The following is a 72,089-nucleotide window of genomic DNA, read 5'->3' on the forward strand; positions in this document are numbered from 1 at the left end:
AAGTTCAAGAAATCTGGAAAGAAGAGGAATGCTAAGAAAGGTGGTAACAAGGCAAGCCCAACTAAGCAAACTGGCGCCAAGTCTAAAAAGAGGAAGGTCAGTCAACCCACTTTTGAATCCGAATGCTTCTACTGCAAGAAGAAGGGGCAATGGAAGAGAGATTGCTTGAAGCTAAAGGAAGATCAGAAGAACGGAACAGTCGTTCCATCTTCAGGTATTTTCGTTATAGACTGTATACTTGCTAATTCAACTTCTTGGGTATTAGATACAGGTTGTGGCTCACACTTATGTTCCAATCCACAGGGACTAAGAAGAAGGTTAAGCAAGGGTGAAGTCGACCTACGAGTGGGAAATGGAGCACGGATTGCTGCATTAGCTGTAGGAACTTATTATTTGTCGTTGCCCTCTGGGCTAGTATTGGAACTGGAAGAGTGTTTCCATGTTCCAAGTCTTACTAAAAACATCATTTCTGTTTCTTGCTTAGATGCTAAGGGATTTTCCTTTGTAATAAAAGACAATAGTTGTTCGTTTTATTTTAAAGAGATGTTTTATGGATCTACTAGATTAGTCAATGAACTTTATTTATTAGATCACGACAAACAAGTTTATAACATAAATACCAAAAAGGCCAAAAAGGATGATTCAGATCTCACCTATCTGTGGCATTGTCGATTAGGCCATATTAACTTGAAACGCATGGAACACTAGTAGAAAAAATGCTATTTGCAGCAACCCATTTTCAACTCACATGATTACTTATTGCTACGAAAAGCCTATGGTCAACGCGGGTCAACTATTTAATGATCTTTTAGCAACCTATACGGGCTCAAAATGCTGCGAATTAATGATTTTTTTCCAGAAATATAACTGCAGCGCGGGGGGTCTGTGGTTGTTGTGAATAAGTTGTATATTTGCAACTTAGTCTTGAAGTGGGCGCGCTGTGAATCTTTTCATCACTCCGGTTGTCGACTTTCTCCTCTCGCCCATTCAGATTGAGTCCCTCAGGCTCAAACCCTAGCTCTCTCTCTCTCTCTGTGTCTCTCTCTTTCTCTCTTTCTTCTTCATATCTAACATTGCTAAGGTTAGAATTCCGCCGTTTTCACCGTTGTTCAAAGGAATGTCGGCGTTATCATATGATATTGAGCGAATTTCGTTGCCAATTTACGCTATCACCAAGAATTCCAGAGTAGGAGAAGCGAAGCCACACGAGTTGAACCATGATTCTTCCAGTTTGTTGCATAGTAGGCAAGGTAATCTCTCTTTTCGAATTGTTCATCGCCGTCTTTTTCTAGGGTTTTGTCTGCATTGGTTTGGAGTTTTTCTAAATCCCTAATTTCTTCAACTTTTTGATTAATTCGATCCTTAAACCCTTCGTTATCTTCGAATTTTTTTTGATTAATGTTTATCTGATGTGATTATTTTTAGGGTTGATTTGTTGTTCTTCATTTGACTTGTTAATTTGATGTAAATTTCTGGGTTTCTGTTGGTTGAGAGATTGGTTTAGATCATTTTAGGTTTGTGTTTTTTGTTAGTTTTTTCAATTAAATGAATTAGGGGTATGAATTTGTTGCCATTTATGCTTATTAGAATATCAAATTTTTAATTATACCCTTTTTCTTTGGTAACTGTGAATCTGTTGGAGGTCGAGGGGAAGGGGGGTTCGTGGTCTTATTTATGATGGTGGTGTAGGCAGTCACAATTGCAGGGGGTGGAAAGAGGAGAGGGAAAATGGGAAATAGATGTTAACTGAGTTTCGGGCTAAGGAAGGTTTTTGTTCTTTTTTAGCATATATTTATGAGATTTTATTTCTGAAAGCTTTGGAGCATGCACAGGTGCAAGGCAATTAGAGATAACAATGAACGGAATTGGTGAAAGAGCAGGAAATGCGTCACTTGAAGAGGTGTGTCTTGATTGACTCATAATCGAACTTAACCATAGTTGAAAGATCGCTGCGATTTGCCATTAGTCTACAATCATTAAATGCCGTGGGCAATCATTGGGTGGTCTTTACAATGGAATTCAGACAGAACACATTGTGAAGGCCAGCAAGATGGTACTTTCTCAACCTTACTACAAAATGTCCTTTTGATTTTAGGTTACATACTTAGTGCTTTACTCTCCCTACTATTTTTGTCTTTAGGTGGCTGAGTATTCAGGACTGCTTGTACAGCCTCACAAGGCCATAGTTGGAGCTAATGCTTTTAAGCACGAGAGTGGAATTCACCAGGTTTGTACTACAAGGCCATAGTTGGAGCTAATGCTTTTAAGCACGAGAGTGGAATTCACCAGGTTTGTACTTTTAGCAACTCGTAAAAATCCTTATTGAAGCCGCACCTTTAATTATTGAGAATGTTTCCTATTGAATCCCATTTTTCCTGTTATGAATGTCTCATGGGTTGATATCCAGCTTTTAGCATAAACTGGGTAGTTTGCTTGTCTAACAATAAATTTTGGGTTCCTATTATGCCTATGGACAGAAACTCCCCATGTATTTCAAGATATGCAGTAACATGCCCACTAATTTAAATACTGAATCTAACTTAGCAGTATCATTTTGTAATTATCTTCCGTCATTCATATTTAGATAATTTACTTTCCAGTTAGTTGAGCTAATTTCCATTATTTTGCGGTGATGTCCAGTGATGGGAATACTGAAATTAATGCAACATCTTTATTTTGTATAATGACAACAATCACTTGCCTCATTTGTCTTTATGCACTTAGCCTTCTTCTTCTCACATGCGCTTCAGTGTTCAGTGGCATTTTTACTTGGAAACTTTCAGAAATTGTGGGTTACCTTCTTTTAATCGTATAACCTTTAATAAATCTTTTGAATGATTGGTAAAAATACAAAACACTGGTGAGTGATGATCATCTGCTGATCTATTTGCTCAGAGTATATGCATGTATTACTAGGGATATTATTTTACAGTAAGGTCTGACTATGGTTCAGACTTCGACTCAAGGCACGTTAAAAGCACTTCTTAAAGATTTGCCTCACATTGCAATAGGATTTTCTAAATAAGTTTGTGATATAGAAAGTATACCCATATAGGCAATTTGCTTTTTTCATAGACAATAATGTACTAGAGAATTCAAAGATAGAGTAAAATAGAGAATAAAGAATCTTAAAATGTGTAGACTATGACTAGGGCGGAAAGGGGGGTCCATCTCCCTCTCTTCCCTGGTTTATCTTCTTCTCTTTTATTTTTCACTTATGTCCTACATTAGATTATTTTCCCGATAGCAACTTCTTCTATTTGGTTCTGAGATCAGCCCTATTCAAGGCAGAAATGAAATTAATTGGATTCTGCATCTGTATGAAGATTCTATTAACAATAATTTCTTTAGTCCTGTTGGATGGAATGATCTGAATTGGCACTGATTATTTTTGCATTAACTTTGCAGTCAGTTAGCAGAGAACGTGAGAGTTCTTGAGGCTTGTCAATAAAGAGGTATATGCCCTGTAGAGTATGTAGATATTATGGATAAATGACAACTTTAAGCAAAGGATCTCTTTCTTGTGATTCTTATCATAAAGGTGAAAAATCTAATTTTGGTTAGTTACTTTGTTGGTGCTTAAATAGGAAACTTTGCTATCTGTTGTAGTACTCCTCGCACGTGCTTATATCAAATTACAGTTTACAAGCCATTTTCCATTTGGAAGACAATTCATCTGTATCACATGTTAAATTATATTGTTGTCACCTTGTCACATAATACATTGCATTCCCATGTAAACTTTCCATGTATTCCATGTGTTGTCTTTCTCTCCTTTCTCGCAACTTTTTTTCTGTTCTAATCCGTATGTCCAAGTAAACTGATTTAAACGTCTAATGTAATGTAAGTGCTCGATTTCAGTGTGGACTGCAGTCACTGCACCAAATTTGCACTCTCAAATGTTGCCGTTTTCATCTCATCTTGTAACCTGTATCAGGTATGCAACAATCCTCAGATTCTGTTGCTGGACCCTGGATTGTGGAATTTTCATGTGATTTCTTTTTTGTCAAATTCTTTTGCATTCCTTTGGTAGACATCAATAAAACATTGCTAGTCTGAATTATGAAACATTGTGACAGTTGCTAATTTGTGACATTGTGACGAAACCTTAAGCACTTCATCTTATTATGTAAAGGTCTAATCTCTTTATTAGAAAACGGAATTCTCCGGTTGTTCCGCTATTTCAGTCGCATATTATACTCCTGCTATTACATTGTCATTTAACTGATTACTTCAAGTTTTATGGCCAACCTAACAAGAGTAGTATTGGTAAGCTCATTAAGCCTTAAATTCATGCTCGCTTAATCTGTTAAATAACCTGGGTTTTAAAAACTCGAGTAGCCTAATTTTCTCCAATAAATCAAAATTACAAAGTTGATATGTCAATAATCACTGCTTTTAGGAGGGATTGAAAGACAAATAGAGCGCTACCAGTCTATTTTCCTTCCACCAAACTTTTCACTAATTCAAATTGAATATCTGATTCTTGTTCATTTTAAATATTTGTATCTCTTCTATTAGCTGGAAAAATCTGTGCTATATGTGCGTGCTGGGACATTCTTCTTTCTGTCTTATGTATAGCTGATATGATTAAAAGATTTTACATAGTATTACCACAACTGTTGTACTGCTTATATAATTTTGCTTATGGTTTTTTACTTCTTTGTTTTTCAAATTGAATGTATGCTTCTGTTAATATTTCTTTGTTTTTTTTGTCATTGGGTATATTGTGTACATTTGTTGCTGAGCAAAGTGTCATCAAATTACGGGCAACAACAAACATCAAATGCTCTTGTTGACTTGTTGTTATTGATTTACAGCCAACCAATGAATCCCATCTAGTTGTGCCACTTACCCTTGTCAAAGTGCTTAGGATGAGCGTGAAGAAAATCCAAAAGAAGGGCAGCCGCTTAATTTTTTTTTTCTGTAGAATCATTATTAGGCTAACACGTTGTTGTTTCTTTTTGATGGTCTAGTCGCACGATGTTTTTCTAGTTATACTCTTGCTCCCATGTTTTCCTAATATGGATGCTAGTATTTAGGACCAATGCACCATTGCTGCAGCAATTTTTTTTATAAAATGAATGTACTATTTGCAGCACGTACGGCTAAACAAAGCTGCAAATAGTGTCATAATATTGCCCATGAAAACCTCTTTTGCAGCGCCTATGTACAGAAATACACTGCGAATAAGACACCTTTGCAACGCGTGTGAAACAAGGCGCGCTGCAAATAATGTCTTTTTGCAGCGTTTTCGATCGCTGCAAATAAATGTCCATTATTTACAGCCATCACAATTGTAGCGCTCCAAAACGCTGCAAAAAGTCCTATTTATGCGCGCTGCAAATTGCATTTTTTCTACTAGTGGAACGGCTTCAAAAGGAAGGAATTCTAGAACCATTTAACTTAGAGGATTATGGTAAGTGCGAATCATGTTTACTTTGCAAAATGACAAAGCAACCTTTCTCTAAAGTTGGAGAAAGAGAAACTTGTAGACACCTATTTTTGTCCCCATTCCCGAAAGGGAAAGGTTCGATGATGAAAGCGTAAATCTCCACTTGACAACGCATCTCCTATAAAATAAACGAATCTCAATTCCCCTTTTCATTTCACCCGAAACCTGCTATTTATGGAAACCTGCTAAAAATAGTAACTGCCGTAAAAGGTAGTTTCTAAAAGTGGCAAGTCATAAAAGATAGAAACCTGTCAGAATTAGGTGTTGCACTCCAACATAAATCCTAAAAGAGATAGAAAACTGCGAGAATCTTATTCCTAATATGATTCGGAAATAAGAGTTACGTATTAATTAAAATCCTAACGAACCTAGAGTTCGTAACGGGCCCAGACGCATTCCGTCATGAAATTGATACGCACTAAAAGACTAGATTAAGTCTCATACACTCCAGATTCTAAGAGTCCGAATCTGACAAAGAAACGGCCCAAACAGTAATTTCAACGCCCAGCCCTGGGCGCTAAAATTGCCTGGATCCTATTTTCAACGCCGAAATCTTTGACGCCCAGCACTGGGCGCTGAAAATACCTGGGTACGTGTTTTTTCCTAATTTTTTGTGGATTAGAACTCTGCAATTCTATCTTTCCACGAACTCTTCCCTATAAATACAGCCCCAAATTCGACGTGAAAAGGACACACACACACACAATTATATTCTGAGTATTGACTCCAACCCTTAGCCTAAGCCTCACGCTGCGAAACTATTCACGCGTTCTGTCGCAATCTATCCATAAATCGAATAGAACGTATCCTATCCCATAATTGAGATTCGTTAAATAAAAAGGAGAAATAGCAAAGTCAAAGTGGTTAGTTTTCTGGGAACCGTGACGCACCTCTCAATGGTGCGTCGTAATGTGTCCCTTTTCCATGGTTTAATTGCTTTCCTTGCCCTTTTATGAACTGTTAAACTAACTAAAATCTGATTGTCAGTTTTTCTCATTGTCGTTAAAAACTGAATGGCGACTCCTATATTACTAGTCAATTGGTGTAAACTCACAGGAAATCCAATTACACTTGATTGAATAAAAAGAATCGTCACACCCACGAGGGACGAGGTCACGCATTAGCCTCGTGCTTTTTCGACCCCCTCACACAACTAAACTATTGGGTTTAATCCATACAGATGTATGTGGACCAATGAGTACAAATGCTAGGGGTGGTTTCAGCTACTTTATCACTTTCACTGATGACTTCAGTAGATATGGTTATGTCTACCTAATGAAGCATAAGTCTGAATCCTTTGACAAATTCAAGGAATTTCAGAGTGAAGTAGAGAATCAATTAGGCAAGAAGATTAAGGCACTACGGTCTGATAGAGGCGGTGAATATCAGAGTTATGAATTTGATGACCATCTGAAAAAATGTGGAATTCTATCAAAATTGACTCCTCCTGGAACACCACAATGGAACGGTGTGTCGGAACGGAGGAACAGAACCTTGCTAGACATGGTTAGATCAATGATGGGTCAAGCCGAACTTCCAATAGAATTTTGGGGACATGCACTAAATACAGCTGCACTCACTATAAATAGAGCTCCGTCTAAAGCTGTTGAAAAGACTCCATATGAGTTATGGTTTAGAAAGCCTCCAAATGTGTCTTTTCTTAAGATTTGGGGATGTGAAACATACGTCAAACGATTAATTTCAGACAAACTTCATCCAAAATCCTGCGACTTACAAACAAGCTATGATGAGCCCTAGCTCCAAACAATGGCAAGAAGCCATGCAATCTGAATTGGACTCCATGTCAGAAAACCAAGTATGGGATTTGGTCGATCTGCCAGATGGCTACCAAGCCATTGGAAGCAAATGGGTTTTCAAATTGAAAAAGGACAAGGATGGAAAACTTGAAGTTTTCAAAGCTAGATTGGTTGCAAAAGGTTACAGGCAAGTCCACGGTGTGGATTACGATGAAACCTTTTCACCAGTTGCAATGCTAAAATCTATTCGGATAATGTTAGCAATCGCTGCATATTACGATTACGAAATATGGCAGATGGATGTCAAAACCGCTTTCTTAAACGGCGTTTTAACAGAAACTGTGTTTATGACACAGCCTGAGGGTTTTGAGGATCCAAAGAATGCTAAAAAGGTATGCAAGCTAAAGAAATCAATCTACGGATTGAAGCAGGCATCCAGGAGCTGGAATATACGTTTTGATGAAGCAGTCAGTGACTTTGGTTTCATCAAGAACGCAGACGAATCTTGTGTATAGAAGAAGGTCAGTGAGAGCAAAATTTCTTCTCTAGTATTATATGTCGACGACATATTACTTATCGGAATTGACATTCCTATGTTGAACTCTATCAAGATTTGGCTTGGGAAATGTTTTTCGATGAAGGATCTAGGAGAAGCACAGTACATATTGGGCATCAAGATTTACAATGATAGATCTAAAAGGATGATTGGACTTAGTCAAAGCACTCATATCAATAAGGTGCTTGGGAGGTTCAAGATGGCAGACTCCAAGCGAGGCTACCTACCCATGTCTCATGGAATGATTCTAAGCAAGACTCAGTGCCCAAAAACACTTGATGAGCGTAGACGAATGAGTGGGATTCCATATGCATCATTGATTGGTTCAATAATGTATGTTATGATATGTACACGCCCGGATGTTGCGTACGCACTCAGTACTACGAGCAGATACCAGTTAGACCCAGGAGAAGCACATTGGACTGCTGCCAAGAGTATTCTGAAGTACCTGAAAAGGAACAAAGATGACTTCATGGTCTATGGTGGAGATGATGAATTAATTGTTAAAGGCTATACGGACGCAAGTTTCCAAACCGACAAAGATGATTTCAGATCACAGTCTGGGTTTGTCTTCTGCCTCAACGGAGGTGCAGTAAGCTGGAAAAGTGCTAAGAAAAGCACCATTGCGGATTCTACAACTGAAGCGGAGTACATTGCTGCACATGAAGCAGCAAAGGAAGCTATATGGCTAAGGAAGTTCATAGGTGAACTTGGTGTAGTCCCCTCCATTAAAGGACCAATAGCCCTATATTGTGATAATAACGGAGCTATTGCACAGGCAAAGGAGCCTAGACACCACCAAAGAGTCAAGCATGTACTTCGTAGATTTCACCTTCTACGAGAGTTCGTTGAAAGAAAAGAAGTCGAGATAAGCAAGATTGGAACTGATGACAACATATCAGATCCATTGACTAAACCTCTGCCGCAGGTGAAGCACAACTCGCACACTGCAGCTATGGGAATCAAGCATATTGGAGAATGGCTTTGATGTCCTTGTTTAATGTTTTAAAGTTTTAGAGTTTAATACTTTGTAAAACATTATTGGTTAATCATTCACAATAAATGAATAGAATTCATTTATCCTTATAATTTGTGGTTGATTAAATGATGAGTCCCTTTAATTTGACGATATATTCAAGATAGACTGTCAGGACCAGTCCTGTGACTAAGAAATGTCTATCAAGTGAACTTGAATGTCAAAAGTTGAAAATGGTCCCTGGTCGGAGTTTTCTATAAAGATGGACGCATAGAAAACGTTAGACGACTAGAATGAAAGATGACTAGTAGTTCTGTTTCTTGAACTATGTGGACATGGCAATGTCGTAATCATTTGCATAGATACTTACTTTGGGAAGACTAGTATCGGACAGACCTATGAAACTTTACTGTAAGAGATGAAAATCTTTCATAAATAAATTTCATTCAAATTATTAGACACTAAATCCTCAATACCTGAGTGATCTGAGATTACTTGTTTGAGAACTGGTTACTTTCACGTTGACCAACCATCGCACCGTAAAAGGAGGCTATAAAGGCAACGCTCAGGTAATCACCTATCAAACGAAGTCTAATCTCAAGATCGCAAGATTGGGATTGTCCTCCCATAAATCAGGATGAGATGCTTAAAAGTTGTACAAGGCCACTCGGAGAGCTAGAAACTGTGAAATGCATGGCCGTGCTCGGATGAATCATAGGTTATGATTATCTGTTTATTTGATCAGTTGAACTCTGAAACCGAGAAACACCTCTGGACATAATAAGGATGACAACTCTTACCTTATGTTCAAGAGCAAGCATCGAGCGACGAAGGAATTAGGAAATGCACACTTGTCCCTAAGGACAAGTGGGAGACTGAAGGAAATAATGCCCTTGGTCCAAGTATGCATTTAATGTTAAAGTCTAATAAATGCGGTTCAGTATTAATTAACAAGTTAATAATTCAGTGAGATCAAGTGAGCTGAATGCCTAGCTAGAGGCCGCTTCAGTTCAAGTGGAATTAATTATATTAATCCACAGCTTACTCTTGACTGAACCCGTAGGGTCACACAAATAGCACGTAAACGGATCAAGTATTTAATGGAATTAAATACTCCATTTATGGATATTCGGAATCGACGGATCTTGGTTTCAGTGGGAGCTGAGATCGTCAAAGGCAAGAAATGAATACTCCGGATACGATGATATTGCCGGAAACGGAAATATGGATCGTATCGGAAATATAAATATTATCCAAGTCGTAGATGTTGTCGTAAACGGAAACATGGTACGTATCGGAAAACATTATTGGAAATGGAAATATTACCGGAATCGGAAATATTGCCGGAAACGGAAATATTGTCAGAATCGGAAATATTATCGAAATCGGAAAATAATTCCGGAAACGGAAATATTAAATATTTGTTCGAAACGGAAATTAATTCCAGAATCGGAAATATTAAATATTGTTCGTATCGGAAATGAATTCCGGAATCGAGAATTTAATCGGAAGCGTATCGTACGAATTAGCATCGGACGAGGCCTGCCAGATGAAGGCCCAGCACGAAGCCGGGCCATCGCCCAGCAAGCCAAGCGCAACAACTACACGCCAAGCAGCGACCAGGCCCAGCGCAAAAGCCAGGCCCATCCGAAGCTTGGGCACGCGCACGGATAAGGCTGCGACGAGTGGGCCTTGCGCTGTGCGCTCGGCGTGGGCCGCAAGGCCTGCGTGCGGGCGTGCGGTGCTTGTGCGCCACTCGTGTGTGTTACTCGGAATCCTAAGGCTACCGGGATTCGTAATATGATTAAATCTAATCCTAATAGATAAAGTTTGTTTAATTAGAGTCCTAGTAGGATTATGATTAAATAGATTTGTATTCTAATAGGATTATAAATCCTTTCCATAAACTCTATAAATAGGTGCCTAGGGTCACATATTTACATCGAGGATTGAAGTATTCAGAGGTAAGATTTTCAAGCAAAAATCAGCCACAAACACTTGCCCTATTTAGCCGAAATTTATAGTACCTTAAGGGAGATTCTAGTTGGTCAATCTTAAGGCGGATCCGGACGTGCTGTGGACTATCTACGGAGGGACGAAATTTGGAGTCCTAAAGACTTGTTCTTGTTCGGTTCGGGCGCAGCTAGGTAGGGCACGCTACAAAGTGTATGCATCTGAGTTATGCTAAATGATTATGTGTAAATAATATGTTTCCTGGCTTTATGGTTTTTCCGCATGATTTATGTTTATTCATATGTATCATAACCTAAAAATTCGGGATACCCTTAAAATCTTCACCAAGTTTCCCACTTTCATGAGCACCAACAGGTTTGAAGTACCTAAGAAGAAATGAAAAATTATGCTCCATTCTTCGTCAAGACTTTATATATCTGCACCCGATATATCTGCACTTGATATATCTCGCTATCTCAGGGCGATTTCTTTAAGGAACAAATACAAATTACAATGCACGCAGCCTAGTTCTAAGGGAAATACAAGGAAACAATTTCCTCTTCTGAGAAACACCGGGAGGCTAATGAGATACTCATGTAGATATTTATGTAGTTTAAATGCATATGGTATAAGTGTATAAGATTTATTTCATAATTAAACAACAATATCTTGTTTTACTCACTATTAAAGAACAATAACCCAGATTTGTAACTCAAGAACTTCACAATTTCAAGTTATACTTCTAGAACCAAATCAGATTGCAAGCCTACATAAAATTAACCAAATTAATGGACATTTCCATAATTCCAAAAATTTAGAATTGCAGGTATGCAGTATATTTCATGGTATCAATAAAACTAGAAAATCACAATTTGTAGAGTACATGGCTTGAAATTGTGAGAAATATGAAAGACATGAATTAAACTCAATAAATCGAAACAACCACCAACTTAATATGAGAAGAGGGAGAAACGAAATACCTTGGATCTCAATTCACACACAAAATTTGCGGCGGTGGCGGCAGTTTGCACATCCTGTAGAAATCCAAATAACCTCTTAGACAAATTAATTAACAAAAATCAAATTAGCAGTCCTAAATTGCCCTAAATTCAATCAAACAACAAATTACACCTAAAATTCCAAACCAAAAACCCTAAAATATACAAATCAACAAGTAAAGAGTATTGAATTTTCTCCTAATTACGCAACCACTTCTAGAAACGACAAATAAAACCAGAATTTTCATCCAAAAACCCTAACATTAAACGAATCCGCACCATACTTGCATGCTGTTATAAACATATGATTTGATGACGAAGAACTAATTTGCAGAAATGACTACGCACCGAAAATCCGCGCTTTGCTGCTTCAAGACGTCTTGCTCACGGTTGAATCTAGGATTTTGCCTCTTCGTGCCATGTTTCGCATAGCTTGATTTTTCCGAGAAAAATAGACAAATAGGGATAGAATGGTTTAGAGGAGATTTCGAATGCAGGAGAGATAAAGATGTCTTGATGTCTCAAGTCTCAACAATGGAGTTTTGGAAAGAGGTAGATGAAAGAGAAAGAGAGGGGAGGCGGAAATTTTAATGGAGAGTGTTCCGTAACTGAGAAATAATTGTAGGCATGTAAACCTAGCGGAGTATTCTATACGTCGTAGTTTAATTATGTGTGACGCAAATAAGGGGTAAACTGCGTCACAGATTGGTTAATGTCTGACGCAAATGACAAAAAAGCCTCGTATGAGGTACATTTACGTTATATGTTAGTAAAACAGCGACACAAGTGGTAATTTAAAAGTTAAATTAAGATTTTTGCGTCACAAATTACAATTAGCGACGTCATTATGGCGACGCAAATGAGAATATTTGTACTAGTGGAATTTCACATGCACACAAAATCAAATTCTACAAGCCCGACACAAACCCGACTCGATAAGACTTGAACCTGAAATTGTGGCCGACCGAAATAAGACCCGACTCGCACCCACTTATACACAAAATGAAAAATAACCCGACATGACACCCCCGAAATTAACCCAACTTGAACCTAGGAGATAAAGTGACCCGCCATAACCCGACCGAATCATGACCCAAGACCCGAAATGACCAGAACCCCAACTCGAGTAACTGTTTTGACAGCTTTACTTGACCCCACACGCCATCCAAGTATCCACCATTAGGGTTTAAAATACAGTCCGGACCGGATAATAGACCAAAACCGGACCAATTTTAGGCCGGACCGGTTGATTTCAGTTCGGTCCTCAATGTATTAAATTTTTGTTTCCGGGTTTCCGGTCAGGTCCTGTTCAAAACCAAAATTTTTCGTTCCGGACCGATTTACCCGGTTTATATTATATAAATCATTAATCTTTTACAATGCGCTAAATCATATGTTATTTTCTTTTGTTAACCTACTGTTTGATCTTTTATATCCATCCCTACTCCCTTAAGTATGAAGAAGTTATATTTGAAAGATTTTCTAACTGTATTTTGCTTAGACATAAATAACCTCGAAAATTGTATAGAGGTATATCCAATCATTTCGGTCTAATCCGGTTTAAACCCGAGCCGGACCAGATCGGTTTTTTCTGGTCCGGTCCAATCCAGACTGGAATTTTTTTTGCCAAGTCTTCTGTCCACATATTTTCTTGATTTCGGTTCCGGTTCCGATCCGGTTTTAGACCGTTGTGTTGCCCTATCCGGCGATCCACCATACGAACACATTTTCCCTCTCCTTTGTTAAACATAAAAAGTACTCCGTATTTTTCAACAGTCCACTCTACTCAAAGAAACCCATTCACTACACTCTCTACGACTCTACTCCGTAGGGACGGCCAGACGGCAACCGGAGTCTGGAGCATCGACGGCGGCCCGGAAAATCGGCAAATTTACGTGCTACGCCTACTCATTGTCTCTAGATCTATATCTGAATCTTTTTGAAGGTATAAAATATATTAATGAACTAAATCTTTTCGTTTGAATTCCTGTTGTTTGAACAATTAGATTAAAGTTCAGATTTTACGAGTCTTGAATTCCAGTTGTTTAAACAATAATTTATGCGTTCAGATTTTACTCGCTCTACTGGTCTAAGCTCCAAAGTGAGAGGGTTCGACCTTTTTCTTCATTTTTTCCCTTTTCTTTTACACTTCGAAATCCCCAAATCATTCAAACAGAACCGTTGAACCGGACTCTCTCCCCCACAGTTGTCCGAAACTCGACACAACATTTTCCTCTCTTCTCGAATTGTTGAAATTCAATTGAATTAAAGATGGAATGTTAGATTTAAGTTTTAAGTTTTTACAATTTAAAGAGTTAGGGTTTGAGTATCTTAATTTGGTGTAGAAAGTTGTGCAATTGAAATTTATTATTTTGATTTGGTTGACATAATAAGATAAGGGTTTAGAGTTTATTTTTTTTTTTGGTGTGGAAAGATGGTGGGTCAAAGTCAAATATTAAGTTCTTGACATCTTTGAGCATACACCAAGGCCCAAGCTAGTGTAATCTAACACCAGATTTGCTATCAAAAATAAAATGAAAATCCTATTTGATCTAGTCTTTGGTGTAATTGACATGGGGCTAGGTGACAGATCGATGATTAAGAATAGACATATTTTCACAGGTTGCTCTTACTAGTAAAATTGAAAGAATAGACATAGAAATTAGGAATAAGTTAATTAAGCTAATTCTACATTTTAAGTGAATTGTCTATTTAACTACTTTGTTTTATCATGTAGATTTAAGATGGAAAAATCTACTAACATAGGAAGCAATATTGTTGATAACGAGGGCAATTTGTATAAGATTGTTGATGAATATTATTGGAATGGGGACGTTGAAGGTTTTGATCAGGATGAAAAACAGTTAGGTAAATCTTTTTTCTATCTTCATAATACATTTCAATTTTTTCTAAAGGCTTAATTTATTAACTATGTATTGATGTCTAAACGATTTTTTTTCTTATGATTATAGATTGTCGTTACATCGCTGCTGTTTATTGTTTAGCATGGAAAATGCAAATAGCTGAAGATTATAGACATGACGCAAACAAAGAGTTTTTTTGGAGGAAGAGTTCCTAAATTATCTCCCCGCCATTTGTTTAAGTTGGCCCCTGAACATGAATTTACACTTTTTGACGCGTTAGAGCAAAAGGGCTTAGTGACTGATAAAGAGTATGAATGTCGACAAAAAGAAGGATGTGTTAACCTAGACCGTTGTAGTAGATATTGCATAGAATCTTATAAGATTTTAGAAAATATGAATGATGCAAAAGAAGAGGTGAAAATTTTTAGTCCAGTTGTTGGGACATGTTACGTACATGATCTTGCCGGAGATATGGATAAAGTAAATAGCTTTTATAGACCATTAGGTGATAGTAGTCGTGTTGGGTGGGACAGAGTTGTATCTGTGGTGGGAGTCGGTGATCAAACTCAAAGAATTGCAAATGATCCGCTTAGGCATGCTGTTACTATATTTGGATTTGGGAGGTGTGTCAGAGGAGAAGAAGAATATTTTATTATTCAAAATACGTATGAAACAAAAGGAATTCCTTTTGGTGAGAGGTCGCGTTAGCTTTAGGTGTTTCAAAAGGTCTTGTGCGCACAAGGTGTATAATAAATTTATTGTACACCAAGATAACTTTAACTCTTTTCTTTGTAACTTTAACCTAGTTTTGATTAACTTTTATATTAGTAAAAAAAATTGATAGATAAATATTTTAAATGGTTAAATGATTAATTTTATACATTATTAGTGATTTTGAAGAAATAAGTTTTACTAAAATGAAAAAATTTATCACTTAAAAATAGATAACTTTTACATATATAAGCTTAACTTTTAAGCATTTTGGGTTAACTTTTACTTTGGTGTACAATATTTATCGTACACCCATTGTAAATAAGAATTTGTGTAGGTGTTTTGATTGTGTTATCTCACCTACCCTTGTAGAAGATGAAGAATAGTTAAAAGATAATATTTCTTTTTCTAAATAGGTGCATATTTTTATCGTACTTTAACAATATATTTTTTAACTAATAAATACAAATTAATATTATTATGTAGAATGTTATTGGGTTTGTCTCAATGTATATTTTAAATGTATTAATTTTTTATAATTTTTGCTAATATATAATTATAAGTAATGATAGTTAAAATTATACGTTGGCAAATGTGAAGTCAAAATAGTTTGCCTCTAGTTTTGGAAGACAAATGACTGTTGAGAAGCAGATTGGCCAAACACACTTCAAGTCTTCAAGCAAATGCGCAGAAAATTTCAAATCTGAACTGAACTACAGTAGTACAGCCCTTAGGATTAAAGTACGCCTTTGTGTTATTGATGAATCTGCATAAGTAGATATTTTCATGACATCATTTTATAGGTTAAAATGTTGATTTGTAGGCTTGCACACCAATAGAGTGGGGTGAATTCGTGGGTATAAACTTTTATATAAGTCGGTCTTACACACAAAAGAACCGTCTTTGTTTCAAGTTAAGTAATGAAACCAATTAGTCAACCTATTGAATCAATTAGTTAAGCAATGAATCCAATTAGTTATGCAATGAAATCAAATCGGTCTTTCCGATAAGACGATCTTACACAAAAATTTCCAATTATTGAAAAAGTGGAAAATATTGAAGCAATAACGAGTGAAATCGAGTATAACCGGATGTTTTTAGATCTAAAATCTGTGTTACGGAAGTGAATCTCAAGTAGGACTTTATGTCAATAGTTTTATAGTTTGGGTATTATTTTATTTCCTAGTATTAATGTTTAGATAAAATATACTCTCAAGTTTCCCACGAATACAAGCAGTAGGCTTGACTGCTTGAGCATATTCTTGTACTACATGTTTGCCTTTCAATAAACAATCAAGTTTTTTAGCCTCATAACTATATTTTACATGGTATCACAACCATAAATATAATCAAACACGTTCTTTCCTATGGAAGGAGGTGAAGAATCCCGCCTCTTCCGTCTAGAAGAATAGCTTCGGACTCTCCTTTTTTTCTTAAGCATTCAAGATCGTTCGGATGATTTTATTACTCCGGCTACCAACCTAACAGCAAGCTCCGAAAGTGGCAACATAACAGCACACTCCGGCAATTCAATGTGCGCCGGCAACAATTCAACGGACCAGGGCCAATTATTTATCGCGGAGTAGTGGGAAGCTATTGCAGGCCTTATTGGTACCACAAAAGTTTCCAATAACTATTTGAATGGAAAGTTTAACACTAATTAGTGGATAATTAACACCGCAGCATCGTACCATGTCATCGGTGATAAAAGTTGGTTATTTGATATTTCGGACATTTATGACTTTCCCGTCGCACATGCTCCTACCCTGGTCAGATTGTCGGAAAATATTACTCTCAAGAACGTTTGTTTATGTTCCTCAATTGAGCTACATTGTCAAATTAACCTCTTCTATGTGTGCTATTCAGGACCGCACGAGGATGCTGATTGGAACAGGAGTTAGACAAGATGGACTCCTACTTCGGATAAGCTGATTCGGTGCAACATGTTTCGCTTAATGGAGCAACGTCGACATTAATGTTGTGGCATAAAAGTATGGGCACCCCTCAGAGGAAAAAAATAGAAAAAGAACAAAACTTGTCAAGCTACTTCCTCCTATTCTAGACATCAATGGTAGTCTAAATAAAGCTCGTGAAGTTTATTTTCGTGTTAAGCATCCTAGAGATAAATTTCTTATTAGTGATAATAAATCCAGTCGTATCATATAGACATGTTTCTTGTGGAGCTCGCTATTTTTCAACTATAGTTGATGATTTTTCCCAATCTATATAGGTTTATTGTTAGATGATAAAATTGAGCTTTTTCGTGTTTGTATGAACTTATTGCCATGGATGATTGACAATTTTCTCAAACAATTAAAATGGTGCAACTTATTGTCCAACAACCATGATAAATTTAGTAACAACAGTTTTAAAAACTAGAAAGGTCGCAATTTATAAGAAACCACAAGAACTGAAAAAATTACAACTAAAAAGGAATGGAGGAAGTAAAATGAGGAGGATTAATAATTTCAAATGACATGGTAACAAAAAGTAAATTCAAATTCAACAATTTATGAGCTTTTGGATTGTGTTTGGAATTGGACCAATTCTAGAATTTGAAATTCTTCACCAAAACACTTGATTAGGTGCACTAATTGAGAACTTTACACCGTACCGTGATGGAATGACTGATTAACAGAAGTTGGTGAAGTAACAAAACAACAATAACAGTATAACGCACCAAGTGGTTGAGAGGAGGTGAGAACCAATCCCTTAAGCTGTTGCCTGTTGGCACTCTCCATACATACTCATACAGTTAAATTTCACAATAAAAAAACCTAGTCAATTACAAACATTCAAAATATGTAGCAGAATACAGAAAATAATATGAGTCAGTCTTCAATTTATATTTTGAACTTTCACTAGAACAGACACAAGAATACGAGTAATGCAACCTGAACCTGGAATCAGCACTCATCTCCATTCTCCACTAGTTACCACAACGATAACCGTAATAGGGACTAGGATGAACCACATCAGTGCCTTCACAGAAACTGCAATATCCATACTTTCCATCATATTTTGGATCGACAAACCCTGCAACACCGTATAATTAAATGAAATGATAAGATAATAAGTGTTATTTCAAATGACAACCTGAACTATAAATCATTACCAGATTCAAACTTCTCCAAGACACAACAATATTTAACCCGAATCTCACTACTTATAGAATATTCAGCATAAAAAAGCTTCGGTGAAGCATTATCATCATCAGACTCGGCTATGAAATTTGTTAAACTCACACACACATAAATATGAGGAGAAAAGTATATCCTTGTATTACAATATGTACAACTATTTATACAAAGAATAGGAAACTTAACTTACCGAAACTCCTAAAAAACATAATGGACAACATTAATTCTTACATCAATTTCTTACATCAAGTCTTAGTCAATTCTTAGGTTACATTATGTTACAAGAATTCTAGCTAGTAACTCTAGAATTCATAACACCCCCCTCAAGATGGAGCATGTAAGTCACGAATGCCCAACTTGCGCAACAGAAAAGTAAATTGTTGTTTCCCAAGCGCCTTAGTCAAAATGTCAGCCAATTGATGACCAGTAGGAACGTATGAAGTATTAACATTTCCGTTAACCAACTCATCGCGGATAAAGTGATAATCCACCTCAATATGTTTCGTACGCTCATGAAAAACAGGATTCTTAGCAATGTGAATGGCAGACTGACTATCACAAAATAACTGCATCGGCTTGGGATGCAAAACACCAAGAGAGAATAACACAGATTTCAACCACTTAAGCTCACATATAGATACAGCCATAGAACGGTACTCAGCTTCAGCAGATGAACGAGACACGGTAGGTTGTTTCTTTGTCTTCCAAGATATCGGAGAACGCCCCAAAAAAACCAAATAACCATATAAAGAACGACGAGTTAGCGGACAAGCCGCCCAATCACTATCACAAAATGCCGTTAGAGAAATATGAGGCATAGGGCTTAGTAAAATCCCTTGGCCAGGGCTACCTTTCAAGTAGCGTAAAACACGAGATACTGCATCCCAATGTAACACTTGTGGTGCACTTAAAAATTGAGCGAGAGTATGCACTGAATAACTCAATTCAGGGCGTGTCACAGACAAATAAACCAGTCGTCCTACCAAACGACGATATTGCTCAGGATAAGCAAACGGCTCCCCCTCGGCATAAGCAAGCCTATGATTTTGCTCCATAGGCGTATCGATAGGTTTACAACCTAACATTCCTGCTTCAGTTAAAATATCCAAAGTATATTTTCGTTGTGAAAGAAAAATACCTTCTGGACCTCGAGCAACTTCAGTGCCCAAAAAATATTTTAACACTCCCAGGTTTTTCATACGAAAACAAGTACTTAAATAATCTTTAAATCTTACTACAGCAGCATGGGAAGAGCTTGCAATTATCAGATCATCAACATACACAAGGACATGCATGGAAATACTACCCTGGATATAACTGAACAAGGAGTAATCGGCATAAGATTGTTTAAAACCAAATTCCTTTAAAGCGTTGGATAACTTAGCAAACCATTGTCGTGGAGCTTGTTTGAGACCATACAATGATTTTCGCAACCTGCAAACCTTCCCTGGAGTAGGCGTACTATATCCTGGAGGAAATTGCATATATACCTCCTCATTCAACTCACCATGTAGAAATGCATTATGAACATCCATTTGATGCAATTCCCAATTTAGAGAAACAGCAACTGCTAGAAAAAGACGTACAGTCCCCATTTTTGCAACTAGAGCAAAAGTTTCATTATAATCCACACCTGGAACCTGCCGATTACCAAATACAACAAGACGCCCCTTCAGACGCTCAACAATGCTCTTATCTGTATATTTTATTTTATAGACCCAACCACTACCAATTGCCTTTTTACCAGGTGGTAAATCTTCAACCGTCCAAGTACCACTATTTTCAAGAGCATCAATTTCTTCCTGCATAGCCTTATGCCAACCGGGATCTTTAACTGCCTCTTTGAAAGAAGTCGCTCTTTACCTTTTGTAATTGTTGTTAGAAAGCATTTGTGTCGCAATGAAAATTTATTATAATCCACATAACAAGCTATATTAAAAGGTTTACCTGAGGACTTTGATGGAGGAGGGTGAGCCTTAGTCGATGAAGTAGGGTCTATATTTTGTAGCACAACTGTATTGGTAACAAAATCACGAAGTTTCGTTGAAGGAAACTTTTGACGATGACCCCGACCAACATTCTCATTAACTATATTATTTTGTATACCATCAACATTATCCACGTTTCCAATGGACACTGTGTGTGGATTGATTTGTTGGCTAGCATCCACTATTTCATCATCATCATGTATGCTACCATGCCTAGCATCAACAACAACATCAACATTGCTAGAATCACCCAACCTGCCAGTGCTACCCTCAACTATACTTGGCATACCATAGTTTTCAATAGTCTCACTCCCTTCAACGTCAATGAACTTCGTATCATGCCACAGAGAATTTTGATTAAAATACAACTCCCATTGCAATTTTTGTTTATCGGGAAGTGACTCAATGTAAGGAAAAATATTTTCAAAAAATTGGACGTCATGACTCACAAAAAATTCATTCGTATCAAGATCATAAAGACGCCAACCCTTTTTACCAAAAGGAAATCCAACAAAAATACACCGCCTAGATCTTGAGCCTAATTTGTCCTTAACACGTGGCCTATTTGCAGCATAGCATAGACAACCAAAGACACGTATAGAATCATATGAAGGAATTTGGCCAAACAAGCACTCATGAGGGATTTTACCATTTAATACTTGGGTGGGAGTCCTATTAATAAGGTGAACGGCAGTGAGAACACAATCCCCCCAAAAGTACTTACGCAATTTTGCTTGAAACCGTAGTGCACGAGCAACATTAAGAATGTGCCTACGTTTTCGTTCAACACGACCATTTTGTTGAGCGGTATCTACACAAGAGGTTTGATGCAAAATCCCCTTTTTCTTAAAGAAAGACCCCATACTTAAGAATTCTTGCCCATTATCACTTCTCAAAATCTTAATTCGTTTATCAAATTGAGTTTTTACCATTGCATAAAATTCACGAATTAAATTTCCAACCTCATATTTTCCGCACATCAAAAATACCCACGTAGCACGGGAAAAATCATCAACAATAGTGAGGAAAAAACGTGCATCGCAACTAGAAAGCACCTTATTAGGTCCCCAAATATCACAATGGATTAACTCAAAAATACCAGATGCTTTATTCAAACTTAACGGAAAAGAGTTTCGGGGTTGTTTGCCCATAAACAAATCGGACAATTAAAATCACAACCATTAGGACTTTTACCACTAACTACCCCAGGTAAAGAAGAAATAACTTTCATAGAAGGATGACCTAAACGTCTATGCCATATCATACTTGCATCTGAAACAACCACTTTATTTGCTTGCGGACGACCACGTGCACAAATTGGCATGAATATATAGACCCCATTAGACTGCACCCCCGCTCCAATCAGGTTCCTCAAATTGGGGTCCTGAATAGTACATAGCTTGTTAGTGAAAAGAACAATAAACTTGTGACAGTCTAGTAATTGAGACACCGACAACAAATTACAAGTTAGAGCAGGGACATATAAAACATTCTCCAATAATAAACCATCGCACACCAAAATATTTCCTTCTTTCGTGGCGGTAGTACTTTTGCCGTTAGTGTTAGGTTATGATACATATGACATTACATAGATCATGCGGAAACAACCATTAACCCAGGACAACATATTATTTACACATAATCATATAGCATAATTAGATGCATACTCTTTGTTGCGTGCCCTCCCTAGCTGCGCCCGAACCGAACAAGAACAAGTCTTTTAGGACTCCAAATGTCGTCCCTCCGTAGATAGTCAACAGCACGTCCGGATCCGCCTTAAGATTGACCAACTAGAATCGCCCTTAAGGTACTTAGAAAATTCGGCACTTTTATGAGCAAGATGTGTTTTAATTTTCTCTCAAAAACTCACTTTTGAATACTTTGAAACTTGTGTATAAATTATGACCCCTAGGCCTTTATTTATAGAGTTATGGAAAAGGAATCGTAATCCTAGTAGGATGCGAATTAATTGGAATTAGAATCCTACATGAATTCTATTTAATTAATTTATCCAATTAGGAATAGACATTTAATCATACACTGACTCTTGCAGATTCAGGAATCATGCATGAGCACAAACTCACACACACACGGCAGCCACAAGGGCTGCCCATGCGCGTGCGAGCAGCAGCCCGCGCATCACGGCCCACGCAGCCGTGGCCCTTGGCGCGCGCTGGGCCTGCCTTGCGGTAGGCCTGGGCGCTGCCTTGGCTGGGCTTGTGGCGCGCATGCTTGCTGGGCGATGGCCCCGGCTTCGTGCTGGGCCTTCGTCCGGCAAGCCTCGTCCGATGCTAATTCGTACGATACGCTTCCGATTAAATTTCCATTTCCGGAATCTATTTCCGATACGAACAATATTTAATATTTCCGATTCCGGAATTAATTTCCGTTTCGAACAAATATTTAATATTTCCGTTTCCGGAATTATTTTCCGATTCCGGCAATATTTCCGATTCTGACAATATTTCCGTTTCCGGCAATATTTCCGATTCTGGTAATATTTCCATTTCCAATAATATTTTCCGATACGTACCATGTTCCCGTTTCCGGCAACATCTACGACTTGGATAATATTCATATTTCCGATACGATCCATATTTCCGTTTCCGGCAATATCATCGTTTCCGGAGTATTCATTTCTTGCCTGTGACGATCTTAGCTCCCACTGAAACCAAGATCCGTCGGTTCCGAATATTCATAGATGGAGTATTTAATACCATTAAATACTTGATCCGTTTACGTACTATTTGTGTGACCCTACGGGTTCAGTCAAGAGTAAGCTGTGGATTAATATCATTAATTCCACTTGAACTGAAGCGGCCTCTAGCTAGGCATTCAGCTCACTTGATCTCACTGAATTATTAACTTGTTAATTAATACTGAACCGCATTTATTAGACTTAACATAGAATGCATACTTGGACCAAGGGCATTATTTCCTTCAGTCTCCCACTTGTCCTTAGGGACAAGTGTGCATTTCCTAATTCCTTTGTCGCTCGATGCTTGCTCTTGAACATAAGGTAAGAGTTGTCATCCTTATTATGTCCAGAGGTGTTCCTCGGTTTCAGAGTTCAACTGATCAAATAAACAGATAATCATAGCCTATGATTCATCCGAGCACGGCCATGCATTTCACAGTTTCTAGCTCTCCGAGTGGCCTTGTACAACTTTTAAGCATCTCATCCCGATTTATGGGAGGACAATCCCAATCTTGCGATCTTGAGATTAGACTTCGTTTGATAGGTGATTACCTGAGCGTTGCCTTTATAGCCTCCTTTTACGGTGCGACGGTTGGTCAACGTCAAAGCAACCAGTTCTCAAACAAGTAATCTCAAATCACTCAGGTATTGAGGATTTAGTGTCTAATAATTTAATGAAATTTACTTATGACAGACTTTCATCTCTTACAGTAAAGTTTCATAGGTCTTGTCCGATACTAGTCTTCCCAAAGTAAGTATCTATGCAAATGATTATGACATTGCCATGTCCACATAGTTCAAGAAACAGAACTACTAGTCATCTTGCACTCTAATCGTCTAACGTTTTCTATGCGTCCAATTTTATAGAAAACTCCGACCAGGGACCATTTTCAACCTTTGACATTCAAGTTCACTTGATAGACATTTCTTAGTCACAGGACTGGTCCTGACAGTCTATCTTGAATATATCGTCAAATTTGAAGGGACTCATCATTTAATACTAAACCAAGATTAAATGGAATATGAAAATACATTTCATATATGATAAATGTTCAACCCCAATGTTTTACAACCATGGGCCTCAAACCCATCTTTAAAACAGTTCATGGAATTCAAAGCTATGCTTGATTTCCAGTGCTACAATGTGAGTGTTGTTTCTCACTTGTTGCATAGGTTTAGTTATCATGCTTTGCCAATCTTAACATCCTTTTCTATCGAATGTTCTTCGAGATATGATGATAAGATCTTTTCGAGTTTGTTTATTATGTGATCTAGTCTTTCTTACTTCGATGGTGGTTTTACTCATTTTGCAATGAAGAACCATCAAGTTAGCAGACGTTTTTCTTGCTCCAAGAGTGGTTCTACGCATTTTTCAATGAAGAACCATCAAGCCAGCAGATAGGTGATCTACCCAAGTTCAGTGAAGAACTTTAAACAACCCTGTTTTATTGCTTCTTAGGCAATAATTACTTTTACTTCAACTGTATAGGTTGCTAGTGATGCTTTGTTTGGATTTACCTATCCAAGCAGTTCATAGATATGTGGAAGACTCTCCAACTATATCTTAGAACATAGAAATTATTATTTTAATTTCCCACGCAACAACTCATGGTCTCCAATCCATGTTGCCATTTCAAAACACGATGCTCTATAGCTCGTCCTTATCAATGGTTAACTCCAAAGGGTCTTGCTTGATCCTTTGCCAGTGTTTATGCGTGTAGCATCAATATTTAGCATATCTTTATTTCCTTGAATCAAGAACTATTCCTATGTACCTTTTCAAGTACCATAAGTATTCTTGATCTCAATCTAGTTGATCTTCACTTAGATCAATAGAGATTGGTATATGTTCGTCATGCCTAAAGTCATACGATACGTTTTTGGCGATCCTCATATTATATCATACATGATAAATTCTTTTGCAGAATAATTCCTAATTGAATTCTATTCATGTAACTTTAGCTTATTCAATTTCAGCAGATACTGAATCCAGCTAAATTCTTTGACATATAATATAGGTTAAGAATCTCATTTAGACTCTTTGATGTTTAACTTAGTAAATGCTTATACATAGTTCAAACATTCTTTACTTAGATTTATTCACATGGGTCGAATATCTCCAAAGGAGTCTTTCGTGTTTGATTTAGTAAATGCCATTACTTAATCCAAAACAATATCATAAGATATTTGTAAATAGATCTTAATACCCAGTATGTACTAAGTTTCGCCATGGTCCATCATTGATGAATAATTTCAAATCTAAGTCATTAGCATTTGAATGTTATTTCACAATAGAGAGATATGTGTGTGATACACATAGGACCAATCAAGTTTTATGTACTCCCACTAAACTTCTTATACATCTATAAGAATCATGTACATTTTATGAAACTAAAATACTTATTAGCTTCACTAAAATACAGTTCCAACTCCCAATTGCTTGCTTAAATCTGTACTTAGATTTTATAAGCTAGCTTTCCTTTTCAAGCATTTATTTGGATCCACAAATCCTATGACATACCATGTACATAGTTTATTCCAACATTTGATTGAGGAATGCGTTTTGTCATCCAATTGCCATATGTACCAATATGCAATCATTGCTTGAATTATAGACTTAAGCATTATGATTTTTGCATGAGGTTTCAACACAATCCATGCCATGAATTTGCTTGTAACCTTTTAGCAACTAATCTAGCTTTGTGTGTGAATACAATTCCATGTTTGATGGTTTTTATCCTTAAAACAAACTTGCAACCAATAGGTGTGAAACTATTCTTGCAAATCAACAAAATTTCAATTTTGTCATCAAAACATTGAGTATGTTTTATGGCCTCTAACCATTAAAAACATTTGAGTCTATATATGGCCTCTAACCATTTTAGGGAATCTGGATTTCGTCATAGCTTTCTTACAAGTCACAAACTCATTAATGATAATAGTTTGACTGCAAGTTGTAGGTTTCTTCACTATTTAATAGAAGAATCTCATAGTTTCATTGACCTGATCTCTATGTTTCTTCACTATCTAATAGAAGAATCTCATAGTTTCAGTGACTTGAATTCTATGCCTACTTGGGTATAGAACATCAAACAATAGAATATCAATAGCCACTTGAAAGTCCTTTGAATATTCTGTTCTCCTTGAAGCACTTGTAAAGTCTTCTAAGAGATATCTATTCTTTAAAGCCACTTCTAAAGTCCTTAAAGAATAAGTTCGGATTTTCTGAAGCACTTCGAAAAGCCTCCGGAATGTCCGTTTATGTTTGTTGTTCGCCTCGAAAACTTTCGAGGTCTATTTTCTCCCACTTGTCATTTTGGAAACGAATCTCCAAAAGGACATTATTTCGAGCAAACAAACATTATGTTCTCAAAAATTCGTGGTAGAAACAATACCCTTGTGTCTCATTTGAATACATCACAATGAAACATATATCTAGACTTGGGCCTTAGTTTGTTGAATAACAAACACTAAGCTCCCACTGAGTTTAGCAACTCTTTAGATATATATAATTGAAAAGATATCCTGAAATTACTTTTCAATAGCTTTGACGAATTTGGTTTAGTTTGGTGGTAGTTGAGCATTTTGTTTTAGAAATTATAGGAAAAGTCTTTATGATTCATCATTGATCGAATCAAGTACTAATTGACTTCGATCATTCCAACGTAGATATGCCATATCTTATGGACCTAGATTGTGAACACACAATCATTGATGATCATATTTGGTCTCAAGTAATCATCAACATGATCTAACCTAGATCTTTATGATTTCTTACCAAGTGGGATTTATACTTCTGAATCTTTGAACTAGCCAAACAGATTCAACTTATATCACATTTGAGTAAATAAACCTATATTCACTCAAATCCATGTGAAATAATAAAGTCATAAAATCTTTCTTTAGCTTTGAACTCTATTGTCTAGGCGTTCTAACAATAGTTCATATTCTTTGTTACTTTCAACAAGTAAGACTAGCTTGTCTTAAGTTGATCTAGAAATCAACCAACTTTCAAAAGTCCATCAAAATAGAGCTTATGAATGTTAACTTGTTGATATGGTCTAAGCAACAATGCCAAAGATTTAATGGAACTCAAATCAAGGGTTTGATTTGAACCTAGTAAAGTTCTTTAAAGAGTTGTTTGTTTTAATCAAGCATATTGACTCAACCTGTAATTGACCATTTCATTCAAATAAACAAACAAACAAGCATTGTTTTTGTTCTTCTGAATGTGAGTCTTTCTGTGTTTGAAGCAGAAATTTAGGTATGCTGATTATGGAACAAAATAGCCATTAAGTTCCAGCCTTTGAAAGGACTTAAAACAAACTAGATGACCCTACAACTAATGTAGCATTGCCATGCTTCATTTCCCACTTGTAGGTCATTAGTGTATCCTAGCTTCCATTATTTGAGTTATTACCGAAGTAAGAACCTCAAGCGGTATATGATACCAAGGAAGTTTGATTGCTAGGTCACTTCTCTTTAAACATAAATTTATAGGTAGAAACGGAATCGTAAATTCCTTTCATTTGTTCCTCGTTTTCCTATTTCTTGTACCCTTTCTTATAGTCTTAAGAATTGAATTCTTTAGTGTTGACTTTTATACTTTGTTAGACATGTCCAATGTCACCAACAAGGTTCTTTACCATTTTAATTTATGTTGAATATTCTGTTTCAACTAGATGATCTTACCAGAAGCTTCTAAAGTTCTCTAAGCATCGATCTATTCGAATGTCTAGGAACTAGACTCATTCGAGAATTAAATGGAAAAAGGATTTTAGGTTGTTAACCATTGGTAAAGCTGAGCGTTTAAACTCAATGCTTTATGATCTCAAAACTACATTGTATTTTGAATTCACAAGCACCAATTGGTTTGCCATTCGATTTTGATATTCGAAAACAACCATAAAAGTCGCTATAAGAAACGTACATTTTAAATTGCTCACTTTCTCTCATTTCCGTGAATCGTTCTTGGATTCACTACCAATCGAGGAAATTTACTGTTACCTTTCTAAAAGGATTTATTGCAGTGCAAGATATTTAATTATAAACAATAATTAAAACATACATTGAAGCATGCAAAGTCTAAACATTTATCATGAATAATAACTTGAAATTAAAGCAACCATGCAATTCAAACAAGTTATTAGCATTTTATTCGATTTTATTGTTCCGGCAGGTGTGAATAAAATGATTCCAAGACCCTAAAACCATTGAAGAATTAAGCACAGTTTGTCGACTCAATTCTAAAACATTTTAGGTAAGCAAAAGCCTTTTGCTAATAGTCTAGAAACTACTCTTGGTTGATAGGTACGTCTAAGAACTTATTAGGTAAACCTATCGATTTTGCCACGACATAAAAGGACTCCTTACTTATATCGTTGAGTTTCACCAAAACTAACATGTACTCACAATTATTTGTGTACCTTGCCCCTTTAGGACCAATAAGTAACACCTCGCTGAGCGAAAACTATTACTAGATTGATGTAAAGGATATCCAAGCAAGTGTATATTTTGGCATGGCACCTTTTAACTCAATTTTTAAGTTTGGAACTTAAGGCTCTTACTATGTTGGTTAGATTTTAAGTGAACTAAAATCCTTAATCATGCAACATAATCAAGCTTTTGATCTCATGCATTTTAAGACATATTTAAAACAATAAATAACTTAAAACATGCATAAGATATTTGTGATCTAGTATGGCCCGACTTCATCTTGAAGCTTTGACTTCAAAGTCCGTCTTGAAAATCTCCGTGGGAGGCACCATTTTCTTCAAATAGGATAAGCTATAACTAATTACAACTATTTGATGGTTCGCAGACCATATTTGAATTGAAAAATAACTTTGGTACTTTAGACCAATTACATTCAAATTAATGGTACGCAGACCATATTTTCTATCCTATTTGGGCCATACTAGTCACTTCATAACCTGCAAAACAGTACATATACAATATATACCATTCACCCATTCATTATCATGAATGGCCCACATAGCTGGTTAGTAAAACACATTATGCATCACGTAAACATTTGCAGCAATTAATCAAGGTCACCAATAATCTACCAATTATTCAGTCCTTATTAATTCTAATCGAGTTGTTTTAACCTTAAGGATTTGTAGACCTAATCAAGAGTTTATGACTAAAAACGCTCCCACTCAAACCAATAAATTCATATGCTTTACTAATTTTAAACATAAAATTGTATTTCTAGTCTAACCGGAAACATACAAATTTAATTAAAATTTAAAGCTCATATAAATTTATAATTGAATCCAAAATTTAATTTAATTTCAGTCGCATTTAAATTAATTCATGATTTTAATTTTAGTAAAATAATTAGAATAAATTCCATTTATTATAATTATAATATTCAAAATTAAAATCCAAGAAATTAATTCAAATTATTAATTTTAAAATTAATTAAAATTACGTGAACTGAATTTTTCAAATTAAACATTCAAAACGATCTAATCGTAACGCAAACACCCTACGCGTTGCACGCCCATGGGCCGTACGCACACAGCCATTGCTGGCCATGTGCGCGCAGCCCATGCGCTCGTCGCATAGCTGCTGCTGTCCTATCGCAAGCCTCCGCACAGCGCCCATCGCACGCGAGCTATCGCTCGCAGCGCGCGCGCGCGACATCGCTCGCTGGCGCGCGAGATCGCTCGCTGGGCGCGCAAGCTCGCTCGCTGCGCGCGCGAGCCATCGCTCGCTGGGGCGCGAGATCGCTCGCTGGGGCGCGAGATCGCTCGCTGGCGCGCGAGATCGCTCGCTGCGCGCGCGAGATCGCTCGCTGCGCGCGCGCGAGCCATCGCTCGCTGGTGCGCGACATCGCTCGCTGGGCGGGCGACATCGCGCGCTGTGCGCGCGAGTGATGCTGTGCGCAGCGCTCGTGGCACGCGAGCTTGCGCTCGCTGCGCGCGAGGCTGCGCGCACTTGTGCGAGGCAGCGCGCGTTGTGGCGCAGCTCGCTTGCTGCCCACACGCGACTGCCTTGGCTCGCCCTTCGCCCATGCCCATTCGTTCATTGCTCGTGGCACACGACACAAGGCAGGGCTGCTGCCTTATGCTCGTGCACTACGCCCTTGCTCATTGCATTCGTGCCGCACGGGCGACGAGCTCCCTTGCTCGTCGTCGCATGCCCGCATTATACAACACCCCTTAAGGGTAACACGAAGCGTCCATTGCTTCGTGCGTGCAAGTTATATGAACGAATCGCATAAAAATTTTAAAATTTTATATTTAAAATTAATGACAAATTAATAAATATTATTAATTTCATAATTTTAGGGCGAAAAATCGAAAATTTATTATCCAATTGATTTCCGATTGTTATGGATTCAAGTCTAGGTCATAAAAATTTTAAAATTTATCGTAAATTTACAATTTTTATGGTGGTTTTTAATCATAGGTTTCTAATTAAATTACAATTAATTATGAAAATCAAATTAATTCTAAATTATTCTAATTTTCAACAAATTAATCATAATTACAAATTAGATTGCATAATTAACAAGACTAGGCATTCAAACTTGTTAAACATATGCAGTAGGTCAATCAAAAATTTAAGATTTATCAACAGGAATCGCAAATATTTAATTTAACATCTTAAATTTACGAAATTTTGCATCCGAAAAACTAAAACCTTCGAAAAGTCATAGTTAGGCTTCGAATTTGAGAATTCTGGGTTCGGCAGAAAAATACTATTTTTGTCAAAATTTTAGAATGCCTTTTACATGCGGAATTGACACAAAAATCACTCAATTCGGATGAGTAATGAAGAAACTGCCGAAAAACTGCGTACATATAATTAAATAAACGCAATTTGCAATTAATTAACAATTACGAAAATTAATCACCCCTTTTAATTCTTGCAAATTTGTAATATTTAACCATGTTCATGCAATTTAGATTATGAAAATAATAAGGGGCTCGTGATACCACTGTTAGGTTATGATACATATGACATTACATAGATCATGCGGAAACAACCATTAACCCAGGACAACATATTATTTACACATAATCATATAGCATAATTAGATGCATACTCTTTGTTGCGTGCCCTCCCTAGCTGCGCCCGAACCGAACAAGAACAAGTCTTTTAGGACTCCAAATGTCGTCCCTCCGTAGATAGTCCACAGCACGTCCGGATCCGCCTTAAGATTGACCAACTAGAATCGCCCTTAAGGTACTTAGAAAATTCGGCACTTTTATGAGCAAGATGTGTTTTAATTTTCTCTCAAAAACTCACTTTTGAATACTTTGAAACTTGTGTATAAATTATGACCCCTAGGCCTTTATTTATAGAGTTATGGAAAAGGAATCGTAATCCTAGTAGGATGCGAATTAATTGGAATTAGAATCCTACATGAATTCTATTTAATTAATTTATCCAATTAGGAATAGACATTTAATCATACACTGACTCTTGCAGATTCAGGAATCATGCATGAGCACAAACTCACACACACACGGCAGCCACAAGGGCTGCCCATGCGCGTGCGAGCAGCAGCCCGCGCATCACGGCCCACGCAGCCGTGGCCCTTGGCGCGCGCTGGGCCTGCCTTGCGGTAGGCCTGGGCGCTGCCTTGGCTGGGCTTGTGGCGCGCATGCTTGCTGGGCGATGGCCCCGGCTTCGTGCTGGGCCTTCGTCCGGCAAGCCTCGTCCGATGCTAATTCGTACGATACGCTTCCGATTAAATTTCCATTTCCGGAATCTATTTCCGATACGAACAATATTTAATATTTCCGATTCCGGAATTAATTTCCGTTTCGAACAAATATTTAATATTTCCGTTTCCGGAATTATTTTCCGTCCGGCAATATTTCCGATTCTGACAATATTTCCGTTTCCGGCAATATTTCCGATTCTGGTAATATTTCCATTTCCAATAATATTTTCCGATACGTACCATGTTCCCGTTTCCGGCAACATCTACGACTTGGATAATATTCATATTTCCGATACGATCCATATTTCCGTTTCCGGCAATATCATCGTTTCCGGAGTATTCATTTCTTGCCTGTGACGATCTTAGCTCCCACTGAAACCAAGATCCGTCGGTTCCGAATATTCATAGATGGAGTATTTAATACCATTAAATACTTGATCCGTTTACGTACTATTTGTGTGACCCTACGGGTTCAGTCAAGAGTAAGCTGTGGATTAATATCATTAATTCCACTTGAACTGAAGCGGCCTCTAGCTAGGCATTCAGCTCACTTGATCTCACTGAATTATTAACTTGTTAATTAATACTGAACCGCATTTATTAGACTTAACATAGAATGCATACTTGGACCAAGGGCATTATTTCCTTCAGTTAGGCATACCAACAGGTGATGAAATATCACGCAAATTTGTGAATAAAGAGAGATTACCCGACATGTGATTTGAGCATCCTGTATCAATTATCCAATCACTGAAACCATACGTACCGTTTAATTTTTCGGACGACGAAGAAGATGGTTTAGACCGATTGAATGCAACCATGAATTGAGCCCATTGCTCATCAGTCAGTGTTGGTGCACTGCTTCTATCAGCCTCACCAACTTCCTGGGTACTGCCACCACGGGAACTACCAACATTTGCAGTGAAGCCACGACCAGAATTGCGCCCACTGCGACCGGAACCACGACTTCCATTGCCTGAGGCAGACCTGCCCCCACGACCACCACGCGAACCACCAACATACCATTCAGGAAATCCAACAAGTTCAAAGCACTTGTCTTTCTCATGTCCTGCTCGACCACAATGAGTACATAGCCTACCATCAGAGTCTCCAACAACCTTACCAGAACGAGAATACGCCACACCATTGGTTGCAAACCCCACTACATCGGGACGGGGGTTTTCTTGAGCCTCCGAAACAGTTTGCTTTCTCTCATCAGCAATCACACGAGAATAAGCAACATTGAGAGATGGCAAATGATCCATCATTAACAAATTGGAAACAACACTCCCAAATTTCTTTGATTCGAGACCAATACAAAATTGATGGAGCATCTCTGTTTCACGAATCTGGACATACTCATTAGCAGCGGAACACGTACACGTAGGCAATTTTGTATAACTAGACAATTCATATTGTAAACTACTTAATTCACCATAATATACAGCCACAGGTCTCCCCCTTTGTTTACAATCAGTAATTTTATTTTTTAATTCAAGAATACGAGGCCCGTTCCCCAGAGAATATCTATCCCGCAAATCATCCCATAAAGACTTAACATTCTCAGGAAAACGCATAGTAGAACGAACAGACACATCTAAAGTATTAAAAATCCAAGCAACAAGCATAGAATTAACAATACCCCATTGATTAAAATCATCCGATGTTGCATCTGGAACATCAATGGTACCATCGATGAAGCCGAGTTTGTTTTTTGCACGGAGATTATTGCGTAGGGAACGAAACCATTCCTCGTAGTTGTCTCCTTTCAGCAGGATAGGGCTGACTGCCCCTGTACCTTCACTCGGGTGAAGGTAGTATTCAGAAAATGGCTCATAGCGAGGAGCCTTAGATTTATCATCATCACCCATGAAACACAAACGGAAATTGCGCAAACAGCAGCAAAGAATATAAAAAAAATGCAAGAACACGTCTATTTGAAAGGGGAAAAAATCTCTAATTTAGAGATGGCTTGATACCATGTTAAACTCACACACACATAAATATGAGGAGAAAAGTATATCCTTGTATTACAATATGTACAACTATTTATACAAAGAATAGGAAACTTAACTTACCGAAACTCCTAAAAACCATAATGGACAACATTAATTCTTACATCAATTTCTTACATCAAGTCTTAGTCAATTCTTAGGTTACATTATGTTACAAGAATTCTAGCTAGTAACTCTAGAATTCATAACAAAATTCATATGAATAGCATATTGCCAAGGGTGAGTCGTTTTCACCGCTGTCACCTCCTTAAACTTGAAGTTAGAATGCTGAAATAAATCACATAACCCAAGCTAATAAGAGGGAGAACGTACATAGTGCATCATAGCCAAAGTAAAAATAAAAAGGGCAAGAATCAAGTGTACGTAGGCAAACCTTATTGGAATTATACTGTTCTAGGACTTTCTTGGCATCAGGAATCAGCTCAATCCTAGGATCAGGAAGCAGTGGCATGGGCAATAATCTGAAAAGTTTCACAAACACAGTTTTTAAAATAAAAATCATCTGTAATTAATTCGCTTGGAATAAATTACTACTTGTTTAAAATCCATAATCACTCACGACGGATATTTAAAATCTCCTAGAGGAATCCCCTCGAAAAACGGCGATTTCTTCATTCTGCCAGGGCTGTACAGCACAATTTAATTTTAATACGAAGTATTAAAAGTTATAAGAGTTTTGTTTGAACTAACTGAAAATCCGAAAAAATGAGGATGGATTCTTTATAGTATCCTTCCTCCAAAACATTCGATCTCATAATTAACCACAGTATTAAAAATGACAACAAACCTTTTAACATAATTAAGCACTCATTCCAAAATTTCCATAACCTTACCAGTGTTACTTGATCATTTATAATGCTACCAAACAAGGATAAATTAGTTTCAAACAATTTCCCCTTAAGAGTTCTATAAAGTTGATCCCTTAGTCTAACAGCTGCAATTGGCATTTATTAATGTTTTAACCTGCTTGAGAAAAGCGTCACTTGCGGAGGAAAGCGAGACTCCAAATCAGTAAACGGATCTCCACTGGCAGAGCGAAAACCGTATCCAGGTGTAGGATGCATTAATGTACATCCAGGATACCAGCATAATTGACACATACTAGAATTTGGATTCCCTGCATCACATTTTGGTGAAACAATTACAATTATACCTAGTCCAAAATTAATTAAAGCTCAAACAACTAACTCCACCCAAAAATGTTGATGTCATTACCTGAATCAACCAGCTCCAAGATACAACACCCTTGTTTGTCAGTTTCAAGTCCTTTATTCCACGGGACATACATTTCTGAGAAAAAGAGTTGGAAGGAATCATCATCATCTGATTTAGCCACAAAATTAATATGAACCTTCGCTTTCGGCATCACAGCATTTTGCACCATTGCTGCGACCTTCACAAGCCTGAACTTGGCATTCTGAAATGAAGTCCAAACCCAAAAAAACACGTTTACATGAAAGCATATGCATTTTACCACAAAATCAGAAGGAAGGACGGGGACAACCTGCTTGGAATTATAATATTAAAGGGCTTTGTTAGCCCAAGAGCTCCATTTTTCTTCCTGAATGAAATCCCCTGTCTTGTCTTCACTCTTTGTCTGGCAAGCACGAGTACGTTACGAGCCCTTCTCAAAATATCTTCGTACAACAATTCATAGGAACTCTTGTCTGAGTTGAAACTAGAAGACAAAGTTAAACCAAAATCAAATCAATTTGTAAAATACATGAAAAAAAACCTGTATTATGTGGTGGGTATCACAACGTGGTGAGATTAGAAAGAAGGTGCAGTCACAATATCTTAAAATTGTGGTATCAAGTTGTGTTAGTAACAGTATAAGGTTAAAGCTTAAAACTTTTACCTCGGATATTGCATTATAGTGATGGTATTTGTTCCAACTATATACTAGTCATTATTTCAGAAAACGTTGCCATGTTTTGCTTCCATTCGACTGATGGCTGAGCCACACATTGTAATTCCTGATCTTCTAACATTAAAAACAATAATAATAAATGGAAAAAAAAGAGCATAAACATGAGGTCAACCTCTTATGAAAGCAGGAGCTGAACACAACTTTCAACTTTCAAGGACCAATGCTTGAGAAAAGGCAGGCCAAAGGGACCATAATCAGAGGTAAAAGAAAAAGAAAAACATAATGTTAATTATTTTCTCAAACTCAATTCCCTCGCAGAAGATTAATTTGAGAGACAAAGGCAGGATACTGAAGAGTGAAGACCCTTTTGTGTTAGCTTTTCAAATCACACCCTAAATGCAAATTCTATTCTTTTCCTATTTATTAACTCAGGATATAAAAGCTGATGCTAATTTAATTACCAACAAGCATCACAAAAATTACCATTGCACAAAATTAACTGTGTAATTTAAGCGTAAAATTAACTGTGTAATTAACGCTACCTCGATGAACAACGGCTTGAAGGATCAACATAAACAGCCTTCTCAGGGACAATCTTTTGACCACCATTACCATACTCCTCCATGACTGTTTTCTCAGGGACAATCTTTTCACCATCATCCTCCTCCGTGGCTGTTTTCTCAGGGACAGGACCACCATTAAATTAAAAAAAAAAAAAAACAAATTAGGTCTTTCAGGAATTCAAGAAATATTTGGGATGAAACAAACAAAAATAAACAATCAAAATTATACAATAAACAATTGATGTGTTCATCCTTTCCATTCAATCCTAATTTGGCTTCAAAGCATACAGAAATACCAAACACCGATACCCCTTCAGTTTTTTAATCGGACGTACACTTTATAAAGAAAGTAAAAAATAAGTATTTTGTTTCAAGCTGTTACCTTAGTACGTAGTACATGCTCCCAAGCGCGTAGTCTTAGTTTGGTTGAGGGGATTCGGGAGGAAAAGAAAAGAAAAGAAAAGAAAGGGTTTTATTATGTTCTCATATTTGATTAGACAAATTACATAGTGTAGGGAGAGCACTATTTTCAGAGCAAGCACATCAGTCAAGACAGATATGCTCACTCTGAGGGGGCTAGTTGTACGGGTATGCTAGCATTCCCAACCAGTTAAGGATAATAGCCAAGAATTCTTAACGGCAGCTTTTATTCCCTACCAGCATCTCTTAAAAGCCGGTAGGGAGGCAGCACGTGATCAATCAAGAAGTCAACGGGTCGCTATCAATCGGGTAGGACTCATTTGTCCGTACGCCCGACCCGCGCCTATATATATGAGCTTCATTTATTACAAAAGGTACGCGATCACAATCATTTTCACCAAACCTAAAATACTTATTACTTACCATACCTGACTTTAGCATCGGAGGGGGATCCTCGAATCACCCTCGAGGCTAGTTCATCTTTGTTACCTGCGCAGGATACCATCAGGATAACAGCAATACACGACCAACAAGACCTCTCCAACCGTTCCCAATTCTTACCGGAACAATTGGCGCTAGAAGGAGGGGACTTCCCAATCTTGTCAAGCTAATCAGCCACCATGGATACCAACAACAAAAAATCTAGAAAAAACAACAATCTCCCACAATCAGCAGTGATCACACCAACATCAGTAGCACAAGCCACGATAGTCAAACCTTCTCTCTTACCTGTCTCAACCAGCCAAGTCACACCACTTACCAATCCTCCCCCAAAAGTACTCAAGTCACAGATAAGCATTCCACCCCCAGGTTTTGAAAACCCGAACGACGTGCTCATAGAGGATGAGACGTCCATGGAAGAAAGGGCACAGGATTCTCCATCCCCCCCACAGATTCAGAGCAACCTCTCGGCGTTGTCCCAAAGGTTCACACCACAACAGCTTCTGACGGCTTCGGCCGTCATGAAGGCAATGGCTGAACTGTCCTCGGGGAGGACAGAAGGAAATCAGATCGTGGTTACCGGTAGTCGCCCGGGCGCGATGCCAGTTAGGAATCTCTACGAAACCCTAGAGCATGAAGTGGTACTGCCAGCACAACCTGAACCAATACTTATCTGCAGTGAAAATCCGGGCAGAAGAAAAAGGCATAGTTCTCGGCGCAGAGAAAGGTCCACTAGACGCCGAGAGTCAGTATCAAAGCAAGAGGGGTCGGTTCCTGCTGGTAGGGAATCGACACCATACCACGAGGAGTACATCGTGCAATCTCCACAGTCTAGGTGGAATAGATACGAAGGATATATGCCTCATCAGGAGCCGATGAGACGAACCATACACCCTAAAGACTCCCCACTATGCAGAGGTATTCTGGAACAGCCTATGGAGAAGGTAAAGATGCCAACGTGCAAATACAACGGAACCACAGACCCCGAAAATCATTCCAGCGCTTTCGAACAACACATGATGTTGTATTCTGACTCAGATGCCATGTGGTGCAAAGTGTTCCAAACCACCTTGTCAGGGGTGGCAGCCGACTGGTATAAGAAGTTGCCGGCTGGATCGATATTTAGCTTTCGGCAGATACAAGAGGATTTTGTGAGACGGTTCATTAGCAAGGTTGAACGAAAGAAAACATCCGGAGAATTGATGTCAATCTCACAAAGGCCGAAAGAGCCGTTGAGAGAGTACCTCACCCGATTTAACAATGAATCCATCACCATACCAGATTTACAGCAAGAAATAGCCGTTTTGGCTCTGTTAAGAGGAATGCAAGAGTGCGAGTTCAAAAGGTACCTGGGAAGAAAATCATTTACCTCCCTGGGGGAGGCCTTGAGAAAAGCAAATGAGTATATCAGAAGTGATGAACTGATGCTAATATCACCCATGGGGGGAAATCAGGCAGTACAATCGGCCAGGAAAGATCATGTTCCCATACAACAACACAGTTACCGAAAGGATAGCAGTAGAAAGGAGAGCCATCAGCAGAGAGGGGGATATCAGAATAGACAGCCGGTAGGGGCTTATCAGGTCTACACCCCGCTCAACACCGCCAGAGCTACTATCTACGCAGTGAACAAATCAGCAGCATGGAGAAAGCCGTTACCAATGGATGCACCAGGTAACAATAAGAATTTTTGTGCTTTTCATAATGATCATGGTCATTACACGGAGCACTGTAAAGAGCTCAAAGATAACATTGAAGAGCTGGTAAGAAAGGGATACCTGTCCCAGTACAGGATTCGGCAGGAAGGCCAGGGAGGAAATAATAGGCAGGGCAGTTCGCATAGTCATGCCCCATATATACCTACCCAGCCGGGGTATTCACAGCCCGCTGGTAGGATTGAACAGGCACCACCACCCCGACAAGAAATCCGGTCATTACCGGAAACGAGTAAAGATGGGGGTGACAGGGGAAAAAGACCCACTATCTGGGTGATCTCAGGAGGGCCCGTGCATGGAGGTACAGTTAGCGGGGCAATAAAAAATCTAGAGGAACACAGGCACCTCGTGAGTTACCATAGTGCAAGGAAATGGCCGGAACCAACCCCCCTACCGGTCATCACGTTCACTTCGGAGGATTGTCGCGGCATCATATACCCCCATGATGACCCGCTGGTACTGGAGCTCGAGATAGCAAACTTCCCTGTCAAGAGATGCCTGATTGATGGAGGCAGCTCTGCGAACATCATATTCTGGGAAGCTTTCACCCAGTTGAACATAGATCACGGAGAGTTAGCAAGGGTAAACTATCCCGTTATCGGATTCTCTGGAGCCAGCGTCTACCCAGAAGGCAGTATCCGTTTACCGGTTCAAGTGGGTAGAGGAGTATCAGCCAGGGACTTAATGGTCGATTTTTTGGTAATAAAAGTACCAGCAGCGTATAATGTAATAATTGGTCGACCGTTCATTCATGATGCCCAGGCGGTGGTGTCCACTTATCATTTGACTATGATATATCTCTCGAATCTGGAAAGAACGGAAAGAGTACATGGCAGTCAGGAGACTGCTAGATCGTGTTATCTGACAGCGATAAAGGCACCAGGAAGGATGGTGCCGAAAACCAACCTCGCCCGAGAAGCAAACATGCCAACCAAAAGAAAGAGAGGGGATCTGAGCATGGAAAATTTTGATGAAAGGCCTGCTTGCATCCCAAGGCCGGCTGCAGATGGGGAAACTCGAGAAATTGAGTTGGTAGAAGGAATTCCGGAAAAAACGGTACGAATAGGTGCCGATATGGAAGCAGATCAGCAGGTCAATCTTATCGGCCTACTGCGAGAACATGCGGATGTTTTCGCCTTCTCTGCAGATGAAATGCCCGGTATCAGCCCGGACATTATAGTGCACCGTCTGAATGTGGACAAGTCAGTCAGGCCGGTGAAGCAAAAGAAGAGAAATTTCTCCAATGGAAAAAATGCTGCAATAAGGGAAGAAGTGGAAAAATTGCTGGAAGCAGGGTTCATAGAAGTTTGTGACTACCCCGAATGGTTGGCCACCGTGGTCATGGTAAAAAAGTCAAATGGAAGTTGGCGAATGTGCGTGGATTTTACCAACCTGAATGGGGCATGCCCCAAGGACTGCTATCCGTTGCCACGAATCGATAGATTGGTAGATTTAACCAGTGGCCATGCTCTTTTGAGTTTCCTGGATGCCTTCTCAGGGTATCACCAAGTCAGTTTGTGTAAGGCCGATAGAAAGAAGGCCGCCTTCATCACAGATACAGGGGTGTACAGTTATAAGGCTATGCCGTTTGGGTTGAAGAATGTAGGAGCAACCTACCAGAAGCTGGTAGATAGGGTATTTGCTTCCCAGAAAGGGAGAAACATAGAGGTATATGTGGATGATTCAATAGTTAAAAACCGATTGGCCAGCGACCACATTGACGATTTGAGAGAAACTTTCGAAACTCTGAGGAAGTTCAGGATGAAGTTAAACCCCAAGAAATGTGTATTCGGGGTCCGATCAGGAAAGTTCTTGGGTTTCCTAGTAAGCGAAAGGGGAATCGACGCCAATCCAGATAAGGTGGAAGCAATTATGAACCTACCAGAACCCGGTTGCATAAAAGACGTGCAAAAGTTAACAGGAAGAATGGCCGCATTGACCCGGTTCATTAGCAAATCAGCAGATAAGTCGTTGCCCTTCTTCAACATATTAAAGCAAAACAAGAAATTCAAGTGGGGAGAAACAGAAAAAGCAGCTTTTGAGGCAGTAAAACGGCACCTGCAAGCCTTACCCACGATAGCCCGACCAGAGGAAGGAGACACGCTGCAGCTATACATATCTGCTTCTCAGCACACAGTAGCAGCAGTACTGATCATAGATAAAGATAAAGCACTGATACCGGTGTACTTTGTCAGCCACATCCTGCAAGAAGCAGAAACGAGATACTCCTTGATAGAAAAGTTGGGATTGGCAGTACTGATTGCAACCAGAAAACTGAGACCCTACTTTGATGCACACGGAATTGAAGTCCTCACAAACTACCCACTGGAAAAAGCAATGCAAAAAATGGACACATCAGGTAGACTCCTAAAATGGGCGATTGAACTGTCAGAATTTCACATGGAGTATCGGCCCAAAACGGCTATAAAAGCCCAAGCACTGTCTGACTTCATAGTCGAAGCATCATATCTGGAGAAGGAAATAGAGGAAGGAAAATGGGAAGTAGCAGTAGACGGCTCTGTCACCAAATCAGGGGCAGGAGCAGAGGTAATAATTACTTCACCAGAAGGAGACCAGTTCGAGTATGCTATTAAGTTCTCTTTCCAGGCATCAAACAACGAGGCAGAATACGAAGCCGCAATCGCTGGCATACAGATCTGCATGGCGGCTGGTGCTCGTAGGCTCATACTCACAACCGACTCACAGTTGGTAGCAAACCTGTTCTCAGGAGAGTATGAAACGAAGGAAGAATCCATGAAACAATATGCCGAAAAGCTTAAACAATCAGTGGTACAGTTGGAAAGTTTCGAAATAAAATTAGTACCCCGATCAGAGAACATGTTGGCAGACTCCCTGTCAAAACTGGCCAGCTCAAGTGCTCTGATAAAGTCAGTAATGATGGAAGTCATGCATCGAAGGAGCACGAAGATAGTGGGGAAAGAGGTCATGGTAATCACAAGCCAACCTGAATGGTATGACACTATGTGGGCATACAAGAGAGATGGAACACTGCCTGCAGAAAAAACGAAGGCAAGAAGGTTGACTAGGAACTCATGCTGGTTCATAATCATCAGAGGTCAACTCTACAAGCGGGGTTTCAGCTTGCCTCTGTTACGATGCATATCAGCATATGAATCGGCACGACTGATAGAAGAAATGCATGAGGGAATTTGTGGAAATCATCAGGGAGGAAAAACCCTCGCACTGGTATGCCAAAGGCAAGGATACTACTGGCCGACAATGTTAATAGACGCACAAGAGTACGTCAAGAGATGTGAAAAATGTCAGGTCTTCTCAGCAGTCATCAATCGTCCTGCAAACGATCTCATGCCAATCCTAAATCCAGTACCATTCGCCCAGTGGGGAACGGACATTCTGGGATCATTCACAACGGCATCTGGTGGAAGAAAATTTTTGATAGTGGCAGTTGATTATTTCACCAAATGGATAGAAGCAGAACCAGTGGCAAAGATAACTGCAAATCAAGTTAAAAAGTTCATATGGAAAAATATAATCACCAGGTTCGGATTACCAATGGCAATCGTTATGGACCATGGGGTACAGTTTGATTGCTCGCCAGTACAAAGTTTCTTGAGTCTGTACAAAGTCAAGTTTGCCTACTCTTCTGTTTGTCATCCCCAAAGCAATGGGCAGGCAGAAGCTGCCAACAAGCAGATACTGGCAGCAATGAGAAAAAAGCTAGATGACTATAAGGCTGGTTGGGCCGATATTGTTCCTGAAATACTTTGGGGAAATAGAACCACCGTTAAGGAAGCAACGGGAGAGAGCCCATTCCGTCTATGTTTCGGATCAGAAGCAGTGATACCAGTAGAAGTAGGGTTACCCACATTCAGGATCCAGCATTATGAAGAAGACAAGAACGATCAACTGTTAAGACAGGAGCTGGATTTTCTACCAGAGATCAGACTCAGAGCAGAAATCAGATCGGCGGCATACAAACAGCGTATAACTAATGCTTACAACAAAAGAGTAAAGCACAGGCAGTTTGAAGTAGGAGACCTGGTGCTCCGCAGAACTGCAGCTACAGGCAAGGCAAAGGTCCAAGGAAAGTTAACCCCAAACTGGGAGGGGCCCTATCAGATATGGGAAGAAATCGTACCAGGAGCTTTTAGGCTGATGGATATGGGGGGAGTCGCATTGAAAAACTCGTGGAACGCCAGCGTCCTTAGAAAGTTTTATGTGTAAACACTAACCCAAAAGGCCGGTTGAGCCAGGCCTGTTATGGTCCATGAAATGAAAGGAAGTCGAGGAATTCAAAACAAAAGAATCAAACCCTTAAAGTAGGTCAGCAAGGCTACTACCAGCTTGCTGACTCAGGGTAATGTATAAGCAAAAAATCGTGATTCAAACCCTTAAAGTAGGTCAGCAAGGCTACTACCAGCTTGCTGAATCGGGGTGATACGAATCAAACCCTTAAAGTAGGTCAGCAAGGCTACTACCAGCTTGCTGACTCGGGGTGATGTATAAGCAAAAAATCGTGATTCAAACCCTTAAAGTAGGTACAAGCAAATATTTTAAAATATTATATAACACAAAAACAGCGCAGCAATGTAAACATAAAAACACATTCAGATAACATAAAATCGACAGCCAACACCAGAACTAACACTTGTTAGCTGCTAAAACGGCACTGGGTAAAACAAGCACTACTCAAAGTGCCCTTTACCAAATAGAAAGTTTATACAGACAAGTTAAAATATCTCAAGGCAAAAGGTGCCACAAACAGCTGATACCAAAAAAAGGCGTTACAAACAATTCATAACAAACAACGCCAGATGAACCGCAGGATTACCTGGGTGATGACTGCCCGCATCTTCAATCTTGTGAAAAACCCGCCTGGTTGGTACTGGAAGATAGCATGGTGGGATCCAGATAATCCTCTTCTTTCAGTTCGATTGGAGGGAGAAACAAAGGATCTGCATTCTGGATGATCTCCTCAGGGATGATTTGTGTCTCCCAACCAGTCGGATCTTTATGTTTCTTTTCCACAAGAAAGGCATACTCAATATCCTTACAATCCTCCTTGGTGAGGCCTATACCATGCACACCACAGCGATGGGCGGCGAACCAACCACCATTATGGCTGTCTGTAATACGCTTGCTGTAAGTTTGAGAACGGGTAAAACGCAAGGCACCATCTCGAGCTCCAGTCCTGTAAGCAGTCTTGGCTTTCTCATCAGCTTCGCGCAACTGCTCAACCAGCTCTTTAGTTTTGACCTCTTCAGCAGCCAGCTTTTTGGCAACATCTTCCAACTCCTGGTTGCGCGTCTTCAAATTCTCAAGCTCAGTTAGTTTCTGCTGCAACTCATGTTTGGCATCAGCTAGCTCTTTATCCTTGTCAGCCTGAGCCTGCTTGAGCTGCTCATTCTCCTCCTGGTAGCAAAGGTATAGCTTCACCAGTTCTACCCCAGAAGTAGCAGCCTACCAATAAGCATAACCAATGAGGCAGTAAAAACAAAAGCTAGCTATGTATCAAAATATATATGCCAGATAAGGTACCTTGTATAAATCATTCATGTGCTGAGCAGCAGGCGCATCAATCTCGACTGCAGGATTGTCGCGTGGAGTAGCCAAATCCTTCAAAGCTCTCCAGCCCATACAACCGCCCCCCTTACAGTCATCAGTAAGAACCGATTCCCCACGAAGAAGGTCGACCTTAGGATTCCAAGGTTCATCAGGCTCACCAGGAGGAACCTCAAAGTACTTCATTTTCCTGGGGGTTAGGCATATCGGAGTCTTCTCAATCCACTCCCCAGGACGGACAAAGACACCCATGTTCAAACCAGAGCTGGTACCAGCACTCTGGCTAGGGCGAACATACCCAGAAGAGGTGTGAAGAATGGGAGGCAAGAGAGGAGGAGTTTTCTGGCCCATACCAGCAGCGTCAGTATCATTCACCTCCTGCTCTTGATTCTGGCGGGTTGGAGTCATAAGATCCACAACCATCAAGTCTGGTTGGACTATCGACTCAACATTCGCGGCAGCATCATTCCCTTGACCTGCGATGTTCACATCTGCAGCCGATTCAAACTCCTTTTCAGGAGACTTCTCTTGAGACTTGTCAGGGGCAGGCTGCGCAGAATCGTTCACTCGAGACCGATTCACTCGAGTGAAGGGTTGGTTACAATCACGAGTACGCCTGCCAGTAAGGTGAAGGAAATAATGCCCTTGGTCCAAGTATGCATTCAATGTTAAGTCTAATAAATGCGGTTCAGTATTAATTAACAAGTTAATAATTCAGTGAGATCAAGTGAGCTGAATGCCTAGCTAGAGGCCGCTTCAGTTCAAGTGGAATTAATTATATTAATCCACAGCTTACTCTTGACTGAACCCGTAGGGTCACACAAATAGTACGTAAACGGATCAAGTATTTAATGGAATTAAATACTCCATCTATGGATATTCGGAATCGACGGATCTTGGTTTCAGTGGGAGCTGAGATCGTCAAAGGCAAGAAATGAATACTCCGGAAACGATGATATTGCCGGAAACGGAAATATGGATCGTATCGGAAATATAATTATTATCCAAGTCCTAGATGTTGTCGTAAACGGAAACATGGTACGTATCGGAAAACATTATTGGAAATGGAAATATTACCGGAATCGGAAATATTGCCGGAAACGGAAATATTGTCAGAATCGGAAATATTATCGAAATCGGAAAATAATTCCGGAAACGAAAATATTAAATATTTTTTCGAAACGGAAATTAATTCCAGAATCGGAAATATTAAATATTGTTCGTATCGGAAATGAATTCCGGAATCGAGAATTTAATCGGAAGCGTATCGTACGAATTAGCATCGGACGAGGCCTGCCGGACGAAGGCCCAACACGAAGCCAGGCCATCGCCCAGCAAGCCAAGCGCAACAACCACACGCCAAGCATACGACCAGGCCCAGCGCAAAAGCCAGGCCCAGCCGAAGCTTGGGCGCGCGCGCGGACAAGGCTGCGACAGTGGGCATTGCGCTGTGCGCTCGGCGTGGGCCTCAAGGCCTGCGTGCGGGTGTGCGGTGCTTGTGCGCCACTCGTGTGTGTTACTCGGAATCCTAAGGCTACCGGGATTCGTAATATGATTAAATCTAATCCTAATAGATAAAGTTTGTTTAATTAGAGTCCTAGTTGGATTATAATTAAATAGATTTGTATTCTAATAGGATTATAATTCCTTTCCATAAACTCTATAAATAAGTGCCTAGGGTCACATATTTACATAGAGAATTCAAGTATTCAAAGTGAGTTTTTGAGAGAAAAATTCAGTCACACATTTGCCTATAAAGTGCCGAAAATAATAGTACCTTAAGGGCGATCCTAGTTGGTCAATCTTAAGGCGGATCCGGACGTGCTGTGGACTATCTACGGAGGGACGACACTTGGAGTCCTAAAGACTTGTTCTTGTTCGGTTCGGGCGCAGCTAGGGAAGGCACGCAACAAAGAGTATGCATCTAAACTATGCTAAATGATTATGTGTAAATAATATGTTTTCCTGGCTTTATGGTTTTTTCCGCATGATTTATGAATTGTCATATGTATCATAACCTAACAGTGGTATCACGAGCCTCTTATTATTTTCATAATCTAAATTGCATGAACATGGTTAAATATTACAAATTTGCAAGAATTAAAAGGGGTGATTAATTTTCGTAATTGTTAATTAATTGCAAATTGCGTTTATTTAATTATACGTACGCAGTTTTTCGGCAGTTTCTTCGTTACTCAACCAAATCGAGTGACTTTTGTGTCAATTCCGCATGTAAAAGGCATTCTAAAATTTTAACAAAAGTAGTATTTTTCGGCCGAACCCAGAATTCTCAAATTCGAAGCCTAACTATGACTTTTCGGAGGTTTTAGTTTTTCGAATGCAAAATTTCGTAAATTTAAGATGTTAAATTAAATATTTGCGATTCTTGTTGATAAATCTTGAATTTTTGATTGACCTACTGTATATGTTTAACAAGTTTGAATGCCTAGCCTTGTTAATTATGCAATCTAATTTGTAATTATGATTAATTTGTTGAAAATTAGAATAATTTAGAATTAATTTGATTTTCATAATTAATTATAATTTAATTAGATACCTATGATTAAAAACCACCATAAAAATTGTAAATTTATGATAAATTTTAAATTTTTATGACCTAGAATTGAATCCATGTTAATCGGAAATCAATTGAATAATAAATTTTTGATTTTTCGCCCTAAAATTATGAAATTAATATTAATTTATTAATTTGTCATTAATTTTAAATATAAATTTTTAAAATTTTATGCGATTCGCTCATATAACTTGCACGCACAAAGCAATGGACGCTACGTGTTACCCTTAAGGGGTGTTGTATAGTGCGGGCATGTGACGACGAGCAAGGGAGCTCGTCGCCCATGCGGCACGAATGCAATGAGCAAGGCCATGGTGCACGAGCACAAGGCAGCAGCCCTGCCTTGTGTCGTGGGCCGTGAGCAATGGACGAATGAGCGAGGGCGAAAGCAAGGCACAGCAGTCGCGTGTGGGCAGCAAGCGAGCTGCGCCACAACGCTCGCGCAAGCGTGCGGAGCCTCGCGCGCAGCGAGCGCAAGCTCGCGTGCCACGAGTGCTACGCCCAGCGTCGATGCCTCGCGCAGCGAGCGATGGCTCGCAGGATCGAGCGCTGGCAAGCGCGCGCAGCGAGCGCTGGCGAGCGCGCGCAGCGAGCAACGGCCCGCATAAAGCGAGCGCGCGCAGCGAGCGCTGGCTCGCATGCAGCGAGCGCTGGCGAGCGAGCGCAGCGAGCGATGGCTCGCGTGCATCGAGCGCTGGCGCGCGCGCAGCGAGCACCAGCTCGCGTGGTGCCTTGCGAAGGATAGCAGCAGCAGCGATGCGACGCAGCGCATGGGCTGCGCGCACATGGCCAGCGATGGCTGTGTGAGTGTGGCCCATGGGCGTACGTTGCGTATGGTGTTTGCGTTGCGATTAGATCGTTTTGAAATTTTAATTTGAAATTTTCAGTTTACGTAATTTTAATTAATTTTAAAATTAATAATTTAAATTATTTCCTTGGATTTTAATTTTGAATATTGTAATTATAATAAATTTTATTTATTCTAATTATTTTACTAAAATTAAAATCATGAATTAATTTAAATACGACTGAAATTAAATTAAACTTTTTGGATTCAATTATAAATTTATATGAGCTTTAAATTTTAGTTAAATTTGTATGTTTCCGGTTAGACTAGAAATACATTTTTATGTTTAAAATTAGTAAAGCATATGAATTTATTGGTTTAAGTGGGAGCCCTTTTAGTCATAAACTCTTGATTAGGTCTACAAATCCTTAAGGTTAAAACAACTTGATTAGAATTAATAAGGACTGAATAATTGGTAGATTATTGGTGCCCTTGATTAATTGCTGCAAATGTTTACGTGATGCATAATGTGTTTTACTAACCAGCTATGTGGGCCATTCATGCTAATGAATGGGTGAATGGTATATATTGTATATGTACTGTTTTGCAGGTTATGAAGTGACTAGTATGGCCCAAATAGAATAGAAAATATGGTCTGCATACCATTAATTTGAATGTAATTGGTCTAAAGTACCAAAGTTGTTTTTCAATTCAAAAATGGTCTGCGTACCATCAAATAGTTGTAATTAGTTTTAATTATAGCTTATCCTATTTGAAGAAAATGGTGCCTCCCACGGAGATTTTCAAGACGGACTTTGAAGTTAAAGCTTCAAGATGAAGTCGGGCCATACTAGATCACATTTATCTTATGCATGTTTTAAGTTATTTATTGCTTTTAAATATGTCTTAAAATGCATGAGATCAAAAGCTTGATTATGTTGCATGATTAAGGATTTTAGTTCACTTAAAATCTAACCAACATAGTAAGAGCCTTAAGTTCCAAACTTAAAAATTGAGTTAAAAGGTGCCATGCCAAAATATACACTTGCTTGGATATCCTTTACATCAATCTAGTAATAGTTTTCGCTCAGCGAGGTGTTACTTATTGGTCCTAAAGGGGCAAGGTACACAAATAATTGTGAGTACATGTTAGTTTTGGTGAAACTCAACGATATAAGTAAGGAGTCATTTTATGTCGTGGCAAAATCGATAGGTTTACCTAATAAGTTCTTAGACGTACCTATCAACCAAGAATAGTTTCTAGACTATTAGCAAAAGGTTTTTGCTTACCTAAGATGTTTTAGGATTAAGTCGACAAACTGTGCTTAGTTCTTCAATGATTTTAGGATCTTGGAATCATTTTATTCACACCTGCCGGAACACATAACTTGAATAAAATGCTTAATAAACATTGAATTATGCATGTATGCTAGAATTTAAGTTTATTAAGAGAAACTGTGAATGGTTATTTATTTGTTTATTCTTTTCAATTGTAGTTTTTAAATATGGCAAACAACAATCAAAACATCATCATAGGTTCTGAGCTTATGGTCAAGCTGAACCTGGCAAATTTTCTTGAATGGGAAGCTAAGCTAGTTGAAACAGTCAAACTCAATGGACTTGAGTATGTACTGTCACATCCCATGCCAAGCTACTATGCCAGAGACATGACCCCTGAGAGATTTTACGCCTGGGATGCGGATCTCAAAAAGGTTATGAGTCTCATGCTGAACAATATCCCTGATGATTGGGCTAGAAGGTTTGTAGCCTATGAACCTTTTACGCTCATCAAGAATTTGAGGGATATCTGTCGTGGAAGCACGGAGGACAGGGACCTGAACGTCCATGAGTTGATTGAATCAATGTCTGGTCTAAAGGTTAGTTCTCCCAACAGGTGTTATAGGATGGAGGTCCAAGAAACACATGTTCAGCTCCTTCGCACTAAACAGAGGGTAGGCGTCCCACTGAGGTTCCATGTGGATCTTATGCGTTCATACTTTGATCGCCTAAGTCTACTACGAACACCAATAAGCGAAAGAATGGCATTCTCTATCTTGCTCAATTCACTACACAGTGGGTTTGGTCGCTTCAAGAAACTATACCTAAGTGAACCAAGAGAAGAAACAGTTGCAGAATTTGTTCACCTTGTCAGAAAGGCTGAAATAATACTGGACTGTGAAGCCAAAGATTTACTCAAGGCTAGAAGGAGACCGTTCAAGAAAGGTGGAAAGTCCAAGGGCAATGCTAAATCAAAGCAGGACAAGTCCACATCAAGCTGTCTTTATTGTGATGGAATAGGCCATTACAAAAGAGAATGTCCAAAGCTAAAGGAAGATCAGAAGAACGGAACAGTCGTTCCATCTTCAGGTATTTTCGTTATAGACTGTATACTTGCTAATTCAACTTCTTGGGTATTAGATACAGGTTGTGGCTCACACTTATGTTCCAATCCACAGGGACTAAGAAGAAGTAGAAAGTTAAGCAAGGGTGAAGTCGACCTACGAGTGGGAAATGGAGCACGGATTGCTGCATTAGCTGTAGGAACTTACTATTTGTCGTTGCCCTCCGGGCTAGTTTTGGAACTGGAAGAGTGTTTCCATGTTCAAAGTCTTACTAAAAACATCATTTCAGTTTCTTGCTTAGATGCTAAGGGATTTTCCTTTTTAATAAAAGACAATAGTTGTTCGTTTTATTTTAAAGAGATGTTTTATGGATCTGCTAGATTAGTCAATGGACTTTATTTATTAGATCACGACAAACAAGTATATAACATAAATACCAAAAAGGCCAAGAAGGATGATTCAGATCTCACCTATCTGTGGCATTGTCGATTAGGCCATATAAACTTGAAACGCTTAGAAAGACTTCAAAAGGAAGGAATTCTAGAACCATTTGACTTAGAGGATTATGGTAAATGCGAATCATGTTTACTTGGCAAAATGACAAAGCAACCTTTCTCTAAAGTTGGAGAAAGAGCAAATGAACTGTTGGGTTTAATCCATACAGATGTATGTGGACCAATGAGTACAAATGCTAGAGGTGGTTTCAGCTACTTTATCACTTTCACTGATGACTTCAGTAGATATGGTTATGTCTACCTAATGAAGCATAAGTCTGAATCCTTTGACAAATTCAAGGAATTTCAGAGTGAAGTAGAGAATCAATTAGGCAAGAAGATTAAGGCACTGCGGTCTGATAGAGGCGGTGAATATCTGAGCTATGAATTTGATGACCATCTGAAAGAATGTGGAATTCTATCAGAATTGACTCCTCCTGGAACACCACAATGGAACGGTGTGTCGGAACGGAGGAACAGAACCTTGCTAGACATGGTCAGGTCAATGATGGGTCAGGCCAAACTTCCATTAGAATTTTGGGGACATGCACTAAATACAGCTGCACTCACTATAAATAGAGCTCTGTCTAAAGCTGTCGAAAAGACTCCATACGAATTATGGTTTGGAAAGCCTCCAAATGTGTCTTTTCTGAAGATTTGGGGATGTGAAGTATACGTCAAACGATTAATTTCAGACAAACTTCATCCAAAATCTGACAAATGTATCCTTGTGGCTATCCAAAGGAAACAAAGGGGTATTACTTCTACAATACATCTGAGAACAAGGTGTTTGTTGCTCGAGATGGTGTCTTTTTGTAGAAAGATCACATTTCCAAAATGACAAGTGGGAGAAAAGTAGACCTCGAAGAAATTCGAGTCGAACAACAAACTCTAGAGAATGCTCAAGATGACATTCAGGATGAAACTCAGAGATCTTTAGAAGAATCTGGTGAGAATCATGGTCAATCTAGAAATGTTACCCCGCGTAGATCGCAAAGATATAGATCTCAACCGGAAAGGTACTTAGGTATTTTGACGAACGAGAGCTATGACGTTCTATTACTTGAAAGTGATGAACCTGCGACTTACAAACAAGCTATGACGAGCCCTAGCTCCAAGCAATGGCAAGAAGCCATGTAATCTGAATTAGACTCCATGTCTGAAAACCAAGTATGGGATTTGGTCGATTTGCCAGATGGCTACCAAGCCATTGGGAGCAAATGGGTTTTCAAACTGAAAAAGGACAAGGATGGGAAACTTGAAGTTTTCAAAGCTAGATTGGTTGCAAAAGGTTACAGGCAAGTCCACGGTGTGGATTACGATGAAACCTTTTCACCAGTTGCAATGCTAAAATCTATTCGGATAATGTTAGCAATCGCTGCATATTACGATTACGAAATATGGCAGATGGATGTCAAAACTGCTTTCTTAAACGGAGTTTTAACAGAAACTGTGTTTATGACACAGCCTGAAGGTTTTGAGGATCCAAAGAATGCTAAAAAGGTATGCAATCTAAAGAAGTCAATCTACGGATTGAAGCAGGTATCCAGGAGCTGGAATATACGTTTTGATGAAGCAGTCAGTGACTTTGGTTTCATCAAGAACGCAGACGAATCTTGTGTATACAAGAAGGTCAGTGGGAGCAAAATTGCTTTCCTAGTATTGTATGTCGATGACATATTACTTATCGGAAATGACATTCCTATGTTGAACTCTGTCAAGATTTGGCTTGGGAAATGTTTTTCGATGAAAGATCTAGGAGAAGCACAGTACATATTGGGCATCAAGATTTACAGAGATAGATCTAAAAGGATGATTGGACTTAGTCAAAGTACTTATATCAATAAGGTGCTTGATAGGTTCAAGATGGCGGACTCCAAGCGAGGCTACCTCCCCCTGTCTCATGGAATGACTCTAAGCAAGAATCAGTGCCCAAAAACACTTGATGAGCGTAGACGAATGAATGGGATTCCATATGCATCATTCATTGGTTCAATAATGTATGCTATGATATGTACACGCCCGGATGTTGCGTATGCACTCAGTGCTACGAGCAGATACCAGTCAGACCCAGGAGAGGCGCATTAGACTGCTGCCAAGAATATTCTGATGTACCTGAAAAGGCACAAATATGACTTCCTGGTCTATGGTGGAGATGATGAATTAATTGTTAAAGGCTATACGGACGCAAGTTTCCAAACCGACAAAGATGATTTTAGATCACAGTCTGGGTTTGTCTTCTGCCTCAACGGAGGAGCAGTAAGCTGGAAAAGTTCTAAGCAAAGCACCATTGCGGATTCTACAACTGAAGCGGAGTACATTGCTGCACATGAAGCAGCAAAGGAAGCTATATGGCTAAGGAAGTTCATAGGTGAACTTGGTGTAGTCCCCTCCATTAAAGGACCAATAGCCCTGTATTGTGATAATAACAGAGCTATTGCACAGGCAAAAGAGCCTTGACACCACCAGAGAGTCAAGCATGTACTTCGTAGATTTCACCTTCTACGAGAGTTCGTTGAAAGAAAAGAAGTCGAGATAAGAAAAATTGGAACTGATCACAACATATCAGATCCGTTAACTAAACCTCTGCCGCAGGCGAAACACAACTCGCACACTGCAGCTATGGGAATCAAGCATATTGGAGAATGGCTTTGATGACCCTGTTTAATGTTTTAAAGCTTTAGAGTTTAAATCTTTGTAAAACATTATTGGTTAATCATTCACAATAAATGAAAAGAATTCATTTTTCCATTTAATTTGTGGTTTATTAAATGATGAGTCCCTTCAATTTGACAATATATTCAAGATAGACTGTCAGGACCAGTCCTGTGACTAAGAAATGTCTATCAAGTGAACTTGAATGTCAAAGGTTGAAAATGGTCCCTAGTCGGAGTTTTCTATAAAATTGGACGCATAGAAAACGTTAGACGACTAGAATGCAAGATGACTAGTAGTTCTGTTTCTTGAACTATGTGGACATGGCAATGTCATAATCATTTGCATAGATACTTACTTTGGGAAGATTAGTATCGGACAAGACCTATGAAACTTTACTGTAAGAGATGAAAATATGTCATAAGTAAATTTCATTAAAATTATTAGACACTAAATCCTCAATACCTGAGTGATTTGAGATTACTTGTTTGAGAACTGGTTGCTTTGACGTTGACCAACCGTCGCACCGTAAAAGGAGGCTATAAAGGCAACGCTCAGGTAATCACCTATCAAACGAAGTCTAATCTCAAGATCGCAAGATTGGGATTGTCCTCCCATAAATCGGGATGAGATGCTTAAAAGTTGTACAAGGCCACTCGGAGAGCTAGAAACTGTGAAATGCATGGTCGTGCTCGGATGAATCATAGGCTATGATTATCTGTTTACTTGATCAGTTGAACTCTGAAACCGAGAAACACCTCTGGACATAATAAGGATGACAACTCTTACCTTATGTTCAAGAGCAAGCATCGAGCGACAAAGGAATTAGGAAATGCACACTTGTCCCTAAGGACAAGTGGGAGACTGAAGGAAATAATGCCCTTGGTCCAAGTATGCATTCAATGTTAAGTCTAATAAATGCGGTTCAGTATTAATTAACAAGTTAATAATTCAGTGAGATCAAGTGAGCTGAATGCCTAGCTAGAGGCCGCTTCAGTTCAAGTGGAATTAATGATATTAATCCACAGCTTACTCTTGACTGAACCCGTAGGGTCACACAAATAGTACGTAAACGGATCAAGTATTTAATGGCATTAAATACTCCATCTATGGATATTCGGAATCGACGGATCTTGGTTTCAGTGGGAGCTGAGATCGTCACAGGCAAGAAATGAATACTCCGGAAACGATGATATTGCCGGAAACGGAAATATGGATCGTATCGGAAATATAATTATTATCCAAGTCCTAGATGTTGCCGGAAACGGAAACATGGTACGTATCGGAAAATATTATCGGAAATGGAAATATTGCCGGAATCGGAAATATTGCCGGAAACGGAAATATTGTCAGAATCGGAAATATTATCGGAATCGGAAAATAGTCCCGGAAACGGAAATATTAAATATTTGTTCGAAACGGAAATTAATTCCGGAATCGGAAATATTAAATATTGTTCGTATCGGAAATGAATTCCGGAACCGGGAATTTAATCGGAAGCGTATCGTACGAATAAGCATCGGACGAGGCCTGCCGGACGAAGGCCCAGCACGAAGCCAGGCCATCGCCCAGCAAGCCAAGCGCAACAACCACACGCCAAGCATACGACCAGGCCCAGCGCAAAAGCCAGGCCCAGCCGAAGCTTGGGCGCGCGCGCGGACAAGGCTGCGACAGTGGGCATTGCGCTGTGCGCTCGGTGTGGGCCGCAAGGCCTGCGTGCGGGTGTGCGGTGCTTGTGCGCCACTCGTGTGTGTTACTCGGAATCCTAAGGCTACCGGGATTCGTAATATGATTAAATCTAATCCTAATAGATAAAGTTTGTTTAATTAGAGTCCTAGTAGGATTATAATTAAATAGATTTGTATTCTAATAGGATTATAATTCCTTTCCATAAACTCTATAAATAAGTGCCTAGGGTCACATATTTACATAGAGAATTCAAGTACTCAAAGTGAGTTTTTGAGAGAAAAATTCAGTCACACATTTGCCTATAAAGTGCCGAAAATAATAGTACCTTAAGGGCGATCCTAGTTGGTCAATCTTAAGGCGGATCCGGACGTGCTGTGGACTATCTACGGAGGGACGACACTTGGAGTCCTAAAGACTTGTTCTTGTTCGGTTCGGGCGCAGCTAGGGAAGGCACGCAACAAAGAGTATGCATCTAAACTATGCTAAATGATTACGTGTAAATAATATGTTTTCCTGGCTTTATGGTTTTTCCGCATGATTTATGAATTGTCATATGTATCATAACCTAACATAAGGGCGGCACCACGACCGCAATCCAAACTCTTAAAACCACCGGCCATATCAGGAGCAGTATGAGTGGTGACGAAAACATGTTTTGGAACAAGATTATCAGCCCAGCCACCGATTGCAACAGCTCTAGTGGGTTCACGAATAGAAAGAGGTTTGGGAGCTGGTAGAGAGCTTAATCTTTTTGTCTTCTTAGCAGGAGACTCACTCACAATCTCCTCCCGAGTCGAGCCACGTTTCTTGTTGGCCTTGGTTGCGTAGGTAGACAGAGTTGAAAACACGCCTTTCGGATTTGGAGGGTTGTTGGTAGTAGGACGACCGTCTTGGCCCAAACCAAGAATACCAAAGTTAAGGGTGTGCAGACCTGGTAAGAAACACAAGTAAAGATTTAAACACAGACAACGAAAATACGTACAAAACAGCAAAAGCATACTTAAACAATATAAGAGGGGGATATAGCTATCAGCCCCACGACCATACCAAGAGTATGGGTGTGGCACAAGCCGACTGCAGACAACGGCCATTTCCCAAAATATACTTAGCAGGAGGCAACCAGTATTTAGGAACGGTCACAGACTTCTGCAAACCGGTGTCAACATGCAAGCAGGACACAAACTGATGCGCCCTTTTCTCCCTGAAACCCAGCTCCCGAATGGGGTAATGGTTCATATGAGGACGGGGGAGGTGAAAGCGAGTCCGAATGGGGAAGTCAGATGGCACTCTCAACCAGTAGAACTTTTTCTCCCAATCTTTACAGCTCGACAACTTGGGGTTGACGGTCATTTTGCTTGCCTTGGTATAAAAAGACCACCAACCAGACTTCTTTTTATATTTTTTCAACCAAATCAACCGCCTAAAGAGGTTAATGGTTTGGGGCCATTGTTTAAAAGACAGCAACCAGGTAAAAGCCACCACATTCCTCACTACCTGAGGCGTTACCTGCGCCAAACATACGTTCCAAGCCCGGAATACCTTCTCTATAAAGGGATGCAGGGGAAATCGGAGGCCAAAATCGAGATGATGGGCATACACGCCGATATGACCAGGAGGGAAATCCAAAATCACACTCCCCTCAGCAGGAATCACGAGACGATAGCCTTTGGGCAGTTTTAAATACTCTTTGGCCCAGCGCGGATGGTTGTCTTTGATAGCCCTATCGCGAAAAGTTTTGACTATTTTAGCTTTGCCAACGGCACTACCAGCGGGAGGAGGACACTCAACCCTAAACCTCATCTCCTCCGTATCGGAATCTGGTTCCACATCCAGATCTCCTTCCCTCACAACCTGCTCACACAGAGATGTCACATCTTCGCCATCATCCCACAGCTTACCAATGTCATCACCAGACTCCAAAATTGAATCCCCTATATCCTCATCTTCTTCCCCATCACTACCGGCGGAGTTGTCGGACCCCGCAACATCGTTAGCACGACTGCTAACCTCTCCTTCATCCATCTGACGGCTCCCACCAGCCACGTCCTCTAGATGGGCACCCTTAACAGCATCCTGGTTAAAAGTGTTAGGTTATGATACATATGATATTACATAAATCATGCGGAAACAACCATTGACCCAGGATTACATATTATTTACACATAATCATATAGCATAATTTAGATGCATACTCTTTGTTGCGTGCCCTCCCTAGCTGCGCCCAAACCGAACAAGAACAAGTCTTTAGGACTCCAAGTGTCGTCCCTCCGTAGATAGTCCACAGCACGTCCGGATCCGCCTTAAGAATGACCAACTAGAATCGCCCTTAAGGTACTAGAATTTTCGGCACTTTTGAGCAAGATGTGTGGCTGAATTTTTCTCTCAAAAACTCACTTTGAATACTTTTAAAACTCTTTTTAAATTGTGAACCCAGGCCACATATTTATAGGGGTATGGAAAGGGAATTGGAATCCTATTCAGATACAAATTAATTAAACCTAGAATCCTACAAGAACTCTAATTTAATTAATTTATCAAATAGAATTAGGAATTTAATCATTAACCGAACTCTGCACGTTTTAGGAAACGTGCACGAACACAAACACTCACACACGCACACACGGCAGCCACGATGGGCCGCCCATGCGTGCGCACGAGCAGCAGCCCACGCAGCGAGGCCTGCGCGAGCTGCAAGCCCACGCAGCTCCCGCGCGCGCTGCGCGCGCTGTGCGCGCTGCCACGGCCTGCTGGGCCTGGCCTTGCACTGGGCCTGGCGTGGCTGTTTGTGCGGCGCGCTTGGCTTGCTGGGCGATGGCCTGGCTTCGTGCTGGGCCTCGTCCGGCAGGCCTCGTCCGATGCTTATTCGTACGATACGCTTCCGATTAAATTTCCGATTCCGGAATTCATTTCCGATACGAACAATATTTAACATTTCCGATTCCGGAATTAATTTCCGTTTCGAACAAATATTTAATATTTCCGTTTCCGGAATTCTTTTCCGATTCCGGTAATATTTCCGATTCTGACAATATTTCCGTTTCCGGCAATATTTCCGATTCTGGTAATATTTCCATTTCCGATAATATTTTCCGATACGTACCATGTTTCCGTTTCCGGCAACATCTACGACTTGGATAATATTTATATTTCCGATACGATCCATATTTCCGTTTCCGGTAATATCATCGTTTCCGGAGTATTCATTTCTTGCCTGTGACGATCTCAGCTCCCACTGAAACCAATATCCGTCGGTTCCGAATATCCATAGATAGAGTATTTAATGCCATTAAATACTTGATCCGTTTACGTATTATTTGTGTGACCCTACGGGTTCAGTCAAGAGTAAGCTGTGGATTAATATCATTAATTCCACTTGAACTGAAGCGGCCTCTAGCTAGGCATTCAGCTCACTTGATCTCACTGAATTATTAACTTGTTAATTAATACTGAACCGCATTTATTAGACTTATCATAGAATGCATACTTGGAACAAGGGCATTATTTCCTTCAGTCTCCCACTTGTCCTTAGGGACAAGTGTGCATTTTCCTAATTCCTTTGTCGCTTGATGCTTGCTCTTGAACATAAGGTAAGAGTTGTCATCCTTATTATGTCCAGAGGTGTTCCTCGGTTTCAGAGTTCAACTGATCAAATAAACAGATAATCATAGCCTATGATTCATCCGAGCACGGCCATGCATTTCACAGTTTCTAGCTCTCCGAGTGGCCTTGTACAACTTTTAAGCATCTCATCCCGATTTATGGGAGGACAATCCCAATCTTGCGATCTTGAGATTAGACTTCGTTTGATAGGTGATTACCTGAGCGTTGCCTTTATAGCCTCCTTTTACGGTGCGACGGTTGGTCAACGTCAAAGCAACCAGTTATCAAACAAGTAATCTCAAATCACTCAGGTATTGAGGATTTAGTGTCTAATAATTTAATGAAATTTACTTATGACAGACTTTCATCTCTTACAGTAAAGTTTCATAGGTCTTGTCCGATACTAGTCTTCCCAAAGTAAGTATCTATGCAAATGATTATGACATTGCCATGTCCACATAGTTCAAGAAACAGAACTACTAGTCATCTTGCATTCTAGTCGTCTAACGTTTTCTATGCGTCCAATTTTATAGAAAACTCCGACTAGGGACCATTTTCAACCTTTGACATTCAAGTTCACTTGATAGACATTTCTTAGTCACAGGACTGGTCCTGACAGTCTATCTTGAATATATCGTCAAATTGAAGGGACTCATCATTTAATAAACCACAAATTAAATGGAAAAATGAATTCTTTTCATTTATTGTGAATGATTAACCAATAATGTTTTACAAAGATTTAAACTCTAAAACTTTAAAACATTAAACAGAGACATCAAAACCATTCTCCAATATGCTTGATTCCCATAGCTGCAGTGTGCGAGTTGTGCTTCGCTTGCGGCAGAGGTTTAGTTAATGGATCTGATATGTTGTCATCAGTTCCAATTTTGCTTATCTCGACTTCTTTTCTTTCAACGAACTCTCGTAGAAGGTGAAATCTACGAAGTACATGCTTGACTCTCTGGTGGTGTCAAGGCTCTTTTGCCTGTGCAATAGCTCCGTTATTATCACAATACAGGGCTATTGGTCCTTTAATGGAGGGGACTACACCGAGTTCACCTATGAACTTCCTTAGCCATATAGCTTCCTTTGCTGCTTCATGTGCAGCAATGTACTCCGCTTCAGTTGTAGAATCCGCAATGGTGCTTTGCTTAGCACTTTTCCAGCTTACTGCTCCTCCGTTGAGGCAGAAGACAAACCCAGACTGTGATCTAAAATCATCTTTGTCGGTTTGGAAACTTGCGTCCGTATAGCCTTTAACAATTAATTCATCATCTCCACCATAGACCAGGAAGTCATCTTTGTGCCTTTTCAGGTACTTCAGAATATTCTTGGCAGCAGTCCAATGCGCCTCTCCTGGGTCTGACTGGTATCTGCTCGTAGCACTGAGTGCGTACGCAACATCCGGGCGTGTACATATCATAGCATACATTATTGAACCAATCAATGATGCATATGGAATCCCATTCATTCGTCTACGCTCATCAAGTGTTTTTGGGCACTGAGTCTTGCTTAGAGTCATTCCATGAGACATGGGTAGGTAGCCTCGCTTGGAGTCCGCCATCTTGAACCTATCAAGCACCTTATTGATATAAGTGCTTTGACTAAGTCCAATCATCTTTTTAGATCTATCTCTGTAAATCTTGATGCCCAATATGTACTGTGCTTCTCCTAGATCCTTCATCGAAAAACATTTCCCAAGCCAAATCTTGACAGAGTTCAACATAGGAATGTCATTTCCGATAAGTGATATGTCGTCGACATATAATACTAGGAAAGCAATTTTGCTCCCACTGACCTTCTTGTATACACAAGATTCGTCTGCGTTCTTGATGAAACCAAAGTCACTGACTGCTTCATCAAAACGTATATTCTAGCTCCTGGATGCCTGCTTCAATCCGTAGATTGACTTCTTTAGCTTGCATACCTTTTTAGCATTCTTTGGATCCTCAAAACCTTCAGGCTGTGTCATAAACACAGTTTCTGTTAAAACGCCGTTTAAGAAAGCAGTTTTGACATCCATCTGCCATAATTCGTAATCGTAATATGCAGCGATTGCTAACATTATTCGAATAGACTTTAGCATTGCAACTGGCGAAAAGGTTTCATCGTAATCCACACCGTGGACTTGCCTGTAATCTTTTGCAACCAATCTAGCTTTGAAAACTTCAAGTTTCCCATCCTTGTCTTTTTTTCAGTTTGAAAACCCATTTGCTTCCAATGGCTTGGTAGCCATCTGGCAAATCGACCAAATCCCATACTTGGTTTTCAGACATGGAGTCTAATTCAGATTGCATGGCTTCTTGCCACTGCTTGGAGCTAGGGCTCGTCATAGCTTGTTTGTAAGTCGCAGGTTCATCACTTTCAAGTAACAGAACGTCATAGCTCTCGTTCGTCAAAATACCTAAGTACCTTTCCGGTTGAGATCTATATCTTTGCGATCTACGCGGGGTAACATTTCTAGATTGACCATGATTCTCACCAGATTCTTCCAAATCCCATACTTGGTTTTCAGACATGGAGTCTAATTCAGATTGCATGGCTTCTTGCCACTGCTTGGAGCTAGGGCTCGTCATAGCTTGTTTGTAAGTCGCAGGTTCATCACTTTCAAGTAACAGAACGTCATAGCTCTCGTTCGTCAAAATACCTAAGTACCTTTCCGGTTGAGATCTATATCTTTGCGATCTACGCGGGGTAACATTTCTAGATTGACCATGATTCTCACCAGATTCTTCTAAAGATCTCTGAGTTTCATCCTGAATGTCATTTTGAGCATTCTCTAGAGTTTGTTGTTCGACTCGAATCTCTTCGAGGTCTACTTTTCTCCCACTTGTCATTTTGGAAATGTGATCCTTCTCCAAAAAGACACCATCTCGAGCAACAAACACTTTGTTCTCAGATGTATTGTAGAAGTAATACCCCTTTGTTTCCTTTGGATAGCCCACAAGGATACATTTGTCAGATTTTGGATGAAGTTTGTCTGAAATTAATCGTTTGACGTATACTTCACATCCCCAAATCTTAAGAAAAGACACATTTGGAGGCTTTCCAAACCATAATTCGTATGGAGTCTTTTCGACAGCTTTAGACGGAGCTCTATTTATAGTGAGTGCAGCTGTATTTAGTGCATGTCCCCAAAATTCTAATGGAAGTTCGGCCTGACCCATCATTGACCTGACCATGTCTATCAAGGTTCTGTTCCTCCGTTCCGACACACCGTTCCATTGTGGTGTTCCAGGAGGAGTCAATTCTGATAGAATTCAACATTCTTTCGGATGGTCATCAAATTCATAGCTCAGATATTCACCGCCTCTATCAGACCGCAGTGCTTTAATCTTCTTGCCTAATTGATTCTCTACTTCACTCTGAAATTCCTTGAATTTGTCAAAGGACTCAGACTTATGCTTCATTAGGTAGACATAACCATACCTACTGAAGTCATCAGTGAAAGTGATAAAGTAGCTGAAACCACCTCTAGCATTTGTACTCATTGGTCCACATACATCTGTATGGATTAAACCCAATAGTTCATTTGCTCTTTCTCCAACTTTAGAGAAAGGTTGCTTTGTCATTTTGCCAAGTAAACATGATTCGCATTTACCATAATCCTCTAAGTCAAATGGTTCTAGAATTCCTTCCCTTTGAAGTCTTTCTAAGCGTTTCAAGTTTATATGGCCTAATCGACAATGCCACAGATAGGTGAGATCTGAATCATTCTTTTTGGCCTTTTTGGTATTTATGTTATATACTTGTTTGTCGTGATCTAATAAATAAAGTCCATTGACTAATCTAGCAGATCCATAAAACATCTCTTTAAAATAAAAGGAACAACTATTGTCTTTTATTAAAAAGGAAAATCCCTTAGCATCTAAGCAAGAAACTGAAATGATGTTTTTAGTAAGACTTGGAACATGGAAACATTCTTCCAGTTCCAAAACTAGCCCTGAGGGCAACGACAAATAGTAAGTTCCTACAGCTAATGCAGCAATCCGTGCTCCATTTCCCACTCGTAGGTCGACTTCACCCTTGCTTAACTTTCTACTTCTTCTTAGTCCCTGTGGATTGGAACATAAGTGTGAGCCACAACATGTATCTAATACCCAAGAAGTTGAATTAGCAAGTATACAGTCTATAACGAAAATACCTGAAGATGAAACGACTGTTCCGTTCTTCTGATCTTCCTTTAGCTTCAAGCAATCTCTCTTCCAATGCCCCTTCTTCTTGCAGTAGAAGCATTCGGATTCAGAAGTGGGTTGACTGACCTTCCTCTTTGCAGATTTGGCGCCAGTTTGCTTAGTTGGGCTGGCCTTGTTGCCACCTTTCTTAGCATTCCTCTTCTTTCCAGATTTCTTGAACTTTCCCCCACGCACCATAAGCACATCCTGCTTATCACTTTTGAGCGTCTTTTCAGCGGTCTTCAGCATACCGTGAAGCTCAGTGAGCGTTTTGTCCAGACTATTCATACTGTAGTTCAGTTTGAACTGATCATACCCGCTATGAAGAGAATGGAGGATGGTGTCTATAGCCATTTCCTGAGAAAATTGCTGATCCAGCCGACTCATATTCTTAATGAGTCCAATCATTTTGAGAACATGTGGACTTACGGGCTCGCCTTTCTTAAGTTTGGTCTCAAGAATTTGCCTATGAGTCTCGAATCTTTCGACTCGAGCCAGATCTTGGAACATGTTCTTCAAGTCACTGATGATTGTGAAAGCATCTGAGTTGATGAACGTTTTCTGCAGATCCGCACTCATGGTGGCGAGCATTAGACATTTCACATCCTTGTTGGCATCAATCCAACGATTGAGGGCTGCCTGAGTGACCCCGTCGCCTGCAGCTTCGGGCATCGCCTCATCTAGGACATACTCCTTTTCTTCCTGCATAAGAACTATTTGCAAGTTCCTTTGCCAGTCAAGGAAGTTTTTCCCGTTCAACTTCTCCTTTTCAAGAATTGATCGAATGTTGAATGAATTGTTGTTTGCCATATTAAAAACTACAATTGAAAAGAATAAACAAATAAATAACCATTCACAGTTTCTCTTAATAAACTTAAATTCTAGCATATATGCATAATTCAATGTTTATTAAGCATTTTATTCAAGTTATGTGTTCCGGCAGGTGTGAATAAAATGATTCCAAGATCCTAAAATCATTGAAGAACTAAGCACAGTTTGTCGACTTAATCCTAGAACATCTTAGGTAAGCAAAAGCCTTTTGCTAATAGTCTAGAAACTATTCGTGGTTGATAGGTACGTCTAAGAACTTATTAGGTAAACCTATCGATTTTGCCACGACATAAAAGGACTCCTTACTTATATCGTTGAGTTTCACCAAAACTAACATGTACTCACAATTATTTGTGTACCTTGCCCCTTTAGGACCAATAAGTAACACCTCGCTGAGCGAAAACTATTACTAGATTGATGTAAAGGATATCCAAGCAAGTGTATATTTTGGCATGGCACCTTTTAACTCAATTTTTTAAGTTTGGAACTTAAAGCTCTTACTATGTTGGTTAGATTTTAAGTGAACTAAAATCCTTAATCATGCAACATAATCAAGCTTTTGATCTCATGCATTTTAAGACATATTTAAAAGCAATAAAAAACTTAAAACATGCATAAGATATTTGTGATCTAGTATGGCCCGACTTCATCTTGAAGCTTTAACTTCAAAGTCCGTCTTGAAAATCTCCGTGGGAGGCACCATTTTCTTCAAATAGGATAAGCTATAACTAATTACAACTATTTGATGGTACGCAGACCATATTTGAATTGAAAAATAACTTTGGTACTTTAGACCAATTACATTCAAATTAATGGTACGCAGACCATATTTTCTATCCTATTTGGGCCATACTAGTCACTTCATAACCTGCAAAACAGTACGTATACAATATATACCATTCACCCATTCATTATCATGAATGGCCCACATAGCTGGTTAGTAAAACACATTATGCATCACGTAAACATTTGCAGCAATTAATCAAGGGCACCAATAATCTACCAATTATTCAGTCCTTATTAATTCTAATCAAGTTGTTTTAACCTTAAGGATTTGTAGACCTAATCAAGAGTTTATGACTAAAAAGCGCTCCCACTTAAACCAATAAATTCATATGCTTTACCAATTTTAAACATAAAAATGTATTTCTAGTCTAACCGGAAACATACAAATTTAATTAAAATTTAAAGCTCATATAAATTTATAATTGAATCCAAAAAGTTTAATTTAATTTCAGTCGTTATTTAAATTAATTCATGATTTTAATTTTAGTAAAATAATTAGAATAAATAACATTTATTATAATTACAATATTCAAAATTAAAATCCAAGAAAATAATTTAAATTATTAATTTTAAAATTAATTAAAATTACGTGAACTGAAATTTTCAAATTAAACATTCAAAACGATCTAATCGTAACGCAAACACCCTACGCATTGCACGCCCATGGGCCGCACGCACACAGCCATCGCTGGCCATGTGCGCGCAGCCCATGCGCTCGTCGCATAGCTGCTGCATTTCCATCGCAAGCCTCCGCACGTTGTGGTGCTCGCTGCGCGCGCGCCAGCGCTCGTTGCACGCGAGCCATCGCTCGCAGTGCGCGCGACATCGCTCGCTGGGCGCGCGACATCGCTCGCTGTGCGTGCGAGCCATCGCTCGCTGGGCGCGCGACATCGCTCGCTGGGCGCGCGACATCGCTCGCTGTGCGTGCGAGCCATCGCTCGCTGGGCGCGCGACATCGCTCGCTGGGCGCGCGACATCGCTTGCTGTGCGCGCGAGCAACGCTGGGCGCAGCGCTCGTGGCACGCGAGCTTGCGCTCGCTGCGCGCGAGGCTGCGCGCTCTTGCGCGAGGCAGTGCGCGTTGTGGCGCAGCTCGCTTGCTGCCCACACGCGACTGCCTTGGCTCGCCCTTCGCCCATGCCCATTCATTCATTGCTCGTGGCCCACGACACAAGGCAGGGCTGCTGCCTTGTGCTCGTGCACTACGCCCTTGCTCATTGCATTCGTGCCGCACGGGCGACGAGCTCCCTTGCTCGTCGTCGCATGCCCGCATTATACAACACCCCTTAAGGGTAACACGAAGCGTCCATTGCTTTGTGCGTGCAAGTTATATGAACGAATCGCATAAAAATTTAAAATTTATAAAATTAATGACAAATTAATAAATATTATTAATTTCATAATTTTAGGGCGAAAAATCGAAAATTTATTATCCAATTGATTTCCGATTGTTATGGATTCAAGTCTAGGTCATAAAAATTTAAAATTTATCATAAATTTACAATTTTTATGGTGGTTTTTAATCATAGGTTTCTAATTAAATTATAATTAATTATGAAAATCAAATTAATTCCAAATTATTCTAATTTTCAACAAATTAATCATAATTACAAATTAGATTGCATAATTAACAAGGCTAGGCATTCAAACTTGTTAAACATATACAGTAGGTCAATCAAAAATTCAAGATTTATCAACAAGAATCGCAAATATTTAATTTAACATCTTAAATTTACGAAATTTTGCATTCGAAAAACTAAAACCTTCGAAAAGTCATAGTTAGGCTTCGAATTTGAGAATTCTGGGTTTGGCAGAAAAATATTATTTTTGTCAAAATTTTAGAATGCCTTTTACATGCGGAATTGACACAAAAATCACTCGATTTGGATGAGTAACGAAGAAACTGCCGAAAAACTGCGTACGTATAATTAAATAAACGCAATTTGCAATTAATTAACAATTACGAAAATTAATCACCCCTTTTAATTCTTGCAAATTTGTAATATTTAACCATGTTCATGCAATTTTAGATTATGAAAATAATAAGGGGCTCGTGATACCACTGTTAGGTTATGATACATATGATATTACATAAATCATGCGGAAACAACCATTGACCCAGGATTACATATTATTTACACATAATCATATAGCATAATTTAGATGCATACTCTTTGTTGCGTGCCCTCCCTAGCTGCGCCCGAACCGAACAAGAACAAGTCTTTAGGACTCCAAGTGTCGTCCCTCCGTAGATAGTCCACAGCACGTCCGGATCCGCCTTAAGATTGACCAACTAGAATCGCCCTTAAGGTACTAGAATTTTCGGCACTTTTGAGCAAGATGTGTGGCTGAATTTTTCTCTCAAAAACTCACTTTGAATACTTTTAAAACTCTTTTTAAATTGTGAACCCAGGCCACATATTTATAGGGGTATGGAAAGGGAATTGGAATCCTATTCAGATACAAATTAATTAAACCTAGAATCCTACAAGAACTCTAATTTAATTAATTTATCAAATAGAATTAGGAATTTAATCATTAACCGAACTCTGCACGTTTTAGGAAACGTGCACGAACACAAACACTCACACACGCACACACGGCAGCCACGATGGGCCGCCCATGCGTGCGCACGAGCAGCAGCCCACGCAGCGAGGCCTGCGCGAGCTGCAAGCCCACGCAGCTCCCGCGCGCGCTGCGCGCGCTGTGCGCGCTGCCACGGCCTGCTGGGCCTGGCCTTGCGCTGGGCCTGGCGTGGCTGTTTGTGCGGCGCGCTTGGCTTGCTGGGCGATGGCCTGGCTTCGTGCTGGGCCTCGTCCGGCAGGCCTCGTCCGATGCTTATGCGTACGATACGCTTCCGATTAAATTTCCGATTCCGGAATTCATTTCCGATACGAACAATATTTAACATTTCCGATTCCGGAATTAATTTCCGTTTCGAACAAATATTTAATATTTCCGTTTCCGGAATTATTTTCCGATTCCGGTAATATTTCCGATTCTGACAATATTTCCGTTTCCGGCAATATTTCCGATTCTGGTAATATTTCCATTTCCGATAATATTTTCCAATACGTACCATGTTTCCGTTTCCGGCAACATCTACGACTTGGATAATATTTATATTTCCGATACGATCCATATTTCCGTTTCCGGTAATATCATCGTTTCCGGAGTATTCATTTCTTGCCTGTGACGATCTCAGCTCCCACTGAAACCAAGATCCGTCGGTTCCGAATATCCATAGATAGAGTATTTAATGCCATTAAATACTTGATCCGTTTACGTACTATTTGTGTGACCCTACGGGTTCAGTCAAGAGTAAGCTGTGGATTAATATCATTAATTCCACTTGAACTGAAGTGGCCTCTAGCTAGGCATTCAGCTCACTTGATCTCACTGAACTATTAACTTGTTAATTAATACTGAACCGCATTTATTAGACTTATCATAGAATGCATACTTGGACCAAGGGCATTATTTCCTTCAAAAAGACACAACAACATTGCCAAAATTAGTGCCATAGTCACCATATCCTTTACCGGCAGGGTCCATAAATTGCGTCCATGATCGAAGTTCGTACTCAAGGGCAATAGAGGGAGCATCCACTGCCGGGATTGTTTCGCAGTTATCTACTAAATTCAAATCACGACGAATATCGGCTCGTACCTGTTTGCGCATGTGAGCCTGTAATTCCTTTGCAGCATCCGCGTAGGACGGTTCGAAATAATCAGAGGTAGACGGTTTATCATCATCCTTAAAATTGACATCCTCATAAACGAACGCAAGGTCAGCATCGTCATACCCAGCCCCACTCAACACATTCTCACTATCTCGCTCACTCGACATTATACCCAAATATAAACCTATGCGAAGGGAGGAAACAAAAAGAAAAAAGACTATACCTTTTCGCACAACGGAAAATTAGCAGTCCAGAATCGAGAAAGAACACTTCCGCAAGCACCACAGTCAGCAACAGAAACAGCGGCGAAAAAATAACTCGCAAGAACAAAGGAGAGGATTTGAGAAGAAGAGAGAAATTTTTTGAAGAAAAGAGTGAAAATGTTTGACGTTTTAAGAAAAGAAAGTTAAATAGTCAAAAGTCGAAAAAACGGGCGATTTGACAGTTAAAGGAAGTTGAAAAGACAGGGCAAATCTCAACCGCTGAAATAAAATGATAAAGCGACACGCGTCGCAAGACGTGCAGATGCATCACACGTGGAATAAATTTAAGCGGTACAAATTCAAAATACTTCCCAAAATTCTACAAATCCAAAGTCTCAAGGGGGCTAGTCAGCATCCAAAATCTCAAGGGGGCTAGTCAGCATCCAAAATCTCAAGGGGGCTAGTCAGCATCCAAAGTCTCAAGGGGGCTAGTCAGCATCCAAAATCTCAAGGGGGCTAGTCAGCATCCAAAATCTCAAGGGGGCGGGTCAGCGTGCAAAACCCCCAAAGGATCATATCGGTAAGAAGGAGCAGGGTACCCTATCCTCTTTATATCTGCTTAGTTTCCGCGAAATTGCAGGTGGTATTCATTATGAGGAGGCTAGTCAGCAGTTAACACATAATCAAACGCACCAGCACATTTCGCAAAAAACGCGCAGTACTGGGGGCTAGTTGTAGGGAGAGCACTATTTTCAGAGCAAGCACATCAGTCAAGACAGATATGCTCACTCTAAGGGGTAGAGTTGTACGGGTATGCTACCAGCTGGCTGGTAGCATCCCCAACCAGTTAAGGATAATAGCCAAGAATCCTTAACGGCAGCTTTTATTCCCTACCAGCATCTCTTAAAAGCCGGTAGGGAGGCAGCACGTGATCAATCAAGAAGTCAACGGGTCGCTATCAATCGGGTAGGACCCATTTGTCCGTACGCCCGACGCGCACCTATATATATGAGCTTCATTTATTACAAAAGGTACGCGATCACAATCATTTTCACCAAACCTAAAATACTTATTACTTACCATACCTGACTTTAGCATCGGAGGGGGGATCCTCGAATCACCCTCGAGGCTAGTTCATCTTTGTTACCTGCGCAGGATACCATCAGGATAACAGCTATACACGACCAACAAGACCTCTCCAACCGTTCCCAATTCTTACCGGAACACATAGTATTGGATGAGAAAGGAAAGGAAATGAGAGGAAAGATACTTTGTAAAAATTTCAGTTTTCTTTCCTCCCAAAATTGGAGGAATTTGAGAGGAAAGAGAAAATTAAAATCTGTCATTTATATTTTCTTTCTCTTCCTTTCATTTCCTTCCCTTAAACCAAATACGGCCTAAACTATACCATTTCCCAAATTCTTATATGAGACTGTCCTCACCATCAACTGATGGTGAGACCAGTTCACACTTGCGAATTTAGGTATGTTACTTCTATAGTTTAGGTATGTTACTTTTTTATATAATTTTAGAGGAGGTACTTTTTTTAATTTAGGTATGTTACTTCTATAGTTTATAGATGTTACTTTTTTATACGGAGTAGTTTTAGGGGAGATACCTTCTTAGTTTAGGTATGTTACTTCTATAGTTTAGACATGTTACTTTTTTTTAATATAATTTTAGAGGAAGTACTTTTTTTAGTTTAGGTATGTTACTTCTATAGTTTATACATGTTAGTTTTTTTATACGGAGTAGTTTTAGGGGAGATACCTTCTTAGTTTAGGTATGTTACTTCTATAGTTTAGACATGTTACTTTTTTTTTAATAATTTTAGAGGAGGTATTTTTTTTAGTTTAGATATGTTACTTCTATAGTTAGACATGTTACTTTTCTTTTATAATTTTAGATGAGGTACTTTTTTAGTTTAGGTATGTTACTTCTATGGTTTAGACAAGTTACTTTTTTATATATATAATTTTAGAGGAGATACTTTTTTAGTTTAGGTTTGTTACTTCTATAGTTTAGATCTGTTACTTTTTTTTTATATAGTTTTAGGGGAGGTACGCTATTGGTTTCGCACTCGTCACACCATCAAGTTGATGGTGTGACTAGTCTCACAGGAGACGCGCTTATACCATTTTCCTTGTCAAATTCTTTTTTTCTCTATCCAATCAAAGCTCTTAGGCGATGTTCTTCTGAACTTTGTTTGGCAGAACTGAACTGAACTAAGCTGAACTGAAATGAAATGAACTGAACTTAATGGAGTTGAACTGAACTGAACTGAATGGAACTGAATGAATAATAAATAATAAATAATAAATAATAAATGATAAATGATAAATGATAAATGATAAATAATAAATAAATAAATAATAAATAAATAAATAATAAATAAATAATAAATAATAAATAATAAATAATAAATAATAAATAATAAATATAATAATAAATAATAAATAATAAATAATAAATAATAAATAATAAATAATAAATAATAAATATAAATAATAAATAAATAATAAATAATAAATAATAAATAATAAATAATAAATAATAATATAATAATAAATAATATAAATAATAAATAATAAATAATAAATAATAAATAATAAATAATAAATATAATAATAAATAATAAATAATAAATAATAATAATAATAAATAATAAATAATAATAATAAATAATAAATAATAAATAATAAATATATAAATAATAAATAATAAATAATAAATAATAAATAATAAATAATAAATAATAAATAATAAATAATAATAATAATAATAAATAATAAATAATAAATAATAATAATAAATAATAAATATAATAATAAATAATAATAATAAATATAAATAAAAATAATAATAATAAATAATAAATAATAATATAAATAATAATAATAAATAATAAATAATAAATAATAAATAATAAATAATAAATAATAAATAATAAATAAAATAATAAATAATAAATAATAATAAATAATAAATAATAAAATAATAAATATAATAATAAATAATAATAATAATAAATAATAAATAATAAATAATAAATAAGAAATAATAAATAATAAATATAAATAATAAATAATAAATAATAAATAATAAATAATAAAATAATAAATAATAGATAATAGATAATAGATAATAGATAATAGATAATAGATAATGAATAATGAATAATGAATAATGAATAATGAATAATGAATAATGAATAATGAATAATGATAATGAATAATGAAATATGAATAATGAATAATGAATAATGAATAATGAATAATGAATAATGAATAATAAATAATAAATAATAAATAATAAATAATAAATAATAAATAATAAATAATAAATAATAAATAATAAATAATAAATAATAAATAATAAATAATAAATAATAAATAATAAATAATAAATAATAAATAATAAATAATAAATAATAAATAATAAATAATAAATAATAAATAATAAATAATAAATAATAAATAATAAATAATAAATAATAAATAATAAATAATAAATAATAAATAATAAATAATAAATTTGTGTTGTATTTATGATGTTTATATAGAAATATTTACGTCGTTATTTTGCTATTATACTCGCGCATAGTATGCCAATATTGTAGTAGTGATAATTTTAGCAATATGAATAATAATTAAAAGATTAATATTAATAATTATAATGTTAATATTTATAACAATACTTATAATAATAAATAATAACTACAATAATCGTAATTATTTATTAATAACAATAATTACGTATAATATTAACATAATAATAGTAATATTTGAGTAATAATAACGATAATAATAAGTTATATATGTGTGTGTGTGTGTGTGTGTGTGTGTGTGTGTGTGTGTGTGTGTGTGTGTGTGTGTGTGTGTGTGTGTGTGTGTGTGTGTGTGTGTGTGTGTGTGTGTGTGTGTGT

The 72,089-nt window shown here is 38.7% G+C and overlaps 2 protein-coding genes and 1 long non-coding RNA gene across 5 annotated transcripts; 1 reads left to right on the forward strand and 2 right to left on the reverse strand.

The window, feature by feature from the left end:
• Positions 1-18,020: 18,020 nt before the first annotated feature.
• Positions 18,021-18,515, reverse strand: LOC130460589 (uncharacterized). Its single transcript, XR_008920438.1, has 2 exons — positions 18,386-18,515; positions 18,021-18,306 (listed from the first exon to the last, which is right to left on the reverse strand). It is a non-coding gene; the product is annotated as an uncharacterized lncRNA (long non-coding RNA).
• Positions 18,516-33,779: 15,264 nt separating this feature from the next.
• LOC110777958 (uncharacterized) lies at positions 33,780-36,688 on the reverse strand. Of its 3 annotated transcripts, none has more exons than XM_056828278.1 (8): positions 36,610-36,688; positions 36,207-36,336; positions 35,299-35,472; positions 35,010-35,211; positions 34,758-34,911; positions 34,354-34,419; positions 34,168-34,255; positions 33,780-34,061 (listed from the first exon to the last, which is right to left on the reverse strand). In XM_056828278.1, the coding sequence occupies exons 4-8, from the start codon at positions 35,176-35,178 to the stop codon at positions 33,957-33,959; spliced, it is 582 nt and encodes a 193-aa protein (XP_056684256.1). In that variant the 5' UTR covers positions 35,179-35,211; positions 35,299-35,472; positions 36,207-36,336; positions 36,610-36,688; the 3' UTR covers positions 33,780-33,956. The 3 variants fall into 3 exon arrangements, with proteins under 3 accessions (XP_056684256.1, XP_021838220.2, XP_056684257.1); XM_021982528.2 differs by lacking the exon at positions 36,610-36,688 and adding an exon at positions 36,457-36,567; XM_056828279.1 differs by lacking the exons at positions 34,354-34,419; positions 36,610-36,688 and having other exon boundaries at positions 36,207-36,574.
• An 813-nt stretch (positions 36,689-37,501) lies between these two features.
• On the forward strand, positions 37,502-43,009 carry LOC130461585 (uncharacterized). Its single transcript, XM_056829738.1, has one exon. It carries the CDS (start codon positions 37,502-37,504, stop codon positions 43,007-43,009), a length of 5,508 nt encoding a protein of 1,835 aa, XP_056685716.1.
• The last annotated feature ends 29,080 nt before the right edge of the window (positions 43,010-72,089 follow it).

Source organism: Spinacia oleracea, chromosome 5, assembly GCF_020520425.1.
Source record: "Spinacia oleracea cultivar Varoflay chromosome 5, BTI_SOV_V1, whole genome shotgun sequence".
NCBI classification, from domain to species: domain Eukaryota; kingdom Viridiplantae; phylum Streptophyta; class Magnoliopsida; order Caryophyllales; family Amaranthaceae; genus Spinacia; species Spinacia oleracea.

What these genes read in the sequence shown, in the direction of transcription:
- LOC110777958 (XM_056828278.1), bottom strand. Translation starts at nt 35,178, where the DNA reads ATGGTGCAAAATGCTGTGATGCCGAAAGCGAAGGTTCATATTAATTTT. An exon ending in GTGACGCTTTTCTCAAGCAG is followed by an intron (nt 34,420 to 34,757) that starts GTTAAAACATTA and finishes TGTGCTGTACAG; the next exon opens with CCCTGGCAGAATGAAGAAAT. An exon ending in AACAGTATAATTCCAATAAG is followed by an intron (nt 34,062 to 34,167) that starts GTTTGCCTACGT and finishes GATTTATTTCAG; the next exon opens with CATTCTAACTTCAAGTTTAA.
- LOC130461585 (XM_056829738.1), top strand. Translation starts at nt 37,502, where the DNA reads ATGGAAGAAAGGGCACAGGATTCTCCATCCCCCCCACAGATTCAGAGC.